This window comes from Caloenas nicobarica, chromosome 1, assembly GCF_036013445.1.
Source record: "Caloenas nicobarica isolate bCalNic1 chromosome 1, bCalNic1.hap1, whole genome shotgun sequence".
Classification (NCBI taxonomy): Eukaryota; Metazoa; Chordata; class Aves; order Columbiformes; family Columbidae; genus Caloenas; species Caloenas nicobarica.
The window spans coordinates 79054553-79126641 of NC_088245.1; the positions used below are offsets into that span (position 1 = coordinate 79054553).

The following is a 72089-nucleotide window of genomic DNA, read 5'->3' on the forward strand; positions in this document are numbered from 1 at the left end:
GATTCAGGTTAGGCATGAGGAAGAAATTTTTTACAATGCGGGTGGTGAAACACCGGCCCAGGTTGCCCAGAGAGGTGGTAGATGCCCCATTCCTGGAGACATTCAAGGCCAGGCTGGACAGGGCTGATCTAGTTGAAGATGTCCCTGCTCACTGCAGGGGGTTGGACTAGATGACCTTTACAGGTCTTTTCCAATACGAACTATTCTATGATTCTATGACTAGCAGTCAATAATAACTTACATAGAACAAATCAAATCAGTATAGTTTCAATCTACAAACCCAGGCCTGTGGCTAGAGGAAGACAGAGCAGATAGCAGATAACTTAACCTAGTAAAACTCTTGACAGTGTCTCACATGGCTTTCACATAAATAAACTAGGGGAATGCAGTTTACATGAAAATATTTTAAGGTGGGGACAGATCTGTTGCTGTAGGAATAAATGCAAGATACTGCATTTGGGCAGATATAGCCAGATGTGAAGACAGAGGTTAGTAGTATCTGGTGGCCATGCAACAGCTCTTGCAGAAACAAATCTTAGGTCATAGTGAAGCAATGGCTGAATTATGTTAGTATTGTGCAAGAAAAGGTAATTATGCAGAGGTGTATAAATATTATTATTGATAAATCATCCAATTTTCACATGATGAAATAAAATACAGAGATTTTTAACACATTGCTACTTGTCGGGTAGGTATTTTGAATATTGTAACAATTATCTAAGAAACTCTTGAAAGAGTTTTAATAATATGATTTCTCATTCTTCATTTGTTAAGGCCTTGTATATTTTCTTTGTAACATGATACACTGTACAGGTGCCATCTCTGGCTACTTGAGAGGAATTTCTCAGAGAACTGCACAAAATCATATGACTCAGAGTAAAAGTCAGTCCACAAAACTGACCTTAAAAGGACTTCCATCTTTCTTCTCAACACAAAGAACACTGGTTTGCAGCAGAAGTGCACCCTGTAGCTGTTATGTTTGTTCAAAAGTTTGGCAGGCATCTGATATTCCTTTTCATTATATCTGCATCTAAAAGACTTGACAGGGTCTAGCATAGTTGTGCCAGGTTACAAAGTTAGCACTGATAGCACTTTTCTTTAGACCCTCCCAGAGATTCCTGACTGTACAGCAGAGTTGGCAGCTCTCAGCAAGACCAGACGACTTTGCACTGCAGTCAGTCTCGTTCAGGTACACATTTTGTTGAACTTTGTATGTCGTGGGCACAGCAACCTCTGACAGACATGTAGTGCTAAAAAGGTAGGAACTTAGATACGATAAAGGCTTGAAACTCTTAAGTTAAAAAAAAAAATCAAAATTAAGTGCATGGAAAGTGGCTTGCAGGAATTATGATACTTAGCAGTTTACAGCTACTAGTTTCAATCTCATCTAAAAAACAAATCAAAACAAAAGAGGCCTGAAAGGTGCTGCCTTGATCTGCATAGTAGAAGAGCAAGCTGTCTGTCTCTGCTGGTTATCTTTGAACAGATGTTGACTTCAGAAAGAAAAAACAATCCCTCAAATGATTATTCTTCTTAAATGCCTGCCTACAGCTGAATATAACTGGGAGCGCTTCCTTCAGCAGTGGTAGATGAGGTCCTTCTCTGCAACGCACCTTGAATAACCTGAGGATGACTTCAGTGAACTGCATGTGATACATTTCCATCCCAACTGCGTGTGGCAATAGCGCAAGAATGGCGCGAAGAATTGTAAATATGCTCAAGCGACTGCAACTGGGGTGTAGAAAAACATATAAACCATAAGTAGAACCTCTGTGTTTAGATAACAGGCCTGTGAAAAAAAGTTGTAAAGGCACTTTATCATACATCCTTAAGATTCCTGCAGGCAAAGATCAAAGCAGTGTGGTAAACAGCTATGTACAGGCTGAAATGAGCAGGCTCGTGGATCTTCACCAAGGGCTGAATTCTGCAGCACCTGTGTCGCTGCTTGTGTGACCTCTGCCCTGGAGCTTAAGTGCTGTTTGGGAGATCCTCTGGTTACAGAGGTAACAAAAATAAATTTGCTCTTTGCGTTACATCTGTGGCCTCTGCTTATTCCTGCAACCTACCTGCATTGGCTCACACAGACTGAGACCCCTCCGCTCCACGAGTGACTTTATGACGCTGTTCAACGGCCTCTACTTTCCATTTTCCAAATTACACTAAAAACCAAATTCCCGTGCAGCCTTATATTGGTAGTGTATTACTTTATTCATCCCGTTTCTATAGGTAAATTGGACTTGACTCACCATCCAACTTACCCGCTGGACTTAACATCGTGTATTTCAATGCACTTTTGTAGGAGGCGGGGAGCGATGGGGAGGTTTTCCTTCCCACGTTAAAAAAGCTCCGGTGTGACTTCGCTGCCCTCTGCCGGAGCTCCGCACGCAGCACAGAATCACAGAATCAATGTCAGGGATTGGAAAGGACCTCAAAAGATCATCTAGTCCAATCCCCCCGCCGGAGCACGAACACCCAGATGAGGTTATACAGGAAGGCGTCCAGGCGGGTCTTGAATGTCTCCAGAGAAGGAGACTCCACAACCCCCCGGGCAGCCTGTTCCAGTGCTCTGGCACCCTCACTGAGAAGTTTCTTCTCGTACTTAAGTGGAACCTCCTGTGTTCCAGTTTGTGCCCATTGCCCCTTGTCCTATCATTGGTTGTCACCGAGAAGAGCCTGGCTCCATCCTTGTGACACCCACCCTTTATATATTTATAAACATTAATGAGGTCACCCACCCCTCAGTCTCCTCTCCTCCAAGCTAAAGAGCCCCAGCTCCCTCAGCCTTTCCTCATAAGGGAGATGCTCCACTCCCTTCATCATCTTTGTGGCCCTGCGCTGGACTCTCTCCAGCAGTTCCCTGTCCTTCTTGAACTGAGGGGCCCAGAACTGGACACAATATTCCAGGTCTCACCAGGGCAGAGTAGAGGGGAAAGAGAACCTCTCCGGACGTACTAAAAAAAGCCGCGACGCTGGGGAGAGGTTGAGGTTTTATGCTGGTGGCTGACGAACAAAACCTGCCGAGTCCGGCCGCCCGCTGCTTTCGCGCGGCCCCTCACGCACCGGCTGCTGCGGCCGCTCAGCTCCCACCCGCCAGGGCTCCCCAGCTCCGGGGCTGGCCGCCTTAAAGCCACCTCGCATGTGCCGCCAGGAAGCGCAGCCACGCCTTTGGCTAGCGTGTTGTTTTGTTTTTTTTCCCTAAAGTACTAAATATAGATTCCCAGCCACATGCATACCGCAGGGCACTGCGGACTCGCCCTCCCCCCTTGAAAGCGTCACCTGAGAACATACCGAGCTGCACCCCGCCCCCGGCCCGGGCTTTGCGGGGTCCCGCGCCAAGATGGCGCCCTCTCCTCACAGGCAAGAAGAAGCGCGCCTCGCCCCCATCTCCCCCGAAACAGGGCTGTCCCTCGGTGCCAGACCCCCGCGCCCACCACCGCCCGCGACACCCTCGCACCCTCCCCGAGCTCCCCGCGCCCCGCGCTCTCGCAGCGCGCAGGCGCGGCAGGACTACACTTCCCAGCACGCACGTTCGGCGCGGGGAAGGGCGGCGTGGCAGGGAGCGCCCCGCGGGCCCGCAGGAAGGCGGGCAAGCCCGGGGGTGTCTCGGAGCGGGACCCGGCATGGAGGCGGGCGCGGGGGGCTCGGGTGAGGGGCGGCCGCGCGCCCACCTGGCCGCGCTGGTGCTGGCGCGCGGCGGCAGCAAGGGCATCCCGCTGAAGAACATCAAGCTGCTGGCGGGGGTGCCGCTCATCGGCTGGGTGCTGCGCGCCGCCTGCGACGCCGGGGTCTTCCACAGGTGCGCATGTGCCGCGACGCGTGTGTCCCCCCCCCCCCCGCCCCGCCACGGCCCCGCGGGAGGGTGGGCTGAGCGCGGTGGCGGGGCTGGGGCAGGAGGGTGGGTAGAGGGGGGTCCCAGCCCGGGACGGGGGTGCTGAGGGGAGCGGCCCTTGCCCGCAGCAGGCTCCTGGGGGAGCCCTCCCTTCCCTGATGGGCTCCGAGTCTTGGCGCCGGAGTCCCGGCTGAATTGCTGGCAGCAGGAAGTTACAGAACCATAGAGTAGGTCGGGTTGGAAGGGACCTTCAAAGCTCCAACCCCCCTGCCATGAGCAGGGACATCTTCAACTAGATCAGGTTGCTCAGAGCCCCGTCCAGCCTGGCCTGGGATGTCTCCAGGGATGGGGCATCGACCACCTCTCTGGGAAACCTGGGCCGGTGTTTCACCACCCTCAGTGTAAATAATTTCTTCCTCATGTCTAGCCTGAATCTCCCCTCTTCTAGTTCAAAACCATCACCCCTTGTCCTATTGCAACAGGCCCTGCTAAAAACTCCATCCCCATCTTTCTTACAGGCCTCAATTTGGTACTGAAAGGCCGCAATAAGGTCTCTTCAGGGCCTTCTCCAGGCTGAACAACCCCAACTCTCGCAGCAGAGCTGTTCCATCCTTCTGATTATTTTTTGTGTACCCTCCTCTGGCCCCTCTCCAACAGGTCCATGTCTTTCCTGCACTGAGGGCTCCAGAGCTGGATGCAGGACTCCAGGTGGGGTCTCACCAGAGCAGAGGGGCAGAATCACCTCCCTCGACCTGCTGGCCACGCTCCTGCTGATGCAACCCAGGATACAATTGGCCTTCTGGGCTGCAAAAGCACATTGCCAGCTCATGTCATCTCTCTTCCACCAGTACCTCAAGTCCTTCAAGTTATAGTTGTGGGCTGGTCTCCCCTGGGCTGTATTGAGCCTCCATGAAACTGCTCCTTCAGGTGCAGTTAACGTGGCACCAGGTAAAGGATCAGGTAGGGCAGGGTGTGGTGCAGGGTGAGCAGATGTCACCCTGCCATGAGCTCTGCTGTCCCTTCCTGCTGAGGGTGAGCTGCAAAGGAATGAAGAAATTGAAGCCTTACAACACAGTAATTTGAAATTAAAGTTGTTCTGATTTGTGGTTGGGAGCCACTAGTTGATGATGTGGTACATTAGGAAGAGTGTGACCAGCAGGTCGAGGGAGGTTCTCCTCCCCCTCTACTCTTCCCTGGTGAGGCTCCATCTGGAATACTGTGTTCAGTTCTGGGCTCCCCTATTTAAGAAGGACAAGGAATTACTGGAGAGAGTCCAGTGGAGGGCTATGAACATGATCAGGGGCCTAGAGCACCTTTCTTAGGAAGAGAGACTGAGAGAGCTGGGTCTGTTCAGCCTGGAGAAGGCTGAGAGGAGATCTCATGAATGTTTATAAATATCTCAAGGGTGGATGTCAAGAGGATGGGACCAGACTCTTTTCAGTGGTGCCAAACAATAGGCACACACTGAAACATAGGAGGTTCCATCTGAATATGAGGAGAAACTTCTTTACTTTGAGGGTGCCAGAGCACTGGAACAGGCTGCCCAGAGAGGTTGTAGAGTCTCCTTCTCTGGAGACATTCAAACCCACCTGGACACATTTCTGTGCAATCTGCTCTATGTGTGCCTGCTTTAGCAGGTGGGTTGGACTAGATGATCTCCAGAGGTCCCTCCGAACCACGACCATTCTGTGATTCTGTGAACATACTTGTTTCTATCTAGCTCTAATTATTGCTACCAAAGTTCTGTGCGCTTTGCCGCAAACTGAGCTTCTGTTCCATGTCACATGGGCAGACATAATTACTTCTTTCCACTTGATAGGCAGATAAACCTAGAACAGGTCGCGCAGGAATGCATCTGGGTGGGTTTTGAATGTCTCCAGAGAAGGAGACTCCACGACCTCTCTGGGCAGCCTGTTCCAGTGCTCTGGCACCCTCAGAGTAAAGAAGTTTCTCCTCGTATTCAGATGGAACCTCCTACGTTGTTAGTGTTAAGAATATGGGCATTACGATTTTCTTTTTTTTCTGCCAGAACAAAACTGAGAATTTTCTACACATGTACTGATAAATTTAATTAAAACTAGTGCATGGTTAGGATGTGCTTGGTATGTAGCAGGTAGGTGCAGGTTCTCAATGCAAACCTGCTGCGTTATGTTCAGAGCAGGGACTTAATGTGGTCAAGTAGAAATGAAGCCTGGCTAGATTCAGAGCTGTACCATATGTATTCTGAAAAATGTTATTTTACTGTATCTGAAAAGTAAGAGGAAGAATCACTGACTCGGTTTTAATAAAGAAGCAGTCACAAATGTTTCTGACTTAGTTTACTGATAGTTATTTAATACATGTGAATCCATATTGCTTAAAGACCCATGGTGGATATGGTGGTTTGAGCTACCTCCTCATTTTCTGTTTGGCACCTGAATTTGCCCAACAGGAAGCCAATTAGGGTTATGTAGCCTAACTTTGAGGCCTAACAGGTACATTAGAGGGAAGTGCTCTGCGTTTTCTAGTCACCTTTGAAACAGCCGTGCTGCTAGTTACACAATAAACCTCTGTTAGTCGAATGGGGAGTGTATATTTAAGCTAACCAGCCTGAAGCAATTTATGGAAAATACCTCTTCTGCATTTGTTCACATGGGCGTGACTTGATGTTGCTGTCACTGTCATACATATTTTTTATTCTGATGATCTCATGTTGTCTTTGAATGAAAAAACTTAACTAAAGCACCGTTTCCTGTGTACAGTGCATTGAGAATGCCAGTGTTGCTGGGAGAGGAAGGGTTATTTTTCATAGTTTTGTTTTTATATCTCACATGCCTTTTTGTCACGATGATGGCAGCAGTGGCCTCACAGTACTCAGCCAGTGTTTATCATCACATCATATTCAGACTTAGCCCTTCCTTTTGTAAATGTTTATTATCCCTGAACAATCGCAATCTTGCTTTACCAGCATTGAAGGGTTTCTGTGCCAAAACGTGTGATTGTAACTTGAACAGCTCTTTCTCTGGGATTGTGTGGAGCCTAATTAACACATTTTAAACCACTTGCAGAATAAGCTGATCTTCTGTGTGGTAGTTTTACTTGTTGTCAGCCTTATTTCTGAACATCTTAAGTGATTTCGAATGCCTCATTCAACGCATTCACAATTCATTGATCTGTTAGCATGTCTAATAAATTGTGGTGTGCTGACACTGGATTTTTCTGGTAACACTTCTGAATTTTATGTTGCTTAAGCTTCCTACGTGGAAGGTAGATCAACGACCCTACAGTATTAAACTGAAATATAACTCAGGCTTGAGATTTTACGATCTAGTGAATGTGTGTGTTTTATCCCTGTTGTTAAAAGCTGTGTGTTGGACTGACAGGGATAGTTTTACCAACGCAAATATATAAGAACTAGTTCCTTTCACTGCAAGGTATAGTACAGAGTGCAGTTCAGGTTAGATTATGGCAGGCAAGTCAACAATGCTGGGATTTATTCTTTATATTAATCTCTCTCACTGTCTGCCCACAGTGTATGGGTTTCTACAGACCACGATGAAATTGAGAAGGTTGCAAAGCAGTTTGGTGCTCAAGTTCATCGCAGAAGCCCTGAAGTTTCTCAAGACTCCTCAACCTCTCTAGAAGCTATCAGAGAGTTTCTTAATCAGCATCCTGGTAAATGAATAACAAAATATGTTGAGCTTTTATGTTGTTGCCACAGAGGGATGATGCACTTACTACTTAGAAAGAATAAGTAAAGCCTTCCTTCAGTAAATACAAGCTAGAAAGATTCTTTCTTTTGTGGCATCCACTCATACCATGCTTTGTAATTGTGTGTATTAAAAATGTTAATTGTTTCATCAATGTTTCTTTGTTTTTCTTTAGAGGTTGATATTGTAGGAAATATTCAAGCAACATCTCCCTGTTTACATCCTAGTGATCTTATAAAAGTGGCAGATCTGCTCCAGAAGGAGGGATTTGATTCTGTCTTCTCTGTTGTGAGACGGCATCAATTTAGATGGAGCGAGGTAAAAAAAGGAGGTAATATTTAGCTGTTTCTGGTTACAGTTATACTTTTTTTTTTTCAAATGGTTTATTTTCATAGCTGTGGTATTTACATTAGGAAGTGGTATCAGAGGCAGGGGCTGAGTTCTTGGAGAGGTGTTAGATGGCTTAGAAATTCCTTTTAAGTAGTGGTGTTTTGATGTTACTGATTGTGGCTCAGTCTTTCTGTAATTGTTTTGTGGAAGTGATAAACTATTGAAAATTAAATAGTTATCAACTTATCTAGGCTCAAAATACAGCTCCCCAAAACCTTACATGCTAACTTCTGCTTGGCGTATATTCATGTGTATGTAGACATATGACACTGAGGTCTTGTCTTAACTAGGAAAGTGTTTGTTCTTACTATGCAGTAGCTAACAAATGACAAATATTGTGGGGTAAAGTCTTAGTGAATAGGGGGTGGCAACCTCTTAACCTGGAGACTTAGGGTTTGTTTCAGCCTGGTAATTTGGCTGCCGACTTACGTCACATTGCACGCTGCCTCTGAGTCACGAGGACTGAACTAATTTTAATCAGCTCCTACAGAAGAATATGACTGTTTTTCCTAGAGAAAATATGGCTCCCAGCTACAGTTGCTGAGATGACTGAAGACTGAACTCTTTACTTACAAATAAAGATTGTACCTTGTTGTAGCTATAGAAGTACCTCTTGTCCTTGTACAAAGAACTATCCCATACATTATTTATGTTGGGTTTGTTTCTGTGATTAAAGCAGAAATGTTTTCTTCTTTTTCTAAAAATGGTTAGTTCAGATACTGTCACATGGTTATTTTTACTTTTTTTTAAAAAAGAATGTGTTACTCAGACATTACAATTATTCTGTTGAGATCTAAATTGCTTCAGATGAAAAATTAAGTTTACAAAGCATCATGCTGTAAAAGAGCATGCAAAAGAAATGAAGCTTCGTTTTAAGAGATAAGTTGGAATAGAAGTTGTTTAGAAGAAGCAGATAGCTTGAGCATTCTCATTGTTCCTCATAAGAGGAGAAATAATATGACACAGTTTGTTCATAAAGTATAAGAGGAATATCAAAGTCTTGGATGGCAGTTCAGGATTCTGTGGATTGCACTTTAGGCAACCAAGTGAAAGTCCACTTCACAGCTTGAGATGCTAGAATGGACATCTATGAAAGACTGAAACTCATTTGGATGTACCATGTGGCTTTCTGAAGTGATTATGTGCCGCCAAGGTAGATTACTGAAATAAAAAAGCCTCAAGGCCTACCTAGGCCAGCAAATGATTCTTTAGTATACAATGACATCTAGAGTCCTTTAATGTGGCAAGAGCTAAAGAATCATTCAGTTGCAAGGAGTATATGTGAGGAGAACAAGGAACACTTTGTGCAAACCTTAGCAGCTTAAGGGTAAAAGCAAATGGCCTTTCAGGAGTGTGGTGTTTCAGGTGATTTGCAGGAGCACTATACAGTTTAGTATTATTTTTATTTTTTTCCCTTTCTTCCTTGTTTTCTTTTTGGTTTTTTTTTTTTCCAGATGACTTTATGTTAAAAGAATTTTATATCTTTTCCTGTATATTTCTGTTGTTCCTTCTGCATTGAGGTTTAATATTGATGTACCCTGAAAGAGAAAGGTGTCTCTCTCTGACTGGAAATGTTTCCTTCATTGAGCACAAAGCTCTAGTGTATTTATGAAATACAAGGTGTGTATATATACTAAAGCCTCAGGATGTTTTGGGTGTTTGAGAATACCCTCTAACTGTTTTATCGTTAATATATCATGAGACCTGTTGAATTTTAGCTGCTTTGTGCATGTGAATTTGGGTGATGCAAGGACAGGAGTCTTTAGTCACTGGTTCAGTTTCTGCTGCTTGCCCTACTGGCATTGATAATAATATGGGATCTTTGGGGATCATGTTTGTTCAAATGAACTTGTTCGTTTATTTGTGGACACTGATTAAAACTTATAAAAAGTTAACGTAATGTATATGCTTGAATAGGAGGTATTTTGGTGAAGTGCCAAGATGTTTTCATAAGCAAAATTACTTGTCATATGCTCTTTTTTCACCTTCCAGGTTTCAGGTTGGTCCTCTCAGTTTTCAGAGTTTGTTCGGGGCATTCCTGGTTTTAAGTGTAGGTAGCTGATTTTTTTTTTTTTTTTTATTTACCCTCACTGAGAGTTAAACCGCTTCCTATCATGCACTTGGAGATAGAGTATGGAAAGAGTATAGTATTTCACACTGGCAAGGACAGTCAAGAAGAATATACCCCCCTACTCATTTAGTAAATGGTTTTGGAGCTGGTGGCCTCTCTTTTTTTTTTTTTTTTTTTTTTTAATAAGTTGGAATGAAAAATTTTTTTTCTGCTAGAAATGCAGGACAGTCCTCTAGTTTGTAATCTGCAGTTCCAAGGAAGAGAAGCAATTCAGTGATTCTTTATAAGCAACAAGAGGCAATAATGAAAGAAGTTGGTGACTGAATTGTGTGCTTAATTTTTCAACAGAAAGCTATTTAAAGAAAGTTAAGTGATTCTGAAGAGGGATTCTGGCAAACTTATTTTGACATTTTTCTCTGTTAATAGAAAACAAAATGACAGAGCCCCAAAACCTGAATCCAGCAAAACGGTACCGGAGGCAAGATTGGCCTGGGGAGTTGTATGAAAATGGCTCATTTTATTTTGCCAAGAGGCATTTGATTGAGAACGGCTACTTGCAGGTTAGTTCTTCTGGTTTTCATGCTCTTTAGAATAGCACATCTTTTACTCTGTTTATAGAGGATTCTGAATTCAATTATGTATTTCTCTTTCTGCTGCGATGTGAAGTAACAGCACTTTGACCTTCAGACAGTTTGCTTATTGCTCGTAACTGAACAGGGCTAGCTGTAGCTAGGACAGTTCCAGTAACAGCATCCTTCACATTAAACAAATTGGTACAAATAATATTAAGCCAGTTTATAGCTGTAAGCCTAAAATAATACAATATGGAGTTTCACGTCAGTTTGCGAGGATATAAGTACATATCTTATAGTTCATTTTAGTTCTTCTAAGGATGTGAAACTGACCTTCATGCAGTGTCATAGGCTTGTCATATAATCTATAAACTTGTATTCTTGGCCAATTTAGTCTTATGCCAATTTTGTACTGTAACTTAAACAGTCTTTTTCCCTTTCCTGATGGTTACATCCCAGTATAGTAATGCAGAACAAATGTATTTACTTCAGCTTTAATTTTGTTTGTCGACAACTATAGTCTCTTAGTTTTCTTATGCAAGACAAGTTCCCCAACTTACAGATCATATCTAGTATTTTTCAGCAGAACTGAAAAAAAGCCCAATGTAGATATTTCCGTATTTCTAACAGGAATGCGTTGCTAGGTATGTCAAGAATACTAGGTTCGTTCTCCTCTCTTTTCCAGATACCTCACTAACACAGAGATGATAGCTATAGGTCTCTATATGCACAGACCCACACAGTGCCAGCTAGTGCTGTGTGGACTTGCAAGTATTGATCTGGATAGTACCATTTTGTTGAATTCTACGTTTATGAAGGTTGGGCCACATAACTCTCTGAGGATCAGGGCTTTTAGTTCTTTAATTATATTGGGGTGCACTGGATATTTTTCCAATTGAAATTAAGTCTTCATGTAGATAACAAACAAACAGGCATACTCTTATTAAGTAGATGCTGAAAGTATTACTGTTTTACTGTATTAAAAGACCTAATGAACTCAATGTGACCTCATGCCTATAATGCATAAGGTTTTTCTTGCATGCTTTCTCTAGTTGTAAAATGAAAATGCTTATTAACCATTGCCTAGAGAAAGTTGTTTCAAATGCTTTGTTCTGTGTCACTGGTAAAAACATCATTATTGATGCCTCACATATATAAGCAGTTGTGACTACTGTGTAACCAGATACTTAGTTTTATTACATGGTACTAAATTGTACATTTTTGTTTTAACCCAAGCAGAAATTTTTAATGGGTTCTATTCTATTTAGGGTGGTAAAATGGCATACTATGAAATGCGTGCAGAGCACAGTGTGGATATTGATATAGACATTGATTGGCCTATTGCAGAGCAGAGAGTATTGCGGTAAAAGCACTTTTTATTCCTTTATTTATTTTATATCGCCCATTGTTTCAAAGTATGGTCATGTGAATTCATAATGTATGTAGTGTAAGTAATCATGATCAAAGATAATTGGATAACTTCATTTTTCTATATAATTTTATTTTTTCTATCTCTGAAATCATCTGAGTTACTTTTGTTATACGTTTGTGAGTTTGGTTTGTTTGTTTGTGGTGGGTTTTTTTGGTGGTGGTTTGTTTGTTTGTTTTTTTGAAAGTTCAGCTTGGGGAAAAGCGTAAGCCCCACTATACCACAGCAATGTGTTAGCATCATCTCTGGCTTTTCCAGCTCAGTTGTCCTAGGCTTCCAAAGCCTGGACCACATTTATTGATGCACATCACTGAGAGTGTTCATGTAGAAGGCATAAGCTGATTACATCTTGCCAGCTGCCTTTTCTTTGCAGCTGCTCTGCATCTCTCTAAGGAAATAATGACTAGGAATGGAATATGTTTTCTGTGCCTTTTTCATCCTTTACTCTGTTTTGGTTATGACCCAAGTAGAAACTATAGAACATAACCTCTTATGCTAAGGAAGTAAATATCATCCTAATTTTTTAATGGACAACATAACTGAGCTGTCATTTGGTTCATTCTGTTTTTCTCTTTGAAGAGGTAGAACGTAATTGGAGAGTGACGATGATGAGAAAATACATTAGAAAAAAAGAATTTCAAAGCTGATTCTTCTATCTGAAGATCACAGTTGTATCTGAAATATTTGGTTTTGGAGTGTGCAAAAACTTCCATCCTAAAAAGATAACTTCTTTGTTTAGCTTTGGATATTTTGGCAGAGAGCCATTAAAAGAGGTGAAGCTATTGGTTTGCAGTATTGATGGATGCCTGACAAATGGTCGCATTTACGTGACAGAAGATCATAAGCAAATGGTCTCCTACGATTATAGAGATATTGTTGGTATTGATCTATTAAAGAAAAGAGGAATCCAGGTAAGTGGTGTTCTAAAGTGTGAGGCTTTATGTTTGGTGTAACCTGAGCATTGAAAGATTCTTAAAACCCTGCAACATGTAAGTTGAAGTTTCTTCAGAGTAATTGTGATCAAGCAGCATAATACCTTGGTTCGGGATTGGGACAAATGTTGTTCTTTGATCCCTTAGAGAAAACTAAAAGTGTTTTGGGAAAGTTCTCAGTCCCACAGTAGCTATAGCATCTTTCTCTTTTTGCCCTGGAAAAATGTGGGAAGAGTTTTTTATGGTGTTTTGCTTGCACCAATGATATTTTGTGTTGTCTAGATACTCATTAATTAGAAGTCAGCTTTACCAAGCAGGGATATGTTGTAACCTCTTGGCCACAGAAGAGGAAGAAATACCTAGGCAAATTAGTTGGTTCATTCTAGATTGCCCATGATTGTTGCAAAGAGGAGAAATCAAACCCCAAACACTTTTGTCTGCATAATTGTTTTAACCACAACTTATGTGCTTTGAAGTTGTAAGAATTCAGTGTAAATGAAAAACTGAAACAGCACAGATTGTAACATGACTATTTTAATTATTGTTATTGGTTATTATTACTGCTACTAAATTCTGCTGATCTGAATCTTTGCTTGCATTTATGTAAAATTAGCCTCCTGGCTGTTTTCTGTCTGTGCTGCTGCCTTTGATGTAGCCAGAAGAATGTTTGGAGGAAAAGAACTAAGCACAGATTTAGGCTGCCTTCAAAGAGCCTTGACTCAGTTCTGTTGCACATAGAGATAGGCATGGATAAGATAAAGGTAGCTATACCCCAAGTACACTTCTCCAGATACATTTTTGGAGTCTTTATTGTAGGATTTTTTTGTGACAGGTTAGACGAGACATTCATGACATACTTTGGTGCAGCTGTTGCTGCCTTGGGGCAATGAAGTGGAGTAGATGGTTTTTCAAAACTCCATCAGTCTTATTTTCTGTGAGGCAAAAGGGGGAGGAAGCTTATAATAGTTTTTTTTGTTGCCTGTAGGAGCCCATTTCCATGCTTTGTGTGACTTGCAATCTTTCATTAAAACCCTCCTGGTCTTTGTGCTGCACTTCATGTATTTCTAGTAGATGTTGCCAATACGCTTTTGCTTTGTGTACTGCTCCTCTTCATTCTGTACTTAAAATCAGTGCCAAGTATTTGTTAGTGTATAAAAGCAACTAGGGAAAATAAACTTTTCTACAGCTTGGACAGAAGACTTGGAGGAGTTGTGTCTCAGATTTTTTAAAAATCCTACTACACTAGTCTTCTAGATTTAGCTTACCTTGTACATCATTTCTGAAATTTCAAATTCGGAATGAACTTCTGGAGATTAATGTGCTGTGCTACTTCAGTCTGTTTAGTGTTCTGTTGATGCTCTGAAGTCCTGATGTGAAGAAAGTAATGTTGTTGGGTAAAGGAGTCATGGAAAGTACTTCATAATATTCTACTTTTACCAATATTACAGGAATCTTCCTTGGGAGTTCTCTTATTCCCTGCTGTGGCTTAATTAGATTATATTGCACTATATAGTATGGCCATGTACTGTGATATCCAATATTTTATTTGATACATGTTGCATTTTAAAATGTAAATGTAAACTTATTTTTTTGAACCTCAGGCAAGCCTATGGAATGGTGTTTCACTTTCCCAAAGTAATTCAAGTCTGTAATGTGGCTTTGGATGCTAATAACTTCTGCTCTGAGGTTTGATTGAAGAAAACAGTTATTCAATGCTTTTCTGATATCTGAAAGAGCTATGAGCAAAACTTCTACTATTCTGGGTTTTTTTGTTTGGTGTTTTTTTTGGTTTTTAATACATCAACTTACATGTCTTATTTCTTTGTATGTAGAATTTATTCTAACTTGACTTTCTTTTAATAGGTTCGGCTCATCTCTGAAAGAGATTGTTCAAAAACACTGTCAGCCATGCAGCTGGGATGTGTAGCAAAGGCTAGTGCAACAAATAAATTACAAGTCCTGGAGGACTGGCAAAAAGACATGGGTTTGAGCTGGAAAGAAGTCGCTTACTTAGGTCAGTTTTGGGTGGGTTTTTTTTTTTTTGGTAGTAAAATTTCATATAGCATACACAAATACAAACTTTGTAGTGCTGCTCAGCTTGAAATACTTTGCTTTCTGTTAGTACACTTAACGGGATTGATAGGAAAATTACAGCACACAATCACCAAAAGCAGGTACCTATTTGAGGCTTGTTAGAGTACAATCTAAATATTAAAGGCATCGGTGAATCGGTGTATAATTTGTTAAGGGAAGTCTCAGTTGCTTTTATAATGATATTTAGGAAAGCTTTTGATATTACACAAGCATACAGTTACAGTTCACAATTTTGAACTGATTCTAGTTCATTTCAGGTGGTTATTGTATAGATTATATTCTGAAATGGAAACAAGAAAAGGACAGAATTAAAACTGAAAACTGTATGATTCTGTACAAAACTATATTTCAGTGACAGCTTAAGTGTATGGTCCTGCAAATACTTATTCAGTTGCTCAAATAATTTTACTGCTCTTAAAAGTACCATTCTCTCACCTGAAGATTGTGTGAAGCATGTTCAGCGTTTACATGTATCACAAAGATTTTCTGAGAACTGAGTCACACGTGCAAGGTGCTGTTGAGCTGCTGAGATGAAAATTGTGGCAAGAACATAAATTAAAAAAATCAGATTAGTATGTACACAGAAGAATATTGAGTTTGCTCGGTTTTTTCCCTGCTGTGATATTTTGCCTCTTCTGTCATCTTTCTCAATAGGAAATGAAGAGTCTGATGTGGAATGCCTGAGGAAAGCTGGCATGAGCGGTGTGCCTGCTGATGCTTGTGTGGTTGCTCAGAAGGCTGCTGGTTATATTTGTAAAAGCAATGGTGGCTGTGGAGCTGTCCGGGAGTTTGCAGAACACATATTCCTGTTGTTAGAAAAGGTGACCTCTGCAAGGAAGCAACTGGAAGAAATAAATTCAGCAGTAAAGGAAACAGAGAAATGAGATCAGCAGGAGGGGAAATAGGGAACTAATGAAAAAAGAGTAACACGGTTGGCCAGCCATGATTTTCTTTTCTTCTTCTTCTCTCAGTAAGTCTACATCTCAAAGGATGGCTCATCTTTCAAGTTTTACATTGCAGTAGAGTTAAAAAAATATTTCCCTCTAATTTAAGGTCCTACTTTGATTAAGTGCTGATATTCATGGTTATATGCTGATAATCATGATCATATTCATGATTATTTTAAAAGCCATTTAAGTGCAATGGGAGGAATGCTACAAAAGGTAGTGTCCTGTACATCCACTCTTAATCGTTACACCTGTCCTACAGGAATGATTTGTCTTTATTTTCTAATCTGAATGTTTTCAGGGATCAATGATTTTGTGTGACTTGATGATTTGTAATTCAGACTTTAAAAAAAAATATTCTGTCAGTGTTGCTCATTTGGTTTAGATTTCCTCTGTCAAATGTCAACATGATATTGTAGCTATGTGGTTGCTTTTTACAGGATTTGTCCCTAGTAAGGAAGAATTCTAGCATATGCTGGAGAGGTCAAGTATAAACTAACTATCAGACTTTTTCCTATATTTTTAAAAGACAGCTCAGTTACTGTAAAACCAGTTAATATTGGTTAAGAAAAGCACTTAAGCACATGTTCCATTTTAAGCTCATAAATAATTAAATGGCATTTGGAATTGTGCCTCTTATCTTTGAATCTGTTTATACTGAGTTTTATTGAAGTGCTTAAATTAACATACTCAAATGCTTTGCCAAATTTGGAGTTAAATCTCACGTTAACTTTGAGATCTCTCCTTTGCAGAAACTCAAGTTTCTTTCTGTGAAGGCTTTATTACAACCATAAATGATTAAAAAAGTAAATCTTTCATGTTTATTGCATGGAAAAGTAACTACTTTTTAAGGAAAAAACCAAAATGTAGTTATTGATTGCAGGTTTATATAAAATATATATTCAGACTATTTTTAGCATGTTGATTTAAAGCTGATGTTTATGTATGTTTGTATTTATGGAAAATACAATTTTTACCATGGTTTGTTTTAAATAACTCAGTATTCATAAAAATCTGTAGAGCTGACACTAAAAATATGCATCAGTTTCAATCATAGTATTTATAAGTGAGTCAAGTTCTGCCTTGGGTTATGCTAAAAAATAAAAAATCTGCAGAGGCAATTATTACTGAGGTAAATAATAATGGCTTGTCATTTTATTTTGTTTCTCTGCTAAATAGACATTCTGAATACAATATCACCTGATATTTTGCCCTCTGATTACCATTGTATTTACTTCCTTTTATGGAGCAAAATTTTAAATTGAAATTCTTTTACTGCCTATCTACAGTAGCAAGGTGAAGAGGAGAATGGCTTGCTAATTAGCTCTACGTTATCATTTAAGTATTTCCTTTCAATGAGGTTTTAGGGTTCTACGCTGGATAAATCCCATGGACTTTGATAACAAGAGAGCCACATTTTGGACAGCACTACAAACTTCAGTATAGATAGATTAATTATCTTAGTTGTATGGACTGTGGTAAAGCTTCAGAAGTCTGGACTGGCTGAACAATTCAGGTTTGATAACGTCATATAGAATTGACCAAGCTGTTGGTTACTTCACCTTGTCGTCATCGAGTAACTTGCTGACTTTAATTTCAATAACATTTTCCTGTAAATAAATACCTTTAAACAAGGTGACCATGATGAACATGATTCCTATTCCTTTTATGTTAGAGAAAGCAAAAATATGAGTAAGTGCAATTCTAATAGGAATGAGTTGGCAGTACTGTTTGCAGCTTACTATTTCGATCAAGAACTCTTCTGATGTTTCAGCTGCTTGTGGAATGTGCTGCGTATACATTGGATCTCTACCTAAAATTTCTACATGTATCAAAAATAGACACAGAAGCACTTTTGTATGAGTTTTGATAATGAGCAGAAAGACATGGTAGCTGATACATAAGTGTTTTCACTTCAACAAATTCGTGTTTAGAAGAATGTGGTATAATCTTACATTGGAAGAACATGAAGAATAAAAGAGCTCTAAAGACTATTTACAAAATAAAGCCTGTTTGAAGACAAGGGAGAGGGATGATCCACTGCCTGAAAGGTTCAGATTTGTATTGCCCACATTGCAAGGGCAAGCCTAACTGTAAACTAGAGTACAATGAAGGATGTCTTAATTACTCCTCTTGATTTTTGTAGAAGATTCTCAATCATATGAAGGATTTAGTGTCACAAGGGCAGAGATAGTGAGAATAACTCTTGCAGTCACCTTCATGGGGAATTCCTGGGTCCCGGGCAAGCATCAAAAGTGTAGTGCCTTTTGCTGACACTTGCTATTTCAATACATATCCTGGCACCGTGATTGCCTTTCATTAGAGTATGCAGTCCACTCAGACTAGATTTCAGTGGTCATTTAAGGTGGGATAAGTTTGGAATAATCTCTTTTGCTCATGTGAGCACTTTTTTTTTTTTTTAAATTTTTTAAAAAATATTTAAATTACCTTGTATATTCCAAAAAATATCTTAGATAATGTGGGCTGTTTTACCATAATTTTGTGAAACTGAAAGAAGTAAACTATGGAATAATATGTAATAAGCTATTATGAAAAAATATCTGATTACCTGCAATTTGAAATAAACAATGTCCTGTAACCTTTTGAGTAGAGAATGGTGATGGGGTGATTTATGATTAATTTGTATACTGTAAATCATACACTTCCAAGTTCACGTACCATACGAATGGATTATACCTGATGAAGATGGACAAATTTTATTCCCAAATCAATGAAGGTGGACAAATTTATTCCCACACGCACCCACAGTAAGTTACTAAAAATCTTCATCTTGATCTGCTCTTGGAGGCAAATCTTGAGTGTTTTGTGTGTATGGTTATACCCTCTTAAATAAACTTCTTCACTTGCCTGTGTTCCATGTTTTCAAATAGCTGGTTTCACAGCACTGCATGCTTTGTGCCTGTGTTTGTGAGAAAAAGGATTCATCTCTGTTTTCTGAGCTGTCAAAGCCAGCCCAGTATTTCTGTAGAAGGATAATCTTGCAAATTGAGCAGAATGTATTGAGTATTTCGCAGGATGTTGTGCTGGTTTGGCTGAAAGTGAGTTAATTTTCTTCATGCAGTTAGAAATCTTTTTTTCTTGCAGCTAGCATGGTCGTTGTTTGTATTTAGTTTGAGAACAAGATGTAACACCCTGGGACAGAGTTAATGTTTTTAATTGCTCTGGTCTGAGAGCCAAGGACACGCTGAGCGCTCTGCCCACAGGTGTGAAGCATCGAGGAAGGGAGGCATGGATGGGGCAGAGCTTGACTGACATCTAGACTGAGCAATAAGAGTATTCCATCCCATTGGTGTCATGCTTCACACTTAAGTGGAGTCGGGATCTTTGAGCTAGGAGTTGAGGTGGAGTCGGGACAGATGGGGACCGAGACCTGTTCTGGTTCTGCTCTGTTTCAGGGCAGTTCTGTTCAGGAGTTTCTTTAGTTTGGCCTTTTGCCATCCTGCTGTTTGGGCCTTTCTGCCTTTTTATCTTCTCTCTCTGGGATTGGCTGTTCAGGACCAGGTGCTGCTTCCTGGGACCGGCTGCTCGGTGTGGACGGAGTTTGTAATTGCATTGAGTATCTTTTATATTCTATTTCCATTTTGTATATATTATTGTTAGTAGCACTATGCTAGGGATATTTTATTATTTTATTTAACTGTGTTTATCTCAACCCACAAGTTTCTCCCTTCCCTTTTGATTCTCTCCCCTATCTGGGGGTGGTGGGGAGCGGGGAGTGAGCGAGTGACTATTGTGGTTATGTTGCTGGCTCAGGTTAAACCAGGACAGATGTTCTCAAGAGAGAATTCCCGTTTTGGTTAGGCCTTAAGATCTCTGCTGATTTTGGTGGTTTGGTAGCTCTTACCAGGAGAGTTGAGGAGAAGGGAGAAGGATAAACAATAACATATTGTCATTACACCTGGTACCTTTGGTACCAGGGGCAGGGGTTAGCCCTTCCCCTACTTCTGGCACCATTAATTTGGTTTGATCTGATCTTTGTCCTATTCAATATATGTTTCTCTGCAGTTCTGTGCTGTTTCCTGTAGGTTGATCCAACGTGTTCTGACCTTAGTTTGTTTGAAATCAATATGAATCATATAAAACTCAGCCTTTTGAGGTCAGAGAGATTATATAATACTTGGTGATTTCAGGTTCTTAATACTTTTAAACCTCGAGGACACATTAATTAACTAGATTTTCCAGAGCCCAAGTGAGAAGTGCTTTTCAAAAATTATATTTCGTTAGTATTCTCTTAAAACACTATTTCCTGTTTCCAGAAATAATTCCAAATGAGTCTCATCACACTCAGCAGGACTAATTATCCTAAATGTCAACGTTATAAGAGCAATAATAAGGTATGTCCAGTGGAAGAAAAAATACTCTATTATGCATGAACCTGTTGCATAAATGAGTTAGAAAAACTTGTCACTGATGCATTTGTCTGAAAAATCGTTTGCTGGCAGCTTTGTTTCTCGTTCTTGGCCAGATTTGTCTTATCCCCATTTCTGATCCTAGATAAGTTAATGTATGTGGCTCCGGTTTAGTGAAGCTTTCCCACTGCTAGAGATAGTTCAGGAGAAACATTTGGGAAGAGTCCCATTCTATAGCTGTCTCCCACACCTCTTTAGCATAACAGACCGCTTCCCCTGCCAGGGTTGCCATTATTTTTTTTTTTTTTTGCAGATAGAAGGATTTTTCAGTTGTTCATGAGGAGCATGTTAAAGAGAATGAGCAGTGAGTGATGTGGAGGCAATGATACCAAATTATTCAGGTTAGTAAAGAGCAGGGCTGATGAAACCCAGTAGATATATATCATCAGATGAGCGTAACAGAAAAACAATTCTAATGCCATATATAAAAAACGTTTCTACTGAGCAGTTATAATCCAGAAGAATATGTATTGGTTTGACGTGTGTGCTAGCAGTTAAAAAGGCAAACTGAATTTTAGGAATTATTAGGAAAAGTATGCAGAACAAAAAGGATAAAAGTAATTATTCCTCTGTGTAGTGATTTGCATGTATCTTGAATAGTGTGTGTTTTGTTTCTTACATGTGCAAAAGGTTATAGCACTAAAAAGGTTTGTGGGAGGATAAAATGGATGAGGAAAGGAATGAATCAGGTTCAGTGTGAGCAATAGCCAAGTGAGAATTCTTCATTGTGGCAGAAAGACAGCTGAAGGGAGTTCTGTTACATATATGTAAACCTAAGAGGAACTGGGAGCTGGAGAATGACCACTGAAGAAAATAACAGTGACCAAAAGCAGTTGCCTGAGGAATATAAACTTGCCATGTTGTATTTGGCAGTGCTTTCCGGTTTTCCTGTGACCTCAAAACATTTGCAGCTCATGGATTTCCAGAGCTGGACATGGTTTACAGATATTTAGTAAATCTCAGCACACCTAAACCAGCCTTTGGCCATGTGTTAGATGAGTCTGACACCTGATACAGTTCCTCAGGTTTTGAGCCTTGGTTTCTTCCTCCTCTTTCTTGTATAGGAAATACCCAAGTGCTTTTTCATCCTTCTTTCACAAAATCAGTGCTTCATTCTAAAATGTCAATGTGTAGCTCTGACACAGTGAGGAGCAGGAGATGGCATTACTATTGCCAATAGGAATTAATAATCTAATCTTAAAAACTAATTGAAAATACGGCAAAAGTGCACAAAGAACTGTGTAATAGTATGATGACATCAGCTGAATCAGCATACATCAGTCATACATACTAACAGTAAATTGCTTAGGAAGTTCTTGGACAGAACGTAGTTGGAGGTTGGGAGAATAGTTCAGGAAAACATCATGTGCTTGTCCTCTTCATTCACATACTCTTGCAGACAAGTTTCTGGGCTAAATTGACCTATGTCTGAGCTAATATGGCCACTCTTGTATGAAAGTTAAATGTGGAGTTTCTCTCTCCAAGGATGTAGCTTTTAACTAAGGCTGTAGTTGCACAACTTTTTATTGCCCGTATGGTCCATGTAGGAGTTTGACTATTTTTATTCTCCCACCTTTTTTTCCTGGTTAGATCTTGTCCACAGCACCACAGTCTTAATTTGGAAGGGGATGTGTCACCAGTCACTGATGCTGCTGATCAGTGATGCTCAGCTGGAGTGTTGTGATTGATTAGATGAAGCCTGGTCTAAAAAGCTTGAGAATGGGATGAAGTAATCTCCTCTAGACAGATATAAACCACCTCCATTCATTTGACTGAACAAAGGTAAAGATTTCTTAAAAATGTTTATCATGACCTGCCTTTGGATTCATTAAATTCTATGAATACTGCCATGTGCTCACTTAAAGGTGCTGGAGCTACGCTTGCACCAGACTGAAGTATGAATGGGTTTTATGGGCAGTAGTTCTGATGACTCACAAGCAAGCCCTGGTCCTGACTCGCCACATCGTTGTGTCTTGGTGCACTCCCACTGTAAAAGAAAAAAAAAAAAACAACCCACCCATGGGCTGTTGGCAAGCCATGCTGCTTTTTACTTCTTGTTCTGGTATGCTTCATGCACTGCCAGGTTTTCACCGTAATGTCACTGAGCACCTTGCAACTCATAAGAGCGAGTCTCCCCAGGTTTCTTGTTTGTTTAAAGAAAGCACACATTTGATTTGTAATGAAAGCCAAGAGATTTCAGGCATTTTCAGGGTAAAGTTGCAGGCAGCGTGTGGCAATGTAGAGGGCAACAGCTGACTGGATCTGTGCCTCGCAGTGCATCTATAGTGATGCCCCTGCTGAGAAGCTGGGGAACTCACCTCTGGGCTGCTTCAATTAAGCTGCTGTCAATGGTGTCTGAGCCTGGATAGCACAAAGATATATGAGCAAGCTTTATATTGCATTTCATTCACCTGACAATGAAGTCCTGCCTCACCATTTTTTTTTCTTAATTGTAATGTAGGTAAATCCTTAATTTAGCCAGTAGGCAATGCTGTAGACTGGTTAATTACTCATCCCTCTTAAGTAGCTAGGCAACTAATTCAGTTTGAGCAGCACAGTGATACACACCTACCTGGCTGTTGGATTAGGTCTAAGTAGTTTACCAAGGTCACAAATGACAGAGAACAACGAACCACAGTCATCATTTGTTTTAGTGAAAGGCCTTGCAGGCAGAAAAGGAAAATCTGCTTTTATGACTCCGAAGCGTCAGTATTCGCTTACGCGTGAATGCCGTCATCTGTCCCATCATCCTATCTCTACTCTGACTGCTAGTGGATTCTCAGTGGTATGGATTGATCATTCCTGGGTACGTCCTTGCAGGCACTGGCAGTCAGAAATGAAGGACTTCATAAGCAGGCTGTGCATCGGGGCTGTCCCTAGGTACCCAGAGACAGACCTGCTCCCCTCAAACCTGTGTCTGATTGCCTTCAGAATCTCCTGCTTTTGAGCACTGCAGCATCCTGTGAAAATGAGTGCCTACTTCTTGTTCAGAGCTTTGCAGTTAAAACACTGCAGTCAATAGATGTCAGTGAAGAACAAACATTTCCATTCCTTTCGGAGGCAGCGCTGCTTCCCTTTTTACTGGCAGAAAGCCTGGGTGGCTGCAGAGCCTGTGCCAGGGTGGACATTTCTCTGGTGCCATGGGGTTCACAGAATCACAGGATGATTGGGGTTGGAAGGGACCTCTGGAGATTGTCTAGTCCAACCCACCTGCTAAAGAAGGTTCACTCAGAGCAGATTGCACAGGAGTGTCCAGGCAGGTTTTGAATGTTTCCAGAGAAGGAGACTCCACAACCTCTCTGGGCAGCCTGTTCCAGTGCTCTGGCACCCTCAGAGTAAAGAAGTTTCTCTTTGTATTCAGATGGAACCTCCTGTGCTTCAGTCTGTGCCTCTTGCCCCTCATCCTATCACCGGGCACCATGGAAGACAGCCTGGTCCCATCCTCTTGACACCTGCCCCTGAGACATTTATAAGCACTGGTAAGATCTCTCAGCCTTCTCCAGCTCTCTGTCTCTCCTCATAAGAAAGATGCTCCAGACCCCTAATCATGTTTGTAGCCTGCCGCTGGACTCTCTCCAGTAATTCCTTGTCCTTCTTAAAACGGGGAGCTCAGAACTGGACACAGTACTCCAGATGGAGTCTCACCAGGGCAGAGTAGAGTGGGATGACAACCTCCCTCGACCTGCTGGTCACACTTTTGCAGTCGTTCCCAAGATGACTATTTCTCCACTTAGCATTAGCCTGCAGGACCAGCATGGAAAGAGGCTGAAAGGGGGCACAGCAATGTAATTTGTGATTTCTTGCTTTTCTGTCACTGGGTTTTAGCTTAAGCAGCTGTTGGGTGCTCCTGCTTGCTCCCTACTGGGGCCGTGAGGTGCTGCTGTTCCTCTCTGCTCGGCCAAAGAGCCCAGGAAGGGTGATGTCTCACCAAGCACACCCACCGTCTTTCCTACAGTTTATCCTCTGCAGTATGCATGACAGGTAAACAGATTCAGGGAAAGAGGACTGTCTCCTGTCAAAGTTAGTAGAGAAGTTGCTGCAGAATTGTCTCTCATTGCTTGTTCCTTGAAAGAAGGAAGATTGTGGTCATCTGTGAGGCTGGAACAGGTGGAAGAGTGATACAGCCACTCAGTCCTTTTCTCCCTTTCTGAACATGGTGTTTGTGCGGTCACCTTCAGCCCACACTCAGCTCTTTGTGTCAGGCTTCATTCCTCCTGTCCTGTCCCCACTGGGTCTTTGCAGTAGGGGTGCCCTTCGCTCTCTGTGTTCTGTGACTGTCTTTCTCATCGGCTGGTCATGAAGCAAGTCCTATGCAAATTCTTTCTGGTTTTCCAGGTTTACTTTTTCAGCTGACAGATGATTTGAAGTAAATCCTTGTCTTGATCCCCTCAGCATCTTTTCTCTACTTAGACCCAGTGCAGAAACCTACCAGTTGATCTCCTGCCCTGAGTCTTCTCTATTTTCCTATGACTTCTGGCTTCAAAGATTACCAGAACTGGCTCAGATTCCTTCCCCTGTCTGTTCTTCAGCCCTCACTTCTCCAGACTCACTCAAATCTTCTACAAGGTGATTCCTGGAGCTATTTGGAGAGACTTTTTCACCAGTCATTGTTTTCCTCCAAGAAACTGCTTTAGGCATCAAACTCATTGTATCAGAACTAAGGTTAAAGTCAGGTTGCTAGGAAGTTTTACCTGAGCACCTTTTCTTCTCTGAGAGCTACTTTGGAAGATAGTTGTGTGCTGTTTTCAGGGAAAAGGTTCTTGAAGCAAGGCCTAGAATTCATGTGTTTCTCTCACAAGAGTTCTGGCCCTCCAAATGCTCTTGCTCTCTTGTTTATTTGCCCCAAAGGCCAGGTAAGTCTGGGTAGCAAGCAAAGCACGAATGTTTAATGCTGTCCTCTCGAATTAAATCAATCTTAAGAAGAACCTCTTCTCAGGAAGATGGAATATATTACCTGAATAGGAAAGCAGTATTGTAACCATTCACATGTAATAGAGATTGCACAGGGCTTTATTTCTTCCAAACCTAGTATTGCTGTGGTCTAGGTACATTTTGGACGGCTATTTTTATATTTCGTAGGGCCGAAATTTCTCTTTCTCCAAAAGTTTTAATTACTGTAAAAAAAAAAAAAGAAAAGAAAAAGAAAAACAGAGAGGGGAAGAGACATTTTTACAACATCTTACTATGGAAGTTTTGAAAATTTTTTAACGTCTCCATGACCTGCCAAAAACCTGTGGAGCCAAATTGACAATTCTTTGAAAAATTCAGTTGGAATCCCTCTGCTATGGTCACAGGAAGGAGAGGGGGAGCAGCAAGAGAGAAGAGGATGGAAGAAATGTTAGGCATAGCAACTGCTGGGTAGCTACTGGCAACCAGGATCTCCATCACATACCCCCCTCTTTTAGGAAGAGGGCCAAGCCTATCGTTCTGGACCTCTGACACAGACCAGTCTCGCTGCGCTGGGCTGTGCCAGTGCCTATGATGGACCTGCTGCCCTGTAGTTCTACCAGCAGAAGCTGCTTTCTTTCTCAGGCCATTACTCGCTGCCAGCCATTTGCTGCACTCTACCTCAAGTATGGCAGCATTGCGTAAAGCTTGAGTAAAGCTATATTTGGAGATTAAAAGTGCCGTGCGAGTACCAAGTGTTACTGAGAGGAACTTTATTTTGAAAGTCTTTTTAACTCTGCAATGCAGTGATAGAGGTTGGACAGCAGGCAAAGCATTCACTACCTTATGTTCTAATGCTATCCCTTCAGCCAGTTCAGGACTCCAGGCTTTAACCCCCTCCTTGATCCATGTGGCATGTCCTCACCGTGTCCCTTCACAAACAGTTTCATATTGTGAATATAAATATAAATTCTGCTTACAGCAGTCTTCTTCACACAGTTAATAAACTCACTTGCCAACTTCATGTGCCCAAGGACCCTGTGGCTTTTTTCCATACTCAAAGAGCTAGAAAAGATAAGTCTTTTAAGTAAAATCTTCAAGCATCATCATTAGCTGATCTCTCGCCATTTGTTAGTAGTGAAAGAATGACATATGAAAGGAGGGCAAGTGTGGTTTGTGGCATTGTGGAGAGGGAGAGAGTGACTTTAGTGTCAGAAGACCAACGTGACACTAACTTCTGGTTTCCAAATGGGTCGTTTGCATAAAACAGTGCTCAGGGAAGCATCTCCCTTAAACTCTGTTGAATTGGTAAACAGCAAGGGAATGCTATTGAACGGGCTTTTCTCTCACTGACCTCTTCAGCACGTAAATCCTGTATCATGTGTGCAGATGCAAAACCAGTAGGTATTGATGTCAGCTTGCACAAATGAGGTATGAAATGAAAGGGCTATGTGGCAAGTCTGAAATGTGTGGCTAGAGAGAGCATTTGTGTTCACGGTAAATAAGGCCGTACCTCAGCCTTTCAGAAGCCACACGCCCGGAGAATGAGCTCGCATGACAGTGGTGTACCTTCAGAGCACACAGGAGTCAAAGCAGAGCAGTCATGCTTGTCTGCATGATCATGATCTTTTCAATCAGCTTTTACTATGTTTTTTCTGCCTGCCAATTCCTTGGAATTGTGTGTTTGGGGAGAACTAGTCTGGGGAGAAGAATCTTTAAAGGCAGCCTGCAAAGCAAATTAGAGGCAAGGACAGAAAACATATCATGGAATAAATCAGAAGAAAAATCTTCACTGGGTTCCTAGAACAGTCCCTAAGATGTAAACACAGACAGCTGATTCTTTGAAAATCTGTCTTATCAGGACAGGGTAAATAAGTAAGTCATGTTCAGACTAAACTGTCTCTGAGTAGCCGTTTGTTTGCCACAGTGGAACTGTTGAGTTTTATTGCACAAGGACTGGGAAGTAAAATGGTTCTCAGCAAAACACTGGGATCAAGTATTTTGCAGGAAGAAAGTCAAATGGAAAAAACCACACGTTTATAGTTCCCCAACTGAGCTAAGTGCAGAAATTTACATGGATTTATATCAGTTGCATTTAACACACAAACACTATACAGTATCTAACACAGAAATAAGTTACATCAAAGAACTACATATTGTTTAAAAAAAAATAAGACATTTTATGAACAAATCTCACATCAGATCTTCAAATGTACAGCTGCAGTTTTTGAATTCAGTATCAATAACAAAGTCCGATAAGACAGGCACTTTCCAAATCATGGTACATCAGGGAGGGAGTGAGTCTGGTGTCAAATCATTTGTCATTTTCTTATGATGTGTTTTTAGACTTTTTATATATTCAGATTCTTACAGGTGTTTTGTTGTTGTGTGTTATTTTGTTTGTTTATTTTTTTTTTCTTAATATCTTAGGTAAAATTCCCATATCAGATCTAAGTCTATTTCTATCCCTAGAGCAAAAAATAAATACATGATAAAGCAGACTCGTTTGTAGAAAAATGGGTCTGATGCCTCACTCTCTAAAACCGTATGCATCTGCCCACTGAAAACTGAGTTCAGCTCTGGCATTGTTTCAGAATTTTCCTGTCCTCAAAATCTCTTGTTTGCAATCCTTTCTACTGGGAGGATTGTCAACTGAAGAGGAGCCCCCATTCAGAATTTCCCACCAACTGCTCTATCTGTATGTGTTGATAACTGGGTACTGTTCTTCACATGGAGTCAGAATTCAAAGGTGAGATTTTTTGCCATTTTGCTGAGTTTCATCTTCTCATTAAACACCTCCTCAAACCTTCGATTCTGTTTTGGAGTGAAATGGTTCTTCCAATCACCAACAGTGCCTAGGAGAGCAGGGGCAGAAAAAGAACTGTGAGGTTAGCAACATATAGTGCAGAAAATTATTTAAAGGCAGACCAGTTTTGTTAACGCTGCAACTGGCACAAATTATTAATATATTATTAGCCGTAGTCTCTGTGGTAGGTCATGATCATGAGTAATTGTTTTATTGGTCTGGTGAGACTCTGATGGAAGCAGCTGGATCATTATCCATAAAGGCTGTTAAACCCTCAGCCTCAGACTTGTTTAGTGCCAACAACGCTAAGTGGTACATGAAGAGCAGCAGGTTTCCTAGATGGATTTAGAGCTCCTGGTCCTCTCAGCAAAGCAGCATCTTCCTGCACCTTAGGTGTATGCAGTTAAAGGTCTCCACCCGGGCTCTTTCAATCAGTAAAGGGAAATGATTACTTCCTGGCTGAAAGTCATCTCACCGCAGTCAACATCTACAACTCATCAAATGAATGGTGCCCCAAAGCAGCTACATCTCTCCACTGACTAAAGAAGACCTCTAAAAAAGGAGCCCAGGGTGACCTGATAGATTAATCCTACTCTCACACCTGCCCCTAATCTCTAGGGCTTTTTATGGATGAGATGTCATAGAATCATTTTGGTTGGAAGAGATCCTGACGATCATCAAGTCCAACCATAACCTAAATCTAGCACTAAACCATGTCCCCAAGAGCGTCATCTATACGTCTTTTGAACACCTCCACGGATGGTGACTCCACCATTTCCCTGGGTATCCTGTTCCAAAGCCTGACAACCGTTTCCATTAAGAATATTTTCCTAATATCCAATCTGAACTTTCCCTGGCACAGCTTGAGGCTATTTCCTCTCGTCCTATCAATGTCCTACTACTTAAGGCGGTAGTGAACAACTTCTGGGTGACCATGCACACTTGCGTTCAGTAAAGTGTTTCAACTGTTATTCAGTTTGCCCAAACAGGAAATTGTTTTTTAAACCGGCATATTTTAGTGAGACAATGCTTACAGTTTCCCCTCATGCATTCTCTAAAGACCCTGCATCCCAAAACTGCTGATTAAAACAGCATTCTGCTCAGCGAGGACAAGAAAAGAGAGCCTGAATAATTTTTTTTTTATATATATATATATACACACACATCTTCTGTAAAATGGCTGAAACTAGCTAAAACCCTGGGATTTGCATAGGAACTACTTGGAAATAAAACTGTTGGGATTTTTCAAATTTTTCAACAGAGCTTTGTCAAAGTTCAGTGACTTACAGAAGGATATCTGAGATTTTTATTTGTTTGCTTTTTACTGGCAGATTGTATTTTGGCATTTCCTTCAGCTCACTATCAAAAACATTCTGAATGAGTGGAATGTACCATTTCCCTATTGATAAACAAGACCAAGTTTTTTTTCTTAAGAGAAACAACTCTGAGTTGTAAACTGTCAATTATTGTTCAAAACTTAACTAAGTAAAAATAAACGTGATGGTTTTGATTTACTTATTATCCAAATCTGAGGAAGCTTCCGAAATGTCAGGAGCAAGAAAACAGCTCCTGCAGGTATTTTTTAAGTCACATCTGAGCTAAGTGCTGTTGAGGATGTTACCGTGTATTCCAGCTTGGCCAAGGTCTGAAGGCTGCCTCTGAGACCATCAGGTGATTGGGTCATCCATTCTTTCATTGTTATAATTGTCAGCATATTCATTTCTCAGGACCATTTCAATAAGATAAGAGGTTGTACGGAGGATAAAGGCTACAAGCAGGAATCTGTCTTGCTGTTTCTCATTCTAGTAAACTAAGCAATCTTCGCAGGTGATATTAGAGGGGACATGTTGTAAAAGACCGAGCTGGACAACTTTTAGATTAAAAAAAAAGATAAAGAGTAATACTTTGTGAACCTTTCCTTTTAGCTCCTAAGCTCCCACAGAGCAATATGAGACTGTTGTTCAGACTCCTCTGTGCTTCTCTAGTGTAAGTCTGCATTTGCAACCAAAGAATTTAGAAAGAAAGTGATTTTTAAGATGGCCTCAAATTGAAGGATCCTGTCCCTGCTTCCCAGGGCTGACCCAAAGTGTCACTACAGTCCAGGAATGACCTGGACTGCAGCCTCTGGCTGGATTTCTGCTCCTTCTGCTGTGTTAAGCCCAGCCCAGGGAACTTACCTTTCCGGAAAATCAGCTTCCTGTTGGATGTCAGGGCACAAACGGTGTGACTGGGATCACTGTTCTCCTTTTCTGTGTCGCTTTTCATCTCTGAGAACGAGGACTTCTTGCAGATGTCTTGGATGTCACTGTCACTGATGTTTAAGCCCAGGAACAAAACGATTTCCTTTACATTCTTCGGGAGATCCTGAAGTACAAGAAAAATAAAGCTTTTCTATTTCTGAGCTGATTATCAGACTTTCAGTTGATATGAAAATGATCCTTTTTATTACATATAAAGTTTATCACACATTTATTTTCTTTCAAGCAAAACTAAACATGTCATTGGACTGTATAGATGACAGGTACAGTAAACCTGATTCTCCTCTTACCCATACTCACAAAAATTAGTAAATGCTGAGTATGTGACGTGAAATACAGTTACACTGCCAGTTTTACTCCAAGTCAGGTAAAATGTGTTCCTTTTTCTCAGATTTTTTTCACTAGGAATAGAGAAATGTTCAAAGCTCAGCTCCTGTGTAAGTAGTCTGTTTCATTGGAGGTGCTACCCTGTTTCCCCGAAAATAAGCCCTAGCAGGATTTTTCAGGGTTTTTGAGGATGCTCGAAATATAAGCCCTACTCCAAAAATAAGCCTTAGTTACAATTCATTTAAAAAGTCAATTTAAATAGTGTCCAGGCAGCTATACATGTCAAAAAGTAATAAGTTTTGGAGCAAAAATTAATATAAGACCCTGTCTTATTTTCGGCAAAACAGGCTATATCCAGAGGTCCAAGAAGAGACTCAGGATCCAAAATGGTTTGTTTATATTCCTCATAGTGGATTGTTTTGTTTTTTTCAAAAAATGAACAAAGCTATTTTAACGGAAACACTAGAAAGTGTTCTCTATTTATTCATCCCAAAATTAATTCTCTGAAAGCAATGTTGGTATTTGACTTTTTTTTTTAAGAACAGCAAAGCAGTTTATGCATGATCATTTCCTTTCATCAAAACTTTTTTCCTACCCCTTGAGCCTCTAATTTTCATTTTTTTTGGGAGCACAAATCCCACTAACTATGAGTAGTTGTTGTCTTACATCACTTTTTGAAAATTTCACCTGAAATGTCAGGCATGGCAGGTTAATGTGTGGCCCTCAACAGATATCCTTAGTTGGTCTTCTATAGGGCCAAGAACAAGGAACTTAAAATTCTTTCTATAGCCTGCGGAAAATCATATAGTGTGTGTCCCACTCCTGCAACTATGAAATGCAACTGTCGCAGGATTTGATTTTTATATAACTTGTGCAGTCAGAATTAGTTCACTAATAAAACGTTCTATGGAAATATAAAATATGCCCAAAGATAAATTCTCGTTTTCCTTCTTTCTCTTTTTCCTTAGAATTTACTCTTTGATATTTTAATTATGTTAATTTACAAGTAATGCATTAGAAATAAGAGCAGAGAGCAGATTTACCTTCTTCATTTCTTCATAGAACAAAACCAGGATGTTTTCGTCATTTTCATGTTCTTCCCAACTTAGGAAATGATCAAACCAGGATCCACAGACAACTGAAAACCCGTGTAAAAGAGATTCTTGTAAACTTCATTTATAAATAACTCTGATGGTACCTCACACATTAAGGGGGATGATCCCTTCATAAAATGTTCTCTGTATTCCTCTAAACCAGACTCAATTCTTTTTGTGAAGTGATTCGAACTTGCAATCCAAAGAGGTTACCATTCCTGTTGGAATTAATTTTTGTATGAGAGATGCAGATACTATTCGGAGATATGATTCTGCAGTGGAAGCAGGTTCCAAATCTAAGGAAAGGCCAGTAATGAAGGAAAATGTTCTGGCCTAACAAGATCTGAGCATCTCAGCAAATGTTGGCATGTCTGTAGTGACAGCTAGAAATACGATCACTTCAGTAGGAAATGAAATAAAGAGTCTGGTACACGAAGAACATTTTGTTAGCTCCATTGTGTCCCAGCAGAGGGGAATCTGTATTATTTTTGAACGTCAAAGAAGAATTATGTAAAGAAGTTATACAAATACATCATTCAGCCAATGACATACAGATAACTGGTTTTACAGTTGACTCACAGTACTCGTTTTGTCTGAATGCTCCTTTTGCTGAACCGCAGGAGGATAGCTAAATTTCAGCCCTCTTAAAAGATAAAAACCAAGATTCTGACCTGTCTGGTTGAAAGAGAAAATGGACTGCATTGAAAGCCAAGCTGAAAGCCTCTTGTAGGGCGATGAGAAGAGGCCTAGCCAGACAATCACAGCCAGCATTCTCCAGAACGGTGGCTTTGCTTTATAACTTCCATCGGAGAAGTATACTATTGTAATGGGCATCGTTTTGACTGCAGACTTTGAGCTGTAATTAAGTATTTCGCTGAATGCTCCAATCTGTAGCTGCCTCCTGCACATAAAGCACGGCCTAACTGCAAGGCATGTGTGCTCCATGTGCAACTAAACCCTGCTCTCCTGGTCAACCACTCTGGGGATGTGGCCAATGATAGAATAGAATAGAATAGTTCTGTTGACATTATGGGTACAGCATATAGCCTTGGAGACCCCAGGGACAGTATCACAGTTGTCTCTGTGTGTCCTCACCCACGTTCTGAACAGAGATTAACTCTGTGAGAGTACTACAGGATCTGAATCAAGCAGCACGACCTTCATGTGATTCTACTAGGAGCAAATGAAACAAACTCTCTCAGTATCGCCTCTTACATAAATTTCTATTGTAGCCAGCATAGTTATCTTTTTGTGCCATGTGTAAAAACACAGAAAAGAGAAGCTGGTTACCAATTTACAGATAAATGAGAGATGTTTTTAAAATTTAATATAATCCTATTTTCTTTTTTCCTCTATTTTATGCTTGGAGTTGATGCTAAGCAAGCCAAGATCCTGCAAATCACTGAAGCATGTGCCTTAGGGCTGCTCTGAACTAGGAACACAAGATCTGAGCCAAAGCCCACACAAAAGTCAGTAGACTAATTGACTTCTGGATCTTTGATGTAAGCCCATGATGACTGCAGTGGCATTTTTATTTTCCAAGTTTTCAAGCTGAGCTATCATTGTTGCTGTTATCATCGCTATGGTTGTATAGCAGGAACACTTGTCCTCAAAGGAGTAATAAAGCACTAAAAGTAGGAGTGGATAACTGGAACACAGTCCTATTGTCAACTTCCCTGCCACCACTGCCACTCATAAAAATCTCACTCTTGTCCTTGGTCTTTGGACCCCACTGCTAAGACAACACATCAGGCAGAGCGCGTGCAGGAGGGCTTTATGAAAGCACCTAGAGTCCTTTTGAAGGGCCACCTGAGGCTGTCATCAAGCCTGGAGGTGGCACGACACCTGCAAGCACAGCTCTCAATGCAGCCTGGGGATGGTGTCCCCATGTTCCCTATTGCGGACACTTTGGCACGGCAGTGAGCCGCATAGAGCTGGTTGAGCACCTTCGAACAGAGAACCTGCCCCACCAGCCTGCTCGCCAAGGACAGAAGTGGCTGCGGGGAGCCCAGCTGCCCTTACATCTGCTTGGGAGGAGTGGCATGCACATAACTCCTCTATCAAAGCTTAAAGGTTAAGCTTCAGGTTCGCAAGACAAGGTTGGAAATTTTTTTAGCACAGGCAAACCCATATCAGAATCAACAAATTGTCAGGGGTTTCAGAGTATTTGTGGGAAGAAATTAAATCAGTGACTTGTCTCTGAGAATATGTTTTTTTAACAGATATGTCAAAGAACAGCAAAAACCTGCAAAGAGCAGTTGTGCTGAAATAATGCAGCCACTTATCAAAATGTCTTCTTGCAGGGCTGAAGATGATAGCATCCTATTATTTGCTCTTGTTTAGTTTGGCATTAGATTTTATCCTGAAAAAAAAAATAAAAACAACAAAACCCTACTAAAGCCCTATGAATAATGAGTGCAATAAGGAGATTTCACGCAGTTCACATTTCTTAACTCTTTCTGTGCATAATAATCCAATGTAAACTGCAGGGAGAAAACATAACGTTTATCCTTACCATCTCCTTTTAAGAACAAGTCAAAGAAAGCAGGCCAGGTGTCTACAGTAGGAAGGTTTGGATTATCTCTGTAGTAATGATACATGGACACTGCGGTATCTTTTGGATTTCTGATTATGTAGATCATCTATAAATGAAAATGATATGGTTATTAATGATAATATCCTTCCTTTTATTTAGAGAAGCTCTGTGCATAAATGTAGCATTTTTGTAGGCAGTTTGCAGCATTAAAACCCTTTCCTTTAGGATTCCTCCATTGGTGACCATGCCATTAAAATAGGAATATATGTGTCCCTGCTTAAGCAGAAGTCAGTAGTGGTTAGTAAACAATTCCATGTGGACAGAGGTGTGTTTGTTACAGTGGAGTAATGTTTATGTTTTATCAAAGAGGCTGTGTTCATTTTAACTCATGAGTCAGTATACTATCTCATATATCTAACAAATGAAACCATTTACTAACTAACATTCACAGGACTGCTGCAAAATATAATTTTTTGCCCTTCATTCAAATTAGCCTTGTCCCAAAAATCTGGATCTGAGTAATCCACAAATTCTAAACTTCCAACCTAAAATCTGATGCCTAAAGCTAATTTTATACAGACCTCCCTCATTAGCACGGGAGGAACCCAAAACTGTGATCTGAATCTGGCCCCTACCTTTTAATTCTCTTGTCTTTACCCAAAATCTCTTTGGACCTTCACAAAGCTTCAATAGGAGGGGCAGAATACTTTCACCCCCAGAGCAGCCTGTAAGTACCCCAGATAACTATTTTCTAAGCCACTAGGAAATGCCACCAGTCACTAGGAAGTGGGGCCATGAGAACACTCCAGCATCCCTAATAATATTTTTTCTGATTTAAGGATGTTGATGGTGTACTTTGTGTGGTGCCTGGTATACAAATCACACTGTGGGAGCAGTGGGGCAGGAGCAGAACCCAGTCCTTAGCCCAAGTCTCTGCTCATGCTGCCTTTGATTGCTGGTCAGCTGTGTCTCCAAAATTCACAGCAAACCACTTCTGGAGACTGTAAATAATTTAAAAATTATTAAGGATCAACAAGACAAAATAGATTCCTAACAGACACTTAGCATATCTTACCGCTTTTGTATCTTTTTGCCTTACCTTGCATTTTTTATTCTTAAAATTTGCAGGTAACATGTTGTAGTCTAAGTGTGTTGGGATGATTCTCTTCGATGAGAGCTTACTCAGTTCTTCCAGTTTGGAAAGATCTCCAAATTCAATTGGAGATGTTAGTGTAACTTGAGTATTGTAAAGCTTCGTTATAACTCCTGCAAGCCAGTGAGTGCCTGCAGAAAAGTAATTTTAAGGGAAAGAAAAAAAAAATGAATATTTTTAACTTGAAAATATGAAGAACATGAGTTTTGCATATGAAAACAGCTTGCTAGTTTGTGCTATCGCACAAGCGATACTTCTAATCCCCAGATTCAAGAAACTTTATGTAACTGAATAATCCCGTTGGCTCCAAATGTATAAATACTGGAAAAATTAGGCCTATACTTGAAGTACAAAGTAACTGTGAAAAGTGCTAATATTGGTACCAAACCAATCTCATTAGACAAATTGCTTGTCAGCTGAGAGGTGGTTATATTACTTTTTAAAATTTATTTTAAAGTAACTTTTTTTTTTTCCTAAGTGGACTTGAGTCTATATTTGGAAGGTACTGGTTGAGCTTCTTCTTTGGTGTGTGCTTCTGTGTGCGAGTGAGGTGGGGGGAGAGGGATCAAGAAAAGAATAAATCTACAGCCAAGAGCCATGCAAACATCTTAATACAACTCTTGACTTGCCCATAATTGAATGTAGAAAATCCTCAGAAATACCTTTCAAGTACAGATTTTGCTTACAAGAAAGAAATACTTATTTTCTTTCCAATATGGAAACAGCTGAGATTATTTTCAAGTAAATAATCAAATTTAGATACATGACCCAATTTTTTTTGTAATTTGAACACTTACTGATAGAATAATATATTCACATACTCAAGTATCCTTCTCTGTTTCTTGTATACAGACACTTCCCAACTAGTTTAAGCAGAGAACATGAAACAAACAATTGAGACATATGCAATTAACATCTAAAAGTAGAACTTACCAGATTTAGGATATGAAACCAAAAGGAGGTCATCTTCCCTGGCATCAAAAGTATCCAAGGATTTTAAAAGTTCTGGAGAAGACCTGGTGGTAAAGCGAATCCCCTTAAACATGTGAATGAGTTCTGCCTCACTGGGGTTGGACATGTTTGCTTAAGTCTTGGATTCCTGCAAATCAGATAACGGCGAAATGACAAGAGGATTTGAGAGTCACTCTCAACTCAGATGGTTTGAAGTGACAGACTGAGACCAAGCAATACAAACCTCATGCTTATATACTTTACTACACACCAAGGAGTGCAATTAGATATTGTTTTTTCCATGTAGTTGATAAAGGCAACTGAAATGTTAGAGGTAACTGATAAATAACTGAAATGCAGAGTAATGAAAAGTGTATGTCTTTCGTCATTTATTAGCTTCCAGATAAAGCAATGAGGTGATAGTCAAAATGTATTAATTGTGGAAAATTTCAAGAAAGACCATTTTATGTTGCTTCAAAATATGCTTAATATGATTATTCTATAAGGTATATTTCGTTGGAAGCTGTTTTAGCTTCCAAGGAAAAAGCTACATCTTAAAATACTTTTATGAATACAAAGCCAATGCTTTATTTTATGTGAATTAAATCTTTTCAGTTTCACTTTACCAAATAAACAACAGCCTGAATTCTCAAAAGTGCAAATCGATTCCAAATGCTTGAATCTTGTGATGTTCAGGAACTAGTTTTTAGAACATTTTAGAATTTCAGCCTGAGGCATCTTAAAAACAGAGGCACTTATAGGCACAATCATTTTTTAAGCTGTCATGTCTGCATAAGAGGAGTACAGGCAACAAAAATCGCAAATTTAAAATAGATATTTAACATTGGCTTCAATCCTGCATGCTTCCTGACTAGAAATGGTTGAAGAATTTTAGATCTTTCCATAGAGTATGCAGATTCATCAAAATAAAATTCATCAAAATAAAAGTTGATTGGAGGAAAGAAGCAGTTCTCAATTAATTACCTGTTTTGAAATTTATTTTTTGAAAATACTGGAATCTGTGGAAGTTGTCATTAAAGTTTTTCAAACTGAAAGCTCCACTTTTGTTTAAAGAGACCTTAAGCAATGTGAATGCATCACAGTAAAATAAATAGCTCAGTTGTGAATCAAAGCATTTTGGAATGCTTCGTATTTTCAATTTTCCTTTCAATTGCCACAAATTAATTTACTTATTTTTACATTATTTTCCTCTAACATCAAGTGGTTTCACTATTCCTATTGAAAGCCTCCTACAATATATTCAGCTGAGGCTCTTCAATATTTTCAACTCAAGAACCTGCACGCAAATCTTGTTTTAAAACAAAGCAGTCCTTCAAGAATCTCCAAAGTTTACCAAGGTCCAAGGTTTTTTTTTAATCATAAATAAATACTTTGGTTATGGGAGCTGACTACCAAATGTACCTTCTTAATCATAAATAAAACTTTGGTCATCAGAGCTGACTACTAAATGTACCTCCCATGACCCCTGGTAAGAAGTTAATGATTAGAGATTCCCTTCCAAGAAACATCTGAGCAGTCAAGATTACTCACGAGTAGTAAGGACAGTTACCAACTTCTGTACTTTCTTCTTTCTAATTCAGTCTCCAGAAAAGCCAGCTATATAGCATTTCTTTGCAGTATTGCCAGCCTATCAGTAAAAGAGAAGTAAAATCAGCAAGCCTGGGTCTTCTTACCTGTATTGCCTATAAAGTTGCCCTTAAACAGTTATTGTCTACCAAGTGTGCCCTGTTCCATCAGTAAACTCTGAGTTCCAGGTATACAGGGCCAGGTGGGAATGAAAACCATGGAGACTATACTCTGGAGAGGTGTTCCCTGTCACTAGGGATAAGGGGAAATGAGAGGCTTTCCAGAGGGTAATCAAGTGAGGCAGTAAGCATACAAGAAATATATGGATACTGATGTTCAGTAGGAGTTGGGGCATCTCTCACTGATGAGGAGCTCAACATTTTTCTCTTGCTCCCAGTCTGAAATGTAAGCCATCACTTCATTTCTTAAGGTGTAAATCCTTAAAAAGCCATTCTCTGTCAACAGATTTCGCTGTGGTTACTTCAGGTATACAAAGTATGTTTGGAGACATAAAGACACCTGTTTCTATATTATTCTGTATTAGTCTGAATACAGAGATTTCTAAGGTTTATTTTGCAGTCATCATTCCAGCCATATGCATTAGCCCAAGCTAGTAAAACTGTATTACCTTTACCTAGCAGAAATAATCTTATTGCAAAATGTGTTGCATATCTACTATGCCTTTTTGCTTTCATTTCTTCCTGCACTCCTATTAAGTTTTGAGTCAGCACATTTGCCTAATCTAATCACTTGGACCTTAATTAATCATTCACAAATTAAATGGCTAAGGTGTAAAACAGAAGCAATACAGTAGCAAAGAAAATTCCAATTCTCTTAACTCACCTCGATTGCTTTTGATACTAGTTTCTCTTTTCAGTATGCCTAATGTTAATCCAGGGGAATCAAACTGAAAATTTTCCTACTCAAATGCTGCCTGTACTTGGAAAATAGTGCCCACCCCTGCAAAGATATGGCATCCTGAATTGCAATGACTTAAGGAAAAAGAGCGTTCAGCACCTTACAAGAAAAAGTTATTATAAAAACTACGCTATCTACATTAGCATAAAAGGTACATTATTATAGCTACATTATACAAAGAGAGCACGGATTTAAAGAATGCCATGCCCAATCCTCCATCCAACTTGAATTTTCTCCTTTATCGGTATTACAACACAGAACGTAGCCTACCTCTGATGCATTTTGAATTGGATAAACACAGGCACGGCAAGCTAATACCAAAGGATTCCTGTATATATTGCCTCAATCTCTGCCACAGGCTCTGAGGACCTTCTCTCAGCATCAGGTTGTCCTTGTTCTTGTCCTGGTCTCTGGACTGCTATCAACACAAATGGAAAGCACGTTTTACCAGCAGGTTTCACAGATACTTGCTAGCAAGACAGCAATGTTAAACCTGGAGTCTGAGGTTTCCCTGTGGTTTGAGGACAACACATCTCGGTAGCGGGACACTGTGCTCCTGGGCTGCTTCAGTCCAGCTCCTTCTGCCTCCATGTCTGACTTACCTTCTCCCACCTACACCCTTGTCTTGGTGAGTGACTTCTTCCTGTTGTTTTAAATGACTCAAAAAAATTGAGTGTTCTGTTCCTGCCTCTACCCTGCCACCTACACTTCAGGCTCACCATTCTGTTCTCTACTTGATAAAAGACACGTACATCTCCTTCAACTGAAGACTTTTCAGCTGAGGCCAATCGCAATCCTATTCCCATCCAGGCAGCACATACTAAAAGAAATAGTGGCTTTGTGGAAAATATGCAGATGAAGTCATATGTGTTGGTGACACAAGTCAGAATTTGGATGTACATCCTCAGGGTCCTGAATGGTTTTAGCCAGCGCTGTCAAGCATCAGATTTCTCATTTTTTGAAATGTCCTAATGCCATGAAATATTTCAGTCTCATCATACTGGCTAATGAATGGAGACACAAAACTGACATGACTGGTTATAAGGTTTTGTTGCTCGAATTCTCCACAAGATACACCAGTCACCTGAAATTAGTAGAAGTTATGTCCATAAAGATTGTCCCTGTGCATCTATGTAAAATATGTACACAGTGTCTGCAACAGTGATGAAGGAGTGACATCTTTCAAGACTATTTCAGTGCAGAAGATCAAACACAGCTCCTGTTACAAAGTGTGCACGACTGATTTCCAATGCAGAAGTCCAGCTAGAAAATCCACTTCTACGGGCAAGCTGCATAGTCCTTCCCACAGCTCCAACTTCTTTTCCATACCTACACGGTGATCTGAACCCCACGGTCTTTTCTGTAGAGATCACTTCATCCAACCTTTGCTTTCCTATCGTGCAGAATGACATCCCTACTTATTTTAGTGTTACACCTGAAGTGTCTCTTCTGGGTTTATGGGCAATGACTATTTAATAGAGACAGCCTACAAAATGTTAAACACAGCATGAGTGCTCAGAATGATTTGGAAGTTAGGGCACCTCAGTGCCTATATGTTGATAATTTAGGAACCTTACTCTAGACTTCTATGTCATTCTGAAAAAACCCTCAGTTGCAAGGTGGATGTAGGGCTGTCCACAATACATCAAGACACAGATGAGCTGTAGTAACGGTCCATCGGTGCATTCTGAGCTGGTCCAAACTATCAGGTAGCGTGACAGGCAAAACCACTTCGCTGGGATGGACATTGCATATCTTTACACTTCCAACAACAGTCTTCTACCTCGTGGTTGTTCTTGCAGTGCCTGGACTCTTGCAGGGAAGCCTCCCTGCATTGTCCCATAGTTCAATGCTAATCAAGTACTATGATTTAACAACTCTGATTTCAGAAGTCTCTGATTTCATAGGCCTTGCTATCTGCAGCAATGCCTTTAGGCATACAGTGGAGGAGGTCAACCGTATGTGCAGAGTCATGCTGCATTTATGACGTGTCATATTATAAAGCTCCTTGACCTTCTTTTATTTCTCTCACAACAAATCATTGCCTGAAGATACTCTGTGCCATATCCACAACTGATACAGCTGATCATGACAATTCCATTGCTGCCAGCAGAGCTGTGCCCTTTGGAGAGCTGGCAGGCAAATGCCACAGCTGTGAGGTTACCACTACTGCCCCAGCTCCTACCTTGCAATTGCACATGATGGTACCTTCAAAGCATGAACACGTACGTAATGAAGACATAAAGGGGTAGGGGGTGGAGGAGAAAAGCAAACAAGGATTTTAACCTTCATTGGGGTAAAAAAGGTGATGCTATGTGCATGCAGAAGGGCTCAGCCAGGTAAGTGTTCTCCCTGGTAAGTGCTTCTCTGTCAGAGTAGAATTGCCTGGAGATATTCCCAGGTCCCTGTGGTGAGAGGAGAGGCCTTGGAGGTCTGGTTTATTTTCTGCTTATCTTTATTGTTGTATCTAACCTGGAGGCTTACTGATATAGGATTAAAAGACAGAAACTAAGGAGTGACCCTGTTATTGCTAGAGCACTAGCAAGTGATGCTGATAACTTCGCTAGTGACTTGAAATGGTTCCACGTTGTTTTGATTCGTTAGCATAACTACATAGAAAATGTGTGATATTTTGAAGCATTCGTACAATGATAGGCTTAAGTATTTTATAGGAAGCCAGATAAATTCCAGGAAAAAAACCTTTTGAGTTGCATGTCCTTCAGAGACCTACACCCTGTGGAGCATCACTGCACACAGCAAAATCAGAGCAAACAAGTCTGATGGTGAATGCTGTCCTGTCAGTTCACACACTGCCTTGGAATCCAGCAGCTAGGGGAACCAGCAGTCCAGCTAACCACAGCTATCCCTGGGAAGGTTCATGGGCTACAGCCACTGGAAGTGTACCAAGGAGAAGAGGAGCACTTGTGTCCATACACACAGCGAGACAGGGCCCAGCATGCAGGCTGTTGTACTCTGTCCCAGTAGTCTGGTGGGTCCAACCCAAAAAAGTGGGGTGATCCTGAGGTAAGAGATAATGCAGTTTGCATTTCAGGGTACTGACTGGAAACCTAGGGTTCATGCAAATGCCAAAGGTGAGCCAGCCTTGGCCACCAGGGAATGGAGCTCTCTAGGTCCCTAAGCTGCACATAGAGCTCGCAGAGAGCCTCACGTAAGACAGCTGATTAGCCCCATTGCACCATATCTCGCTTGCACATGTCTTTGTGACAGCCAAGGGCCAGCTAAGGTTTTGCAGCATAAGTCTGGCAGCCAGGAGCATGCACCTCCACTTTTGCTGTCCCTCCAGCCAGCTCACTACGACAACTCTACAAGGACCTCCCTTCTCCCAGGAGGAAGCAAAGCAGCAATTAACTAGTGCCAATCTCGGCATTACCTCTCCCTGACCTAAGGAGGCTGACCTACGGGCTCTAGGTCTGCACCCTATCAGTTAGGCAGTACCATTTAGGTCATCGACATGGAGACCTGATAGTGACTCGGCTGCAGGACCTGTATAGAGATCACTTTGCATCATGGCTCCTATCTACAGTGGAAAGGTCAGAAGAAATGCTTTGTTTTTAAGAAGGGGCACCACTGCAGCAGCTGAGAGGAGTCTGTGATAAACAGAAATGTGGCATGTCAGGACATCAAGGACTTATTATCTTGCAACATTCTATGATTCTATGACATGGCGAAGGGGTGGGGTTGTTTCTTCATGCCCAAGAGATATATGGTCAGCAGAACCCACCACTCTGAGTTACAAACATGATCTTCAGTCCGATCCACACCTGAAGACTCCTCAGCCCCACAGCCCCCTTGTTGGGATGGACCCCTCCAACTTTGCCTTCCTACACAGCAGAGCTGCACTGTCTTAGCCCTTGCTTATTTCGAGGTCCTAGCTTATCTCAACGTCCCTTATTTTAAGGTCCTTTTAAGGTCTTTCAGTCGCAAGTTATTAGACATGAGCTGTAAAATACTGCAGGAAAATCAGGAGATAGGGAGGAAACATAGCACCATAAAGAAAGTTAACTCCTTCCCAGCCAGAGCTAGTACAGCCCAATTATCCCCAGAAATTTTAGTCACTTTTGGATGGACAAATTAATTCCAAAGCCCAAGGAGAAAGTACTTGGCTGCTATTTATAACAGTTTTCTGTCATTTTCAATAGGAATAGGAATTGAAATACAGGCCAGATCCAGACTGCACAAGTGAAATATATGTTTAATGCTGGTTCTCTTCTTTTATGTCCTGCAGTGGCTGTGTAATGTTCTACAAACTTTTATATTTATATGCTGTTCTTCTGAGGTTTCATTTACATGTTCATGTGTGATATGAACTATATAAGTATAGACGTTTTATACAGGAAAGATTTTTAACTTTTTTCTTTAAGTAGAGACTTCCTACTGCAAGCTTCTTCTCTCTGGCAGAGTCAAGATGTGGTTCAGAACGAAGGAAGAATAAATACATCATTCTTTGCCACGCAGTGTTGTAGTCTTAATATTGGACAGAGGTAAAAAACACCTTTCTGTGTTTCTGAAGGAAGCTTTCAGAACAGAAATTTTACAGTTTCCCAGACCTTTTCCTGAGGCGGAACACAACTCATAATTCGTTCCTCCCATCATGTGAGATATCATTTTGTTTTACAGACTTAAAAGTACAAATAGCTCCATAGATCCTATAGTCTAACCATGAGTCTAACACACCATAGAGTTTCACCCAGTTGTACCTGGTCAGATCTCAATAGCCTGTTGCACACAGATGTACTTTCCATCTGGTCTTGTTTGAAGTCTTCATTCAAAACAACAGAAAAGTCACTTCAGACATTCCTTTCCCAGTCGATAATTAATGTCTTACTGCAAACTTAGAAAAGGAAGTTTTCCAAATGTGAATAACCATTGATCCCTCTACATTATTTTTCGTACCACCTTTCTGGGAGGCACTGAAACATAAATGGCTTAAAAGCCTTCTTCTTACCTGGATTTTCCATACAAACCATCATTCTAAGAGGAAGTATTACAACCAAGACTTAAAACATGCAGTGCAGAAGACTAAATGTGTTTCAGTCTCTTTGGGATTTTATTTCTATACTAACACTTGCACAAAGCAGGGACAAAGTGGGAGGATGTCTACAGATATGGGCAGCAGAACACTATGGGGAGTGGGCTGTTGATTGCCCTGGCTGAAGAGCTAAATCACTGTTGCACTCAGATATCCCAGATGTGATCAGGGTCCTGCTGGGTTAACGCTGAGCACAAACCAGAACTTGCAGCAGAAAGAAAGATGATTTTAGGCCAGTTTAATTCTTCTCCAAGTTGACATGATCATTGGTGTAATCTGCAGGTTTAACAGCCCTTGTTCTCTAATAGATGCTCAAAAGTGGGTAGGAATATTGGCTGAATCAAATAATTTAGTGGCTTTTGTCTATTTATTAGATTCTGCTTCTATTTATTAATCTATATTTATAGAATATACACATACATGTAAACATCACTTGCACTAGCTATTTTGTGCATTCAAGTTGCTGCAACTTTTTCCCTCAAATGAGAAGAAAAATAATTTGTATTTTTGCTTCTTATCTGCTTAGAGAGTCTCTTCCCTCTGTGTTGGAGTTTTATGCACAGTCCTTTATTAGGAGTCACCTAAATCTGCTCTACATATCACCAGGACAATCCAAACAAACTCTCAAAGGCACCATGCTCAGGCTAGTACAGTCACATTGCTGAAGATACAGGGCTTGCAAAGAGAGCTGTTTTCTATCCAGCTAATTTGTAATGCTAGTGGGGTGAACATGATCTGTGCAAAACATACACAGTCAGCAGTGCACTCTTGCAGTGATGAACTGCATATTGGGCTGCAGAAGAAAGCGCGTAGCCAGCAGACTAAGGAAAGTGATTATTCTCCTCTGTAGAGCACTTCTGAGGCCACATCTGGAGCACCATGTCCAGTTTTGGATCCTCCTGGTGTTGGCAAACTGAGGTAATTCAAAATGTCTGGGCCTGTAGCATACAATGTACAAGGAGAGGCTGAGAGAGCTGGGTCCACTCAACCTACAGAAGGTCAAGGAAAGTCCTTAATGCTGTTTGCAACCACTTAATGGGTGCTTGTACCAAAGGTGGAGCCAAAGTCTTCTCAAGAACTGCACAACAACAGGATGTGTGGCAACAAACACAAAGTGCAACAAACACAAAGTGCAACAAGGGAGATTCCAATTAGATATTAGAAAAAATTTTCATCATTGGACTGGTCAAACATTGGAATAGGTTGTCCAAACAGGCTGTGAAATCTCCCTCCTTGAAATGACTCAACACTAGAGTAGACAAGTCCCTGCTCAAAGAGACCTAACTTGGCACTTTGGTTGCTCTGAGCAGGGGTGGGAACAGATGCTGTCCGGAATTTCCTTCCTACCTGGATTTCTCTGTGGTCCTGTATTTCAGAACTGAATGACAGGACCACTGTTGAAACACAATCCTCATTTGCACAAATTTGAAGCAGATCTTTTCATCTGATGAATGTTCTCTTGATATATATAGTGTTCTGTGTATAGCAAGATAATGTAAATGTGAAACTGCAGTAAAATAAATGGAGTTATAATATTGATGGGATAACTGCCAGTGCAAGATCATATCTTTAGGAGTCAGATCTTAAGTGTGAAATTTCCACCTAAATAATAACAAAAGAACAGCCACCTCAAATCCAACTAGTGTTCTAGCTAGGTCAGTTTTTGTCTTCACTAGCAACTACAACTGGACTTGACCATCCTTGTGGGTCTCTTCCAACTCAGGACGTTCTATGTGTACGGGAATATATTGGAAGATTGGCGAGGAGGTTGGTCGAATGTAAATACGCTCAAGTGACTTGCAGCTGTCTGTAGAAAAAGCACATACATCACACTAACTGTTTTACTGACCTTGTATGCTTGATGAGTAGAACCTCTGCGTTAGAAAACATAGGCCTGTGAGAAACTCTAGACAACTCATCGCTATGTCTGAGATTCCTGTTTTGTTGTGAGAAAGAGCAAGAGGACGCGCCTGCCTGAAGCCTTGAAATACAGGCGAGCTCAGCAGGCCCAGTGATCTTCTACCAGGGCTGAACTCACCAGCACCTGCGTCCCCGCTTGTGTCACCTCTGCCTGGGAGCTCAGGTGCGACTTCGGAGATCCCCCAGTAGAGAGGTAACTAAAATAAAACTTGCTCTTTGCAATGCATTCGTGGCCTCTGGCTCTTCTTGCGATGTGCCTGCACTTGTGCACACACTATGATACATTTTTTTTTTCCCCCTGCAATTTATGAGAGTCCCAGAAAATCCCAAAATTTGGGAGCAGAGCGGAGATGTCTTTCCCATCACTACCAATGAATGATCATTTTCTGTCCTAAAAATGTTGGGTAAGACCTCCAAGATCTTTGTAACTTTTAGAGTATAACTGAGGAATCATATATCATATGTAACGACATCACAAAAACCAGGTTGTAACTTACCTGAAACAGTTATCCTTGTCTTACATGATTAAAAAATCAGAATCCAATGCACATAAACTAGGCTGAGAACCTTTAAAGTCTGCTGGGCCAGCATCCACATCAGATATTAAATTTGTGGATCCACCTTAGGACTTTCTAAATGTTACTCAAGTCCCTAGACTTAATATTTCACATTGGCTGGCTCTGTTTTCAAAGTTACCTTGGCAGAAGATATAGTAAAGTCTGTGATTAAGGTGTAATGTGGGATGATCTGTCAGTTCATTTTTTTAATTCTGCTTGTTGACTTACTTGGTTGCACCCTGCATCAGGCTAGCCAGCTTCAGTAACTTCTATTCACAATAGCTGAATCTTTATTAACTGAGTGCATAATTTCTTTAGATGCACTTTAATGAGCAAACTTTTTCAAAATTCACTCATGCTGTCAGCTTAGTAATAACTTCATGAGCTCTTTAATTTTTGTCTGAAAAAAAGCAAATGTTTCCAAAGACCGACAGGTTAAATGCAAAATTGAACAAATCGGTGGCAGCATTACAGACCTAGAATTCCAGCTGCTTTTCACAAAATTGCCCTCAATTTTCTGCATTTTCAGATCATTATTTCTTACCCTTATACCATCCTGTTACTATTATACAACAATAAGAAAAAGTAGCTGGCTGAGGGATAAAAAGAAAAGTTTATAGAAGAGAAAAAACAGTCAAATACATAAAATTAACCTTAAACTGAAATAAAGTAGAGATAGAAAATATAAATATCAAAATATAGACTCATATTTCTTCAAGGTTTCGAGTGTATCCAGCGTTTTCTCTCAAATCCATATACTTAATTAAAAAATGTTTCTTCCTTTCTCACATGAATGTAACTCTAGGCTCAGTACTGTGTTTCATATTCAGAAAATAGAAAATAACTTTGAGTTTAGTGGGAGCAGTATGTTTATGCATGGATGGTAGAGCCTGAATTTTTCATTAGTAGGTCTGACTGATGGAAAAATAGGGGTTTTTGAGAATAGAAATAAAAATAATAAATGTGACCAGCTGCAAGAATGTCACTTTGCAACAGTTCTTGATCGCTGAATACACAATGTAGTACTTATGTGCTTGGCTTCTTTAAATGTGTATGCAAAAGTTGCACATATGTATGGAAGATATGACTTTAGCATGTGGAAATGCATATATGAATATATGACATGAGTATATGCAGATGTAATCCAGATTTTGTTTTATTCTTAAAATCAGAGACATCTTCAAAAGCATATTTATAATTTGTGCAAACACCTTACACAGTTATTAGGTCTCTTTCTTTTCTGTGTAAGCTTGTAAAATGATTCATCCTGCTGGCAGTGAAAGATTTAGCATCAGAGGTCTGCCCTCATTGTCAGGCAGCACAATAAGCAGTGACTACGTCACTGTCATTTGATGAAGATATATTAAAATCTTCAAGCTATTTTTCAATTGCTTTTGCTGCTCTTTTGATGAAATGTGAAAGAGAAGAGCAGCAGAAAAACCAAGGCAGTCAGCCAATATCATGCACCTTAATGCAGAATTAATGCTTATTAATTTTTGAGACAGAAGTCTAGAGGTGTACATTTTGTGCTGGGCATTGTGCCACTAGTTAGTTTTAAATGACTAGATAATATTTTGATTGATTTGAATTAATTTCTAAATAACCACAAAATTAGATTTGTAGTATTTATATATTCACTTAGTGAACAGAAGCCAGTGGAACCATCAAGGCATATTTGTACTGACTAACAACAAACAAAACTCAGTGTAAGAGATATTCCTTCAGCTGTAGACGTATAAATTAAGGTGTGGCGAACAGTAGTGCTTGAATGCAGTTCCTAGCCTCTCAGATTTGAGCTCTGGAATGCGAAGATTCTTGTTTTAGACAATAATATAAATACCAAATCTATTCAGTCTAAAATCCATACAATGATAGTAATGTGTACTATTATGTCTGAAGTTGAGCAAATGAAGTTCTCCCTCTGGTCTAAAGGTGCCTTTTAGCTGGCTGACAAGATTCATTCTTTACTACCTGATGCTCGTAGCTCTTATAGTATGTTGACAGACGTGAGCTTTGCATCTCAGTCTCAGTCTTGACTCAACACCCCAGAAAGATAAAAGACCTTGTACTCTTTCTCATGTGAGGGAGGTAATGAGACGTGCAAGGCCCAAAGACATACAAGACAATGGTAACTTGTCTGGAGGTCTTGGAGAGGTGTTCAAGACTCCAAGGCTAAGTCCCCTAGACTATTTATGTATGAGCAGGTTCAGAGGAGGTGAAGGTCTCTCCCAGACTGCAGGCCAATTTCCCACAGGCGGGCTGTAGGCTTATCTAGACACCAGCACGTGTGCTGTGGGCCATAAAACTGGATCAGTCTGTCCGCTTTCTAGCCAGGAGACCTCCAGATTTCTGATTAGCAGAGGAAGGGAGAAAGATGGTTTACCATGTCCCCACTTTGGAGAGATGCTTCCAGTCACATTCTCCCACCTGAGACCCTCTCTGCCAGCTCATGCAGGATCTCCCTTTCAGATCCACCAGTATCTTTCCTAGTCAGCTCTCATGTCCACATCAACCTCACCCATACCTCTTCTCTTTTATGCTCTGGTTAGCTACAGTCTTTGTAATACCTGGCTACTGTTCACCTGACCCATTTGTCAATAAAAGCTCACCGGTGTAATTTTTATTCTTTAAAACATATTTCAAGTCTTGCGTAGTTGAAGACATCTGCACCTTACGGCATTTCTTACCCTCTCAAGCAATATCAACAGAGGCAGCTTGTGGCTTCTCTTTTTTGGTTAATGTTGTCCAAGTACATTTTTAGGTTTGATAATGCAACATAGCCCTTTGTACTATGCAAATGACATGGAAAGCAGCTTCCTAGAAAACATCTTAAAAAGTCTTCCTGCACATATGTAGGACAGTGTATTGGTATGTGAGCATTTTGCATAGACATATCCAGACAGTTTCACTCTTTTTGAATGTCATTATATTGGTACTGCCCCAAATGTGTAGAGGTAACTGTGCAGCAAATAAGATAAGGATTAATGTCTGAGATTTGTGGACAATTATAGAAATCCACTAGAATATGAAACATTGACAAATACTTTATTTCATTCTTCAAAAAAGCAGGACGATATTGGGGAAACCCCAAATTTGGACTACATTTTTGACTCTTTAGCTTTACTAGTCATTAATAGGCAAGAAAAATTTCAAGAGAATGCAGGATTTAAATCACTTAGAACTTACCTTTAATTTGTCTTCTTGTCATACACATATATATAATAATATAAATGATGCTCTATTGTGATACAGGGTCACAGGCAGGATGATTTCATCCTTGAAAGGATCAAGATACTTTAGGACCTGTTTCTCATACAGAACCTAAGTCCTGTTGTCTGAGGTGATTATTTCTAGTGTATCACCTACACTCTGGCATGCATAGGAGGCAGTTCAGACCAAATTACAGGAAAGTCTTAAATGCCTCTGCAACCTGACAGATGATTTGCTATATTGGATATATGAATAAATCAAAACTGTGAGCAGCCACATCACAAGACAAATAACAAGATATTTTTACTAGTAATCTCTTCAGGAGTTACAGGAGCACTGAATTCACAGTCTACTAACAATGCAACTGTTCACAGCATCTGTTATGCATGAAACAAACAGCCAATAAACTGTCAGGCAAAATTTGCGACCTAGCGGTAGAGGGGACACAAAACTCTCGAAATAGATGAGGTTCTATGAATGTCCAATCCATTCCAGCTCCTTACACCTTTTGGGAAAAATCCTCCTCTCACGTCTGCTTTGACAACTTTATTCTCCTCTTCTGGTCCATTGTGTTTAAACAAACCAAACAAAAAATAGGAAGTAAGATAAGCATCTAAGCAACATTATTTCTATGGATTTGCCACAGGTCTTATATTAAATTAGTTTCTGGAAGATGCGGCAGCTGCTACCTAGAAGATCAATCAGTTGACTTTCATTAGGTTTGACAGCTATACGTGCTTCTAGATGCAGTCTGGCAGGCTTAGATTAGCTTCCTTACAAGTGAAACATCACATATCAATGCAAGCTTAGGATAATTGTTCTAGTCAGCATTTACAGGGACGAAGGGAAAAAGGTTTCATAATTGGGTAAGCGGGTACATCTGGAAAAGAAAGAATAAAGAAAAAAATGTTAAATCTTTGAAAGTAAAAATACAAATATCTGAGTTACTATTTCTGACATAATAGAGCAAAAGGCACCACAGTGAGCTCAGACTCAGGAATTCAGATTCCTTGCTCTGGCACATTATTTTGCCACTGATTTGTGTTTGCTTGTTTGTTGGTTTTCAGAGGTCTTTGTATGTTTTCACGCTTCTCTGAAATAAATATAACCTTCTTGAAAGGCTGACTGATCAACTGTACTAGGAAGACTTCCAAAGCAGAGGCATCTTCCAAATCCTATTGAAATCAAGAGAAAGGCCCTCCTGTATTCACGTGGTCTAATGTAAATGTAGATCTGTTTTTCTTTATTTGGAAACCATCCTATATAATTAGCTGACTCAGACAATCCAGTCCCTTGGATGCTCAGTCCAAATGGGCTTAGTTCTCTTCCCTCAGAATAACATATACTATGTTGAAAACCATTATAAGGAGTAAAAAACAGACCAGGACATGCAACTGAACCAGCCTGAAACATTGTTATGCTCCCCTTTCTGCAATCCTCTTCCTTGTAGAATTACTACTGAAATGCATGAGAGTGATGAAGGATCGCATGTTTTGGCTTACCAAGTGTTAAATAAGGGGGATCGTATTTCTAGTAGAAATGTTTCAAAGCTTCTAAATTTTGTTTTGGGAAAGAATCTAGCAACTGAGTTCTGAGTAATAATAAGGGCTGCAGAGGAAACAAACTATTTATTTACTGGAAAAAAAAAAAAAAGGAAAAAAAAAAAAGAAGATAAGTCTTACCCTGGCGTTTTTTCAATATGCTTTCCAAAAAATGAACCATTACAATTTTTTCTCTGAAAAAAAAAATGCAAACTCCAATCAGACACTTGCCAACAGCTGGGTCAGGCATTAAATTCACATGGACAACCACTCTCTTAGATTCTGGGGACATTTATACTGGAAAGTACATTCTTCTGTAGACTGCTTGGGTTTTGATGAGGTGGTATTTTCTAACAGAAAAAATGTCTTCAGTTATCTAGCCAGCTCCATTATCATCTCTGGGAGTTCTGTCTGATCATTTTACTTAACAACATCCCCAGCTGTGACAGGTATGTACTCACACTACTTAGCACAAATGTTACTCACAGTGCTTTGTAAACACTGAACTTGGCGAGAAATTAGGGTATCTGGAATTTGGGTCATTATCTAATCAATCTTTTCACAACCTTGTGGGAAGGTACATGAGGTTTTTTTCTCTGTTGGTGATATTCTTGTTCATTTTGTCCTTTTAAAGCTCGACTCTGGTCCCAGAGAAGTCCATGGGTGTCTGTAATTCTCTCCGTGGCCATGCAACCCCACTGGTGCTATTTCACACGTCTCACAGGGCATGGGATGCTGTCACAGGGTAATTGATATTGTTTAAATTAGATTAGCTACGATGCAGTGAGGTAACAGCAGAGAAAGTCACAGACGGGATTTACACAGTGGCTTTAATGAAGAAATGTTAAAAATGCATGCAGTCTTAAAGGAATTAGTGCCCAGATGCCTTCAGTAAGTGAAATCTCATAACAACAACCTTAGAAAAGAGACTGCAAGTATTTAGGCACTGACTGAAAGATGGAACTTACCCTGTTATTAACATGCACTGAGTCTGAGCCACTGATTGAGATGTGGAAAGCCAGTACTAATCCCTTAAGATATTCAGTCATTCTGGGTGTATTTTCTTTGTTGCTTTCTTGTTAGATGCGTTGCTTAAGAATTTAGCATCTGTACTTTGGCTTTTCTGATGTCTCTTGATCAACTCTCTCCTGAACATCAGAAGCTTATTTAACAAAGTTTGGCAGAGAAGAATTTTCACTGAGAAAAGAGAGAGAGACACAATCTTTAAACAGGTGGATATTTTTTAGTAGGGATTGTATTCCAAGCAAATGCAAAAAAAAAAAAAAACCCCAAACGAATACCAAACAAACCCCCAACACCCACAAACAAACTGTAAAAATTCAGGTGAACAGTCTCCATTTCTCCATTTCCTGGGTAGTTACCCCTTAAAGATGCCAGGGAGTACATTAATAAAAGTTTCACACACTTGATAAAACTATTCAGTCCAGACCATAAATAAAATTTAGCCTGAGGATGAGGGAAGGACAGACTCCAGCTCCCTTTCAGCAGCTTAGCTCCATCTATTTCACTCTTCAACCTCTGCCCACCATAATGCTCCCACTTTCTTCTCTAGTATACCCAAAGCAAAACCAAAATGACAAACACAGAACAACCATTGAAGCAATCACAATGCATCGACAGCTGTGTTTTAAAACAACTATTTGACAAACAAACACTTGCCAAGGAACAACCTTCACATAAGAGGATAAAGTTAATGTATGTTGGTCAATTTTTGTGGCTCTTACTGTGAACATCCCATGTCTTAGCCTGTTATTTCCTTTTGAATTCATCATGGGTTTGACTAAGCAAGGACTTTGGAGCTGCTCCATTACTCCTTAAAATGCAGCATAATTATTAAATCCCAACCCAAAACCTGTTTCTTGGTCCTAGTTTGCTGTCTCCAGCTACTACCATTGTAGGGGGGTTTTTGTGTGTTTGGGCAAAACAACAAGAAAAGCCTACTGAAAGAGCAACAGGAAGAAAATTTATTCCGAGCTCCAGTTCCTCAAAATGTGTCAGTGATGAATTCCAGCAAGACAAAGTGACCAGATTATCCTAAACCCATTGAATAATGTTTTTAAAGGTATGATGTGTATCTGCCTACCTATTTTTGATTAGGACCGAGCCCTAATGAAGACTAGGGATGAGGGGAGGGTATTTTGACTGATAGAACTGAACTCCATCACAATGATAATGGAGGCATTAGGGAAAGGTATAGAAAACAAAGAAACAGAGATATTAGAATAACAACTGGATAAAAGTGTTACTGGCAGAGGATGTGTAGAGATACAAGAAAGAACATGAAACAGAAACATCTGGGAAAGCAGAATGATCCTGGGGGTCATTCATACCTATGAAGAAGAACTAGCCTAATCAGATAGATAGGTTACATTAAAGAGCAGCAAATCCAGATTTGCCATCTATCTCTGCCACTTATGTAAGTGTTCTGTCTACTTACATGGTACTTTTTGAAGTCAGTTCTTTTATAATGAGTGAAGTGGGCAACACTGTAGGTTTCCAATCACAATTGCGCTGCTATACGCAGCTATGATATATAAATAGCAGAGGGTATAAAACTGGCAGAGGTTTTAGGAAATGTGTAAGGAAAAGGGAGAACAAGATAGTGGTGGGCAAAAGGAACACTTGTGGCAGGCAACTTGCTCAGAGGTCTTGCAAAATGCTGTGAAAATAAAAATTCTGAGATCTGCTCAGCTCTAGCCATAGGGGAGTACCATGTCAATGATATGAGGGAATACAAATGTGTGATTGCTATTAATGTTACCGAGATACATGCAGGTAAGTCCCCTACTGAGAGCTGCAACAGGTGGATCTAACCACGTGGATGATTTACTGTCTGTTTTCATGTACCTCGATTTGGTTGACCTGTCAGCAATTTCTAATTAAAACATCATCTCTCTAAGTAGATGCAGTACTTGTGGGCACGAATGTTAGATGTGTTATTATTCCTACCAAATCACTGCAGGATGTAAGTTATCGTAAAAAAAAAAAAAAAAAAGAATTACAAGGGGAAGGAACTGGTCCTGGAGCAGTTAAAATGAGTATTTATACAGCTGTTTCAGGTAGCTGTGCATTATGTAAAATTTCATAAACGATGGTGGTGGTAACATAATAGTGAGGAATGAAAGAAACTATATAGGCACCTTAGCTATATCTATGGCCACAGTCAGTTTCATTAGCAGTGGGTTTTTCCTCCGTGTAAAAAATGAGTCAAGTCAAAATTATAGAGGGGAGAATTTCCTCTTGCAGTTGTCAAACCAACTATGGTAAATAAAACAACACCAATACATACTTTATGAAGATATAAGCGTTTATTTTTCTGGAAAAAAATGGCTAGATCAGAGGTTTTCAGTTTTGGGAAAAATTAAATAGCAGTAGTACTTTTGAGGAAAAGGATATTGATTCTGTAATCTGTTACTGTGGAAAGGGCTATTTTCAAATGAAGAGAGGATAAAGTCCTTCTTCTCCTCCCCTTTATCTATTCACTGCCCAAGGAAAAGCTATGGGGAACATTTGAGTCACTTGCATTTGAGCCAAACAGCCCCCCAGTCATCCTCCCTTTGCAGCTGATAAGTCATTGTGAAAAGATAAATACCCTTTTTCCCCTTTTGAGCTACTCTGCATACCCGCCCTCTGAACTGAGATGGCTTTTTTTCAAGGCACATGGGGAGAGAATGAAGAGAGTGAAGGGAACTGAAAACAATCAGAGCTGCACTCCTCCTACGGTAATACAATTCTCAGTGTAGCCTGGAGGTACTGATGGCTGGAAAAGAGGTTCTTCCCTCCTCGGCTCTCACCTTGGAGAAGGTTTTGGGAGCAAAATCCTTCTGGTGCCCTCAGAGCAGCTAAAAGGGCATCACAGCTCCATCCTATCTGTGATACAACTTGCACAGAGCACACCCCTGTTGGGGACACTGACTGAAACCAGCCCTCCCAGGCCGACAGTGAGTTTGGCGACCCCTTTCAGAATGCCATCAGTTTATAACACCAGCGATGAGTTGCTGCCCAAGGCCATGGTCACATGAAGCCAAGGTCTAGAGGATTTGCTCAAATGAAGAAGAATTTGGTAGGGATCAGTTCATCCACAAAAGCAGATGAAATTACCACTGAGGTTTGTCAGAAGAAGGTGAAAATTTACATTCAGGTGAGGGTCTTAATATTGATCAGCACAATATCTTCAGCTTAAAATATTCATACAGCCTTTGGAAGTATGGAAAATGTCACCCTCCAGCAACATTTTTTCAGCAGAAACACTGAATTGAGATAATATTTTAACGATTTTCATCTTGTCAACCAGGGGCCCAGAGGAGAAATACCTATTTGCCTATTCAGACTGATTACAAAATGAAATAAATGGAAGAAAGAAATATTGATTCCTGAGCAGGAAATATTGGCAGCTTGCCCATATCTCACTGCTACACCTTCAAATCTTATTGCGACCTTTATTTTACCGTGTGCAGAAATAAATATATAGCCTATGTGAGAGAACGTTGAAGATGCCAGTCTTGAGAAACAAATATCCCAATTACCCACTCAGCACCAAGGACATCGCAGTGTCTAAACCAAATTAGTATTCTAGTAATCAAGATAGTTTCTCAAAAGGGAAAGAAAATGAGGGAAAAAAGAAAGAAAATGTGATGTGGAAAATAGGAAATGGGATAACATGCAAAAACACGTAAGCAAAACAGGGCTATCAAAAATGGCTGATGTGAAAGGGGAGAAGTGCAGAAACTCAAATCCTGACCCAGTAGTTCTGCAGAGTCACTTCTCAGAAGTGAGTGGGTGGATGGACGCAGGAGAAGCATTGCAACATGAAAGCTGGCTAGCAACTGCAGAAAAGCAAGCGATAGGTTGGTAAGAGTTTTCTAGCTTTATCAGCTATTTCAGAAGAGTGGCTGTACGTTATGTATTGCTGTAAAGCGATTGTGATAAAGTGCTAGTGGCACTGCCGCAGCTATTAATAACAAACACTTACCAAAGGACTATGTAAAGTATTCTAAGGAACCATTACCATGTAGGCAGAACTATCAATGATCCTAAAATAAGAATGCGTAGAGTGAACTCTCACAAGAGTATAGAAGAGGTTTTGAGAATGCAGGCACAGGATGAAGTCAGCAGCCCCAGGGCTATAAATACACATTTTGAGTGGCTGATTACTCATCACTAAAGGAATACAACTATGAGAGGGACCAGTTTTAGGGCCTGACAAAATAAATAACCCTGTAACAAAGAGGTATTCATGTCTAGACTGTGTTAATGAAGCCATTAGTTACACTGTGAGGATGTTATATCCCAAAGGCTGTACAAGGAGAACAGGAACCTTGTGGTGAATAATTGTATACACATCCTGTAAGTAAATAATAAAAAAGTTATTACATATACCTGTAACTGTTTGTTTTGGGCAAAGACATCTTTAAAGTGTATAAAGACTGCAACTGAAACAGATAGTTCTTCAAGCACCAATGCTTCAGAATAAGATATGCAGAAGTGATCACTCTGTCACCTCGCAGCACTGTATATATAATTAGCTTACTACTGCTGAAGCGGAATTATATCTCCAATGCTTGTGTTTGGCCTAGTAACCAAAGGTTTGGCTGTAATTTGAATGCAGCTGTATGAATTAGTAACAAAGTGAATGAAGAGGAAGTCTTACAGGTAAAGGTAATGAGACAATTCATTGGGGAGATTAATTTTTCTGATGAGGAAGTGAACTGGGGATGCAACATTCCGAATTTCTGCCACCCAGCCAGTTGGGATAGGGTGGAACAGTTAGGAGCCTGGGTTCGGTGTCCTGGTAGAGCCTTGAAATGAAGCCAGTCACTTGCTGTTTCAGCAAGAGGCTTGCCTCTCTGGATAAGCTAACATTGACTCAGCCAGGCTGTGAATTTACTTATAAATTCAGCTTATCCTGAGCTAGCTTCCAGGATGTACTCTGAAGCTATACTCAAAGGAGTGTTCAGAGTGAAACACAGTGACTTAGTAGTCAAAAAATTGGAAAAAATGTTTAAAAAGTTGGCAGAAATTATTCCAAAGTTAGTACCTTTGTGGTGGGACATATTTCTTAGATTTCTACTATGTCGATATAATCACATCAGCCTCAGTTACTGCAAAATGGTGCAAAGCCTACCCAAGCAATTTTTCTTCAGGACCCCGAGAGGCATAAACACCACATTCTTTCCATAGCAGAGCAGAACTCGATATTTTAATTGGAGGCAGCACTGAAATTTTCAAAGTGAATTACAGAGGGAAAAAGCACATTTCAGCTCCATAGGACAACTCCGACTGCTCGTTTTGAACAAAGGACTTCAAACTGTTTACAGGTGCCATTTTTTGATTCATATATTTGAGCAGTAGTACTAACATACCCTGGCTTCTGCTCCATCTGGTATTTGAAAGTGGGAAAGGGGTTCTGGCAAACTGAAGTAAGATGCAGACTACTTCATTTTTGGGGGGCATTGATATTAAATTTCTCCCTGTGAAAAACATCTCATTCCTATCTGGTCAAGCATAATTCTAATTCTAAGAGACATTTCTCTATTTTTTTCAAAAGTTTCTTACTATCCTTCGTGCTGCCAACATGTTTAGCAGGTCTGCTCTGACCTGAGGAGAGTGTGTCCAGTTCCCCCAATCTTTTATTACTGAACAGCAGCCTCCCTCCATTCAGGGCAGGCCCATTTCTCCCCTCCAGAAATAGGATAAAATCCATTTTCATCAACAACGGGTCACAGTGTGTGCACTGCTCACCCCCAGGAACCATCTCAGCACAGAGTGGTTTGCCAGCTCTATGTCTGCAAGACCAGATGGTTTCTTATGTGCTTTAACACGGCACTTAAATCACAGCACAGCTTCCCCCTCCTATATATATTGCCTTTCAGATTTATCACTTGGCTTGTTCTATGGCAGTGCAGGGACCAAGAGATGACCAGCCAGACGCACCAGAGTAACCACGACAGACAATTCTCTAATGGATTAGTGACATACCATAATTTTAGCACATTTTCATCAGGTGAAAATGTATTTATTATCTTCTATTATTTCTACCTGAATGCCTAATTTCACCCTTATAGTAATGCAAAGCTTCCTTCTCAAGAAACTTGCATTGGACTAATGCCATTGGTTGAAACCATTAACAAATGAGCCCAAGTAGGATTGGACCAGTTAAATTATTCCAAAGGCATAAACATGCTGCTGATTGCCCAACACTGTGTACGGCATTGTTTCCCAAGCTACCTGTCTCTGAGAAGTGCCTCTCTCAGAAAGCAGGAGGTCAGCTGAGATTGGGTGTGAATGACAATCAGTTTTCTCCCAGTTGAGTCCAGTGGCAGAAATTGTGGAGGCTGGGCTTTTGCAAACACGTTGTGTTGCCATCACTACTCCCTACATTAAAGCTTATTGATTTTCTGAGGTATCTATTTTACCTCTTAGAAATATTGGCTGGGTGCCCACACAGCAGATTTCTGCATTGACAATGAACCTCATTGTTTGTGGTGTGAGGCACCCAGCAAGTGCCAGAGACGTTGAGAAAATTTCTATTTTATCTTTATCTGTCACCTGCAGAGGAAGAATTGCTGCTTGGCAAGACAAAGATTTTAGCAGAAAATCCACTGAGCATTTCAATAATTCATTCAAATTCCTTTCTATGTATGAGATCAGTTCTTGGCTCAGCAATTGCGGAGTGACCATGGCCTTCCCTCTGTTTTCATTGGAGAGGTGAAGCACGGATATTGGCACAAACTTCCTGTGCACTCTGGAGTCAAAAGCCATTACAGAAGGATCAGGTATTATTATCTTCAAAGCAGTGGTTAATAGCAACTTGTTATGTCTTTTCACAGACAAATAAAGTTGAATTTGGGAGGTGAAGGTTTCTTTTGATAACACCAGGCTGAGAGCTTCGCAGTCCTCAGTCCCTTCCCATTTTCCAGTTCCTTCTCATAGAGTGTTGTGTGCAATTTAGCTAGATGTATTATTGATCTAGTAAGACACAGAATAAAACCCTAACAAAATAATGGAGTGGAGAGAAGCAAAAGGAAAAAAAAATGAGCCTGAAACTGCTTATAAATGCTTGTTATGTTTCTAATGTTTACAGAGTTCAGTCTTCAGTAGCCCAAAGGATAATCCTGTCCTTCATTCTCTTGCAATTTTTTTCAGTTTCTTGGAAAGGATGCATTCATTTGACATAAATCAGTTACCTAAATACCATTTTTACCTAAAAGCAGGCCAAGTTAAGAATAAAATTACCTATATATGAACAACACAGTTTGCAAATGCTTCTGAAAACACAGGAACACACAGCCAGGTGCACTGGGGTTCATCTTACACAACTTTAGTGTCCACCCAGGTGGACCTATGAGCTTGGTGACTAAGCTCCCTCTGTGATAATGGGGAGCTAGTCTACAAGATGTGTACAGAGGAGGTCCGATGCAGTCGCCGTCAGCTGGCTTTATCCATGGAAATACACAGGTATTTAAAGACACACCTCACTTGATTCAGAAGTCAACAACAGACAGAGACAGATTGTGCAACAGAAATGCTAATTTCTCTTTGCTGACCAGAATGGGAACTCGGGGAACAGTCCAGACAGGGACCTCTCGGCCACAGAAAACTATGTTGCATCAGATAACTACAGCGAAGCCTTCCCATTAGGCTAGGAAATAGTTGAATGGCACAGTGAAACCTCTTTATGCTTCACCCTTTGTAGTTCATTCGCTCCCAAGAAGAACGTACAGCCATGCATCATTCTCGCAGTTATTTATAAATGGGACATTACCGTAGGAAGGCACAGAAGTAACCACTCACTAAGGCCAAAAAGAAGACTTCAGCCATGTCTTTGACAAATACTGTGACAGGAACTTCTTGTGTCATGCAGTCTGAAGGATGCCATGTGCCACAAGAGTACTCCTAGTTACAATTCCTGCAAACAAGATTGTTCTGTAAACAGACAACGATCCAAGGCGCTGGCCCAAAGAGGTATTCACAATGGCAGGTCACTGACTCATTAAGCATATGTAGCTCCAGCTGACTGCTAATAAGCATTTATAACTCACGAATGCTTTCTATATTTTTGAAGTAGCCAATTCGGCAAAGTGCACAAACAGTACTCACCTCATGATCTTTGATAAAACTGTTTGATAAATATAATCTTCCTCCTGTCTGTGAAATTGTTGAAGAGAGCTGCAGAGGGATGCAGCACACAAATCTGTAGGATATCTGGCTTCATTACTTCTGTCGCTCTTTTGCACATTTGTTTTAATTTGTAGACCATCAAGCGAAGAAGTGGCATCGCTAAGGTCAAAGAGAATAAAATTCATTAAGTAGCAGCCCTGGCAGTTTTACTGCATCTGCACTCATCTTCTTTGGCTGAAAATGAATTCTTCACAGACAGCAGTAAAATACTTCCTAAAAGAGACTTTTTTTAGCCACATTATTATAAAATAATACTTTAGATCGATAAATGTTTCTTATATAGTCTTCTTGACAAGCCTAAAGTCTCTGAAGAACTTTCCTTACTCTTTTGTGGATGGGAATAAGTAGTTAATGACATGATTTTTACTACACATAAAAAAAAAGATAGTTTTGTACTTAAGGCATGATAAGAGGAGCTTGTGTTTCAGGTCTTAATATTCTTCAGAGTTTGCAATATGTGAGAAAAGAGTGAAGAATAGTAAAGACTAGTTATACCAGTTCATTTTGTGTTCTTCTTTTAGTACAATATCTGCACACTCAATTTCGTATTGGAACTATATATCTGGATGTGTATGAAATTAATTTTTGTTTCTATTATTAATCTATTTAAAAATGAGACTTTCAGGACACACTGCAGGGTTGTGATCAGACACAGACTCACATATGTGTGCTCCAGGGCTAAAGGAACATAACTTCAGCTTTCAGAAGATTTCTTATGTGATTGCCCATTGGAACTTTTAATTACATTGACTTGAAAAGTCTGGGAAAAACTTGTTATGCAGAACTGTGTCCTAGTCTCCCACTTTTCCAGGTCAAAATAAGATATTCTGGTACCTCTGTCTTGAGCGCTGGCTAAGCACTTATTCATAGAATGCGCTCTCTTGTCTGGTAATCTGCCTGCAAGATGTACGGAAATCTGACTCTACCACAGCATGGTGTAGTGGAAGAGTGGGAATTAGTGACATATTCTTTTCACAAATGGAGCCGTATTCCTTCAGAAGTTAACTGATGTCTCAAATACATTAAAAGCAACCCAAAGACAATGCCTTCACAAAAGCAGAACAAACTGCCATGGAAGCCAAGTGTATAGCTTTCATGGGAACAGCATTAAGTTCCCAAATCCTACAACTGGCAATATTGGACTATCCAGGGTAGCCTCATGAAAGATGGTACATTTATAACTGAGTCATTAGGAAGAAGAGTGAAAGGCTGGAAAAATGCTGAGAACATCTCATTTTCTAGGTGAAAAAAACCACTGCCTATTTCCATATCCTCTCAGTACTTCTCCAAAGAAAATGAAGAGTCTTGTAACTAGCTTAGTATTAGCTGTTTTGCTTAAAAGAAACAAGAGGAGACAAAGGGAAAAAAAAATTTCCAAGAACCTAAATAAATTGGAAAAAAATGTTTTCTCAGGAATTGCTCTGCTGTTTCTTGACACAACCTGATATTACCATGTTGTTGTTGCCTTCTGAAGCAATTAGGAACATTGCATGCTTGTATCAATTACTACAGATTCTCAAAAAATATATATTCCTTTCCAGAAGTGAAGAAGTCATTAGGATATGAGGAAATCCTGGATTAAAACTCCAGATTAAACACCAGTTCTGGATTAAATTGATTTAGGAGCATAGATGAATGTCTTTGATCTTGAATTGAGAGTGTGAAAAATAGGCTCCTTGCCACTGAGTGAAAACCAACCAACCAACCAAACACACACCACCTAAACCCAACAAATAAACAAACAAACAAACAAACCCAATATGGATGGGAAGGAAACTATGAAGGTAATTAATATGGGTAAATTACCTGTCCTGGATCCCAGAAAATCTGAATTCTGTTCCATTATTTATCGTGACGTTGCTACATGATTTGGGGCGAGGGTGGGATGTCTACATAAATTTAGGTGAAGAAGTCCAATTTTGGGCACTGGTGAACCTCCAGTTCTTGGCACAGAAGTTTCTGTATTCAGTGTTTCCCAGGCAAGCAAATGTCTGCCTCTGGAAGTGCCTGACCATCCTTAGTAGGCTATTTCATTCCCCACTGCACCGGCTGCACATGTTTATTAAAGCTGGGCATATATCTCATCCTAGAGACAGGTGAGTCCTGTACTCCACAGTCTTTGATTCCTCATCTGACATTGTATTTATATACACAGATTTGTAATTTCTGGGACATCAGACTTACTGCACATGTTCGGTACCAGTTCCCAGGAGGGATGGCAGTATACGTTGAGTAAGTGATGCTGCCTCTAAGTAGATAAGTAACTGTGGGCTGGCAGAGGAGAAGGAGACCGAGACCAATTTATGAGACAAGTAAACAGAACAGACATAAAAGAGGCAGAAGAACTAAGTTTTCCACACAATAGGAGGTGGATATGTAGGATAAAAAGCAATAACAATTGCCTTGGAAATCCCACTACTTGTTTTTATTCTGGAAGTGGAATAAATGAAGTACCAGGACATGTGGGAGACACCACATTGATGAGAAGAAAATAGACTGTTTTCTGTCTTTCCCACACTGCTGTTCCCGGGTGGAGAATCTTCTCAGTGTTGTTGAAAACTTTAGAAGTTTACACCTCTATTTTTCACCACCTCCCAAAAATAATCCTCTACCCTGAAAACCATCTGTCTTGCTAGGAGGATGGAAACATTGACCTGATTCTGTGTAGGTGGAGATACTACGTTTCTCTCCACAGATGCGTTAAGTTTCATGCATTTGGAGAGAAACACAATAATTCTCTGTGCTACCTGCTTTGTTAAGGCAGGTTTTAAAACCTTTAGCGTAAGACGAAAATTGATGATTCCATGCAAGGAAGAATCATTCTTAAACTATTCAGACTAGCATTTCATTCAATACATATTTCTTCCAAGAAAAGACCCATCACTTATCTCAAACAGCTAAGACAATTATCTTTAGAAGAGCCACAGCTGTTCAGATTTTAAAAAAATACATTTTCTTGGCTGGCACCATCCTGCTACAGCCAACTGACTCATTTAACAGTGTAGGTTCTTCTCCAGTGAAAATACATTATTGTTTCAGATTTATAACACAGGCAGGACTAAAATTGATAAAGATGTATTTCTTTGAAGGCTGTTTTCTAAACATAATTGCTTTTACTTTCAAGAAATTGTCAGGAATTCCTCTAACACACATCTCACAGAGCTATGTGGAACATGAAAAACAACTTTTAGAGACAAGACTTTCGAAATGAGTATGAAATTCATCAAGCAGATTATTCAGTGGTTCAACCAATTTGAATTATTATATTCAAAGCTGGTGGCAAGGAAATCTTGCTGTAATTTATCACACTCATAAGACAAGTAAGATGGATCAGCACCAAATAGAGAAGCCCAGGTCACATCAAAGCTGATTTTAACCAACACTGTACTTCTGGATCCAAGTTTTCTAAAGTTCAGGCCTATCTTCAATACTACACCCATGGAAGTTTCCCTGAAGAAAGCAGGAAAAGTCTGGAGCACATGATGGGACTGTCCTCCTTTTTTTTTATTCCCCTTTCTTTAAATTCACAAAGCCTAAATGGCTTGTGACAGCTTGTTCTTTGCTAAATACAAGAATATCTTGCACTGAAGGCTAAAAAGTGTATTGGAAAAAGCACAGGCATGCCTATTACTTCTGACCTCTGGAAGTCTGTGTCCATGGCTTGGCTCTATGAGGGCAGTCAGCGGGAGGCAGTGGAGCCTGGCTGGAGAAGTGTGGGGGCTTCAATCATGCTATTATATGCTAATAGTATGACTCATTTCTAACTCTACCTCTTCTGCCCTCTTACTCACCTACCATCTCAACAGCTAATAGACGTAGGTGGCCTCGTCCTTCAGAACAGTGCCCTCAATCAATGTCTGTATGAACCTGTACAGGGAACAGATAATTTTAAAAGCTCTTTAAGTGTACACAGGTTATAAAAATATCCAGTTGCCAGAAGCTAAAATATGAATGAGAAGTAGCAACTCTTTAGTAAGGCAGGTTAGTATGGAGACCAGCTGAAAGGAAGTATTCGTCCTCACTCAGTCCTTAAATCGTGATGTGATGGCTTTCTGAAACATACATTCCAGTTTATCTGAAATTTGTTGAAGTGCAACAGGATTCTCTTGTTAGGAAACAAGATTATTTCCATCCATAGGTAGAAATACAAAGGGAAAACAGTCAACAGTTTATGCCATGCAAGAGGGCCAGTCAGCTTAGGGCAGCCTACTCTTTGCTAAAAGAGACCCAACACAGGATGCCAGTCCTCTGCTGAGGTGAGAGGGGTTAGTTTCTAGAGCTGTGGGAAAGGGACAGAGGAGAAATTTATATCCATATAAAATTTTGGGAAGGTCTGGTGTCTGGTTTTAGATGCTGCAAAAATTCCAGAGAACCTCGAGTATAGACACCTTAGACAAGAAACTTGCCAATTTTCCTCTGTGTTTGGAAATCTCTGTGAGCACTTCCCGTGAAGAAGCAAGGTCAGCTTACTGCTGTCATCAAATGGGATGTTGACCATTCTCCATGAACCAGCCACGTCACAACTCAGAGAGAAAGACAAAGCATTTCCAATCAATGCCTCTCGTTCAGAAGGCCCTTTCCTTTTTATGTTGTACATGACATATAAATATAGTGAAGTCAAAGGTTCTGTCTACGTAAGTGTGGATTGCAGAGACATATAGTTTAATGAGGGACAGAACAAGTGATGGCAAATTAAGGAGAGGTCTGGTTGCTGCATAGTTATGAAAACAATGTCCTTGTCTTGCATCAACAGAGAAATAAACAGCACTTTTACCTATTGCCATCTGGCATATAACTCAATAATAAAAAACTAGCTGATGTACCCATTGAACTCCTGTTTTCAAGTTGGAGTTCCTTTCTGTGATCCTCGGAACAGCAACATCAGCATAATTTTCCAGACTAATAGAAAAATTTAATCTAATGCGTCCCTCTGGGGCTTCCATAGTTGTTTCTCTGCATCTTTATTTCTTCATTTCACTATGTGTGTGGCCCTCCTTCTGATGAATAAGTCTGAATTGCAATAGAACACACAAGTGGCACCACCAAAGCCTGTCATGTGAGCTTGAGTACTTATAGTATATTTTTCCTCTTGTGATGGCTATGTTTTCCCCCTGTGTTTTGCAGAAAAGGGAAGTGAATTTGAGGGTATCTGAAGGAGGATAAGAAATACCTGTAGCATGATAGGTGACAGGAAATTAAATAATTTCTTTTTTTTTTTTTTTGTCTTCTGAAGAACAGAAACTTACAGCTGTGAAGAGATTTCATGTTCCAGAATAGTATAGAAGTCCTACATCAAATAACAGACATATATTAGATTTCTAAAATCATAGCATTTTCTTCAGAAAAAAATATTTGTGGTAACAAGGAAGGCTTAATTCCCGCTTCATTACTAACACGGAGGAAATCAGCATTTCCCCTATGGTTTCAGTTTGGTCCATTCCCCTTCTTCTTCTTGCCTTCCCGTAGTAAATTTTCATGCGACACTGCAGTTCACTGTTAATCAGATATTTTGCTCCGACCTCTTATTAAGTGATACAATTACAGTGCTTTCACTTTTTCAACATACAAAGTATTTTTGATGACTGACTTTGATTAACATCTGCTTCTCTGCTTTTTTTCAGAAGTCTAAACCTTGGCTATTTGATTTATGGGGTGGTTTTCCTCATTAATGACTGAAGGACTCTTCCTCTCCATTGCACAAACAGTTGTGTATCCAGAGAAGACTAATTGAAAACCAGCCAGAAAGAACCCTACATGGGAAGGCATTTGCTACCACAGGAAATGAAGAAAGTGGCAGGAGGCAGACTGACTTTTTTTGAGATAAAGACCTGTTTATATTCTGAAGTGCAGCCTTATCTAAGCATTTGAAAGTCATAACTTACTCCAAGGGAGAAATATCAAGAAAAGAGCATTGCACCGTCTTCAAATTCAAAACTGATTTTCTGTACATGCCTACTCTTGTTCAAGAAGCCAACATCAGAAAAAAATTACTCCTTACTCAAAAACAATGCCTACTGAATAAACAAAATCTGGCATGGCTTTTTATTTCTTCAGAGTCAGTGAATCCTCAGAAGCAAAGCTCTTCTGTTTTGAAATGGCCTTTCGTAACTCTGCCCCATTTTTTTGTGCATAAGGTTCACGACTCTAAGAAATCATAGATATATTATGCATTTCCATATGATCCTCCATATTTTTGTATTAACGCTTTCTCCATCTGACTAACAATTAAGGAGATCCAGTACAATTAAGTGCAAATCTAAGTGCAATTAGTGTCTAAGGATGTACTTGCTTTAGGCAACAGATATGTCTTCAACAAATAAGCCAAGAAATCTGAACTCTCCCACTGGGGGGCTTAATCCACAATGTTTATCAGTTTGTTACAGCATCTGCAAAAGTCCTCAGCAGCTGCAAGTACTGTAAAAACTGAAAATAAACCAGGTAAGCCAAGAGCCTATTACCAAGAAAACATTTACATGCTTGCATTGCAAAAGAATCAAGGTAGATATTTCCTTGCATTCTTCAAGTCTATATACTTGATCCAGACAGTGTTGTTCCTATGGGGAACCTCAGCCTCTGATCACTTGTTCTCCTGTGACCCATTTAATGTCCTTGACATCCTGTAAGCCTAAGGATGTTCCCAGCATCCCTTGAGCCTCTCCTTTTTCTGTCTACACCAGCTGCCAAGTGCCTCAGTCTTCCTACCACCTGCTTTTTATAGGACTTTTTCAGTTTCTGGCTGGCTCATATGTGAAGTGTAAAATGGTGCTAGATAAAACCATTTACAAGGAGTGTAGCTGAAGGGATGCATTTTAAGTTCAGGAGTCAAATATTTGCACAAATTGAAAACGAAACTCACCAAGATACATACTTGTGTTATGTCATGTAGTCATTTACTTGTATAGGGGGTGCTTATTTTGACATCTGAAGCATGGAGTTTTTATATCAAGATACTGTACTTCAGCAATCTAACCTCCTATGGTCAGGGAGAAAAAAACATCTTGAAGAATCTCTATTTCCCTAAAACTGCTGTCTGCATGAAGTCAATATCTGTGCCATTTGCTCTATGAAGTACTAACTTTTCTTTTCCATAGTCTCTAATGCATTTGCTCTGTCATATAATCAAAGGATTGTAATTTTGTGGATTAACTTTGTGGATTGTAAACTGAATAATTCATATGAATACCACTGAGAAATTTGCCCCACTAATTGTGGTGATCCATTCCTATTTCTTCTGCCCTGCTAACAGACAGTCATCAGCTAATGGGTTAAAAAATATTCAGTGGAATAAAGTGGTGATGTTACAGACTGTTCACCTAGATTAAAAGAAAATGGTTGTAAGGATATCAAGGAATTACATATAAGATTAATGACCGTGATGATAAGGAGGATAATGCGTTAGTACAAACGTAGAGATCAGCCTTCACTCATGCATGACCAAGGCTATTATGTCGTGGCAGCCTGAATTCCTAACAGATATTCCCAAACTTTATTTTGAGGTGTGCTACAAAACTAGCTTTAAAAGCAGATTTGACATCTTCCCAGACAACAAGCTGTGACGTACAGGCACAACGCACTGCTGGAAGGTGCCTTTTTCAACCCTAAAGAGCCCCCATGCCTGTCTTTGCCACCAAGACGTAGTAAAACATCATTCCGTGTGTGGAAGGAGGCAGCCCAGGAAGCACTGCTGGTGGTAAAGACCGAGACACCCAGTACCATACTGGGACTGGGACTCACTGCACAGGCTTTGCACAGCTGCCCTGCCACCGTGGCTGCACGTGTGTGTGGGGAACAGTATCTACTTCTTGCTGCTAACAGGGATAAAAGGCTGTTTACTGTGCTGGTCAAATTCTTTAAGTATTGATTTTAGAGATTTACAAGCCAATTAATCAACTGTGAATTACTAACCTGGGGAATTTCTGCAGCTGCAACAACTCAAGTGGAAAAACTCTCATGTATCTTTGTAATACCCCTCTGTCTAGATCTCTCTCTTTACAGCAAGAGAAACCAACAAAATTCCTGAATATCATCATAACCAGGGAAGCAAATTTTCTTCAGCTTTGGAACGTAACTTTCTATGTAGCAAATTCTAAGAACATCATCTCCTGTCCAGCCTCTGATAAGTCAGGCTTGCAGGACAGGAGGAATCAACAGGTTCATATTGCCCTTTCCGTTTGGTGTTTTTAACTAAGATGCAGCTTTATAATTTATTTATCTTTTATAAATCACAAGTACTATACTTAGTTTAAATTGAAAGCTACCTACAATACCATACAATCTGTAGGCCACTTCAAAAATCTAAAGAGGATTCCTAGGAGCCGTGCAAATGCAGTTACAGCTGTAAAAGGAGATAAGATGATTTGTTCACAAGGTTTCATAAGGTGATACAGCTTTTTATCCCTACATTACTTACTGAATGTGACATAAATGTACACACAGACTATGGCTCCCTCTCCTTGCATGCTTAGGTACCCTGAATCTTAATTTTGCTTGGCTGAGGCTGAACATTTCTGAAAGTAATTTTCTTCAGAAAAAAAAAAAAGAGCTTAAGGGCCAGATGCAGTCTTGAAGAGTAGCACCATGAAAAATAAACACTTGACTTTAACAAAGCAATGCCTAGTATCTTCTTGTTTATCATCAAGTTTTCCTCCCATGTCTTTTCTCACCAGAATCTCCTGTTCCTGGAGCTACAAATCTCTCATTCAGCCTCCCTCCAGCTTTTTGGCACAGCAGTCCCTCCTGCCTGCAGCCAGCAACCAGCAGAGACCTGGTCTGGAATGCTGCCATTTAGATAACCAGGGAACTCTATAGGGACAAAAAGTGGCACCAGCTAATTTAAATGCTTTCAAAAATAGGTAGTCCCAAATAGAAGATGTTCAGCACCTTTCCCTGCGTAAGAAGCTCATACAGTTTCCAACCACTGCCTGGGGAGAGAAACTTCCTTGGCTTTCTGGGGCAGGGTCACAACCTTTGCTTCCCTGCTCTAAATCCAGGGCAGGGTCCAGAGCTAGACTTGTAAACATCAGCATCCTCACTTTGAATATGTGGGGAAAGGAGGAGAAGCAGAAATAAGAAGATTGGATCATGATTGAGAAGAAAAAAATGACAGATGTGGAGGATAAATACTCCAAGTATCCAGCACCTCAAAACCAGTAAATAATAAGACCTTCAATTTTCTGAATTTTCTACTTTTTATTTAAAAGACCTTTCACTCATGCCACAGATTTATAGATGCACATGCCCACATATCTACATGGAATTCCACCCTTACTGATGAGCTAGCAACGAACATGAGTGTGTCTGTGCTTTGACTTTTCAGGATTGCTGGACAGCTGCATGTGAAATAATTTCAAATTCGCTTTGTTCAAACAGCCTGTGTTCTCAGCAGCTTTTAAAAGGAACATTTTAAAACAGGGTTTGCCTGAGCCCTTTTGGTCTCACTCCACAATAATTTCATGCATCATTTGTCAGCACTGTCGACTGGAGCAAAGTTATCAAAAATTCAAGCTAACCCAGGGGAGAAAAGGCAAGAAAGTCAAAGACTTAGCAAGTAGAAAACAAGGGCCTGCTTATATCTTGAGATCTGGAAAAAACTTGTAAACTTGCTGAAGTAGGAGCGCTAAACTGGGGGATGACCCAAGCAGCTAGAGCTACAGCCAGGGACCAGCCCCGAGGCTGCCTGGGGAGAGAGGAGAGGGCAGTTGCGAGGGCAGCGCACCCCAGCCTCCCCTCTCGCAGCCGGACGGGGGCTGAGGATGCCTCTACCCCACCATAGTGCCAACACTGCTGGACCACCCCACACTTGCTGTGGGTACACCCTGAAGTCGACTTTCCCCTGCACCTTTGCCAACTTTTGAGATCTCCACATGGCCAGGAGTGCTGGGCAGCTGCACAGTGCTGGACACTTCTGATGTAGCCCTTAATGTCCTCTTGGCCCCCTGGTAACCCTTCTATTTGCACAAAGAGGAAGCACTCCGGGCCTTTGAGTTTTAGCCACGTAGTCTAGCTGGAGATGTAGTTTTGGTATGAATCGCTATTTGCAAGGGACATCCTTAATTATTTTGGGCTAAATGTCTGAACTTATTTATAAAGCAAATTTGTGTGTGGACCTAGTTATTCCACCACGTAATCAACTCCCTCTCCTGCCTTTGGTTACCTTTTCATCAGAGGACAGTCTATTTCCTGAGAGAAAAGCCTAAAACTCCACTCTAAAAACGCATTGTAAGAAGAAGTGTATTAAGTATTGTGAGTTCTAGAGTGTGGTGTACTGCTCCCTTCCACAGGAGGGGAAGCTAGGCAAGTCCTAAGGACACAATGCAGCACTCAATAAAAGAAGCTGAGGTGTTCTTTCTCTTTTCCCGTATGCAAACATATGCAGGCTTCACTCACCTGTCTGGGCAGAGCACTGGTTAGGTGATGCTCAGCCAACAGTGGGTGCAACCCCAGGCTCCTGTCCCAGGTTCCTTAAGGCTCCAGTGGGGCAACACCCTTTCTCAGGTGTCCTCCCCTCTGCCCAGCAAAACCTGAAATCAGCGTGACTAGATGGAGTATTTTCTGTAACTGGCCTTTGGGAAGCCTTTTTCCTTAGTCCAAAGCCTGATGATCAGAAGTTAAAAGCTATTGAAGGGGAACTTAGTAACCACTCTTCATGAATGAAAACAGACTCGTCAGGGAAAAGCCTGCAGGTCAGCTTCCCAGGCCCTTTATGATGATGACTGTAGTCATCAAAATACATCCAGGCTTCAACCTTTTATCTCAATCTCAATGGATGGTGTGTCATGATTTTCTGTATGGTATATTCTCTTTCCTGAGCAAATCTTACTGCATCTCTCTTGCATCCTGAGGGCAAACATCAGGATGCTTGGGTTTCTTCCAGTTAGCTACACAAACATCACTGCACTGCACAACAGAGCTCTAATGTTATTTGCAGTATGTTCTAAAAGTTTCTCTTTTTCCCCCCCATAGCTTAACAGAACTTCAGGTCCCTACAAACCTCTACCAGTAAAAGGGGTTCAAAGATATGAATAGAAGAGGCAGTCCTGAAAATAAGGAGACCTGGGCTCCTTCTTCACTTCTTATAGCAAGACTAGCATGGTAGAAGTATAATTTTGGTGGTGGCTTTGGTTTGTGCCAGCCTATAGCAACAGTAATATTACTATGGCACAGTCCCTGGCTGGAGGATCTCCTCCCACAGTGCTCTTCATGCTGCTTTCCAGCACAGTGCTTTCCTGTGGAGTAGTTCAGACAGCAGCTCCAAGTACCCTGAAATGATCCACTTGACAATATCTCACTTCGCACACATAGCACTCCCCTTAGAGGTATTTTAGCACCGTCAATTAATAGCATTCATTAGTAAGAAACGGAAAGCACAGAGATAAACCATGGCGTATATGGCTAGGAGATATTTCAACCACTGTATGTTTCTGTAACAAAAGTACATTGCTGTCATATCTGTTGTCCAGTGTCCTCCCCTTCATGGAAACTTTAATTAATTAATGCCTGGGAAATTAAATAGATGGTCTTGTTCATTCCGATATACTACAGGCAGACTTGATTTAGTAGGGAAGAGATAGCTGATTATTTGGCTGAGAAATGAAAATAGCTAACAGCAAAATTAATTGTCTAGTATATTAGTGAACAAGTGGCTCTAAGATTAATCAGAAATCTAAAGCGAAGTGTATGTGGATGGGTGCTTAAATGCACATCAGTTGTC

General features: G+C 40.4%; 2 protein-coding genes across 2 annotated transcripts; one reads left to right on the top strand and one right to left on the bottom strand.

Annotated features, from left to right (window-relative positions):
• The first annotated feature begins 3136 nt into the window (after positions 1 to 3136).
• On the top strand, positions 3137 to 18774 carry CMAS (cytidine monophosphate N-acetylneuraminic acid synthetase). Its single transcript, XM_065645319.1, is given in 13 exon segments — positions 3137 to 3175; positions 3177 to 3290; positions 3292 to 3360; positions 3363 to 3467; positions 3469 to 3619; positions 3622 to 3796; positions 7341 to 7483; positions 7694 to 7849; positions 10406 to 10539; positions 11820 to 11914; positions 12720 to 12891; positions 14776 to 14926; positions 15661 to 18774. Coding segments are annotated over 13 exon segments (1734 nt in total). The 3' UTR covers positions 15891 to 18774.
• A 9232-nt stretch (positions 18775 to 28006) lies between these two features.
• Positions 28007 to 36522, bottom strand: LOC135984423 (sulfotransferase 6B1-like). The gene is made up of 6 exons (XM_065626712.1): positions 36378 to 36522; positions 35391 to 35575; positions 34271 to 34397; positions 31705 to 31799; positions 30254 to 30440; positions 28007 to 28125 (listed from the first exon to the last, which is right to left on the bottom strand). Exons 1-6 carry the CDS (start codon positions 36520 to 36522, stop codon positions 28007 to 28009), a joined length of 858 nt encoding a protein of 285 aa, XP_065482784.1.
• Between the last annotated feature and the right edge of the window lie 35567 nt (positions 36523 to 72089).

Bases quoted from the DNA above. Each gene is read 5' to 3' on its own strand.
- LOC135984423 (XM_065626712.1), bottom strand. From the start codon at position 36,522: ATGTCCAACCCCAGTGAGGCAGAACTCATTCACATGTTTAAGGGGATT. The intron at 30,441-31,704 runs GTAAATCTGCTC...CTTGTACTTCAG, and splicing joins TCTATGAAGAAATGAAGAAG to GATCTCCCGAAGAATGTAAA. The intron at 28,126-30,253 runs GTAAGTTCCCTG...CTGCTCTCCTAG, and splicing joins GAAGCTGATTTTCCGGAAAG to GCACTGTTGGTGATTGGAAG.